At 46.7% G+C, this 70,541-nt stretch overlaps 2 protein-coding genes across 2 annotated transcripts; one reads left to right on the top strand and one right to left on the bottom strand.

The window, feature by feature from the left end:
* The first annotated feature begins 10,689 nt into the window (after positions 1-10,689).
* On the top strand, positions 10,690-41,094 carry ZDHHC9 (zinc finger DHHC-type palmitoyltransferase 9). The gene is made up of 9 exons (XM_061178749.1): positions 10,690-10,925; positions 20,914-21,074; positions 26,638-26,796; positions 31,447-31,584; positions 32,524-32,572; positions 33,345-33,447; positions 34,859-34,962; positions 35,367-35,463; positions 39,544-41,094. The coding sequence occupies exons 1-9, from the start codon at positions 10,759-10,761 to the stop codon at positions 39,658-39,660; spliced, it is 1,095 nt and encodes a 364-aa protein (XP_061034732.1). The 5' UTR covers positions 10,690-10,758; the 3' UTR covers positions 39,661-41,094.
* Positions 41,095-50,791: 9,697 nt separating this feature from the next.
* Positions 50,792-63,312, bottom strand: SASH3 (SAM and SH3 domain containing 3). Its single transcript, XM_061178891.1, has 8 exons — positions 63,144-63,312; positions 55,657-55,752; positions 55,105-55,251; positions 53,543-53,684; positions 52,149-52,297; positions 51,818-52,027; positions 51,532-51,682; positions 50,792-50,998 (listed from the first exon to the last, which is right to left on the bottom strand). Exons 1-8 carry the CDS (start codon positions 63,198-63,200, stop codon positions 50,808-50,810), a joined length of 1,143 nt encoding a protein of 380 aa, XP_061034874.1. The 5' UTR covers positions 63,201-63,312; the 3' UTR covers positions 50,792-50,807.
* Positions 63,313-70,541: the final 7,229 nt, after the last annotated feature.

Here is a 70,541-nt window from a genome sequence, read left to right as displayed (position 1 = left end):
ATAGTGCCAAAGGGCTTCCTTACAATAAAAAGCAACTATCTCCTGCCCCACTCCTCCCTACCTGTGGTCCCATTCCCTGAGGGTTACCACTTTTAACTATTTCTGGTTTGGGTTTTTCTAATGTTCCTGTAGTATCCATCAACCTGTTTATCCATTCACTCAAACCACATATTTATTGAGCGCTGTGTTAGTTTGCTAGGGCTGCCATAACAAAATACCACAGATTGGGAGGCTTAAACAGCAGAAATTTATTCTCTCACAGTTGTGGAGCCTGGAGGTCCAGGATCAAGGTTCTAGAAAGCTTAGTTTCCTCTGAGGGCCATTTGGGAAGGATCCGTTCCAGGCCTCTCTCCTTGGCTTAAAAATGGCCACCCTCTTGCTGCCTCTTCACGTGATTGTTCCTCTGTGCATGTGCACCCCTGGTGTCTCTTCCTCTTCTTATAAGGATACCAGTCATCCTGGATTATGACCCCTTCCCAACGGCCTCATTTTAATTTAATCACGTCTTTAAAGACCTTATTTCCAAATACTGTTACATTCTGAAGTACTGGAGGTTGAGACTTCAACATATAAATTTTGGGAGCATGCAATTCAGCCCATAACAAGCACCTACTGTGTGCTAGTCACTGTTCTCAGCACTGGGGAAAGAGCAGTGAACAAAACACAAAAACCCCTGCTCTTATTGAGTTTACATTCCAGTGGGGGAGAGCAACAATAAGCAAGATAAATAATTAAAATATATAGTATGTTAAAAGACAGTAAGTGCTACGGAGAAAAAGCAGAAAAAGGAGATAGGGAGTTCTTGGGGGCGGGGGCCTGCAATTTCAAATAGTGTAGCCAGGGAAAATCTCTCTGAGAAGGGGAGATTCTGAGTAAGGACCTGAAGGAGGTGATAGAGCAATCCATGCAAATATCTGGGGGAAAGAGCATTCTAGGCAGACAGAACAGCTGGTGCAAAATGGTCCTGTGATAGAACATGTCCAGTTTGCTCAAGGAACAGCAAGGAGGCCACTGGGGCTGACACAGAGTGAGCAAGGGGGAGTAGCAGTAGATGCAGGGCTTGGGAGATGCTGAGGCAGATGACTGGCTGAGGTCTAGTAAGCCATTGTAATGACTTTGGCTTTTGTTCTGAATGAGACGGTGAATTAGAAACACCTTGATTTCCTTCCTGTGTTTCTCCTTTACTCTCACACAACTGCCATACTCACAACACTTCTGACACCAGTTGTGTATGCGGGTTTCCCTAAAACAGGCAATACTCGGTGCCACCAGCTGGAAGTCCTACACTTTAACTCAATTCTGACACTTTCTACCTGGAGAGAGCATCAGATTGCACAGGTTAAGGGCTCAGTCCCACAAGACTACTGCCTCCCCCCCAACTTCAGATGCCAATGGTGAGTTCAGGTTGTCATCTCTACTTCCGACTGATGGGCTGTAAATCTGAGGTTCCTATGACCCCCTCCTCGGGTTCAATTAATTTGCTGGAGCAGCTCACAGAACTCAGGGAAACACTTACTTATGTTTGCCAGTTTATTATAAAAGGATATGATAAAGGATACAGATGAACAGCCAGATGAAGAGATACATAGGACGAGGTCTGGGAGGGTCCTGAGCGCAGGAGCTTCTGCCCCCTCGGAGTTGGGGTGCATCACCCTCCCAGTATATGGATGTGTTCACCAACCTGGAAGCTCTCTGAACCCAGACTTTTGGGAGCTTTATGGAGGCTTCATCACGTAGGCATGATTGATTATTAACGCCATTTCCAGCCCTTCTCCTTTCTCAAGAGAATGGGGGGTGGGACCAAAAACTCCAAGCTACTAATCATGGCTCTGTCTTTCTGGTGACCAGCCTTCATCCAGGAGCCAGCCAGGAGCCCACCCAGCGCTGCCTCATTAGAACAAAAGACACTCTTATCACCCAAGAAATGACAAGGGTTTTAGGATCGCTTTGCCAGGAACTGGGGGGGAGACCAATAAAATTTTTTTCTATTATTTCACAGATGGGAAGCCATTGGGTGGCAAGGTCTGAGTTAACTTTTAAAAGAATCTCTCTAGCTGCTGTGTTAATAATAGACCAAAAGGGGGCAAGGGTGGAAGCAGAGAGACCAGTAAGGGGAGTGTTGTAATAATCCATTTTGTCTAAATGATACGTCCTTCCTTGGTTGACCAGGTCTAGACATCGTCCATCTAGTGACTTCCTGCTCTAATAAATGGAGATTTAGCTCACTTATACTGCAGCAACCACTTCTCTCTTCCTCGTAATACATCACTCCTTTTAGTTCCTCTATTTAATTCCCTTCCCAACAGACAACCATTTTAATGCGTATCTTTTTGTTTGCATGTCTTTTTTGGTTATCTTTGTGCCTTTATATAAGACACATAAATCTCTATTTCTTGTTCCATCATCTATAGATAGAATCTCTTGAGTCTATACTTTCTAAAATTAGAATATTAGTGTCTCTACACATCCTTCCACCTCCCCTAACTTCATCTACCTTTCAATTTCTGTACCCTATGCTTCTTCATTGTTTGTTGACATTTACTTTATACTTTGTAATCATAATTAAGTTTCCGGTGATTGTCTCTAGGTTGGATTCCAAAGGTTAAAAACCAAAAAAGATAGTGTTTGTCTTATTACAGTTGTAGAGTTTTCAGTGTAAAGCCAAGAATTGGGCCTTGATTACATTTTCATGTTACAACTTCCATCAATTATTCTATATCACTCCATGTTCTAGTTGTCGTCATTATTGGAAAGTGGCATTTTTGAACAGTTTTGTATTTTCCTTGAATTTTTTTTTTGGCCTAGAACAAAACTTTATTTAAAATTTGACTTCCTATGTAGGTCCTTCCTTAACAATTATGATTCGTGATAAGTAGAATTTAATGAGTAAAATTATGGTTTTTAACATGTCAGACTTCAGATTTTTCAAATGCTGAATAGAACGTCCCAAATAAATAGGAGCTGTTTGTTTTCAGTCCCATCGAAAACTACCTTAATGATGAATTGTGTATGAATGTCTTTTTTGAGCTAAAAAGGGAAAATAAAGTACCTCCAAATCATTAGGTAAAACTATAGAAGAAAAATGTTGTTGATTTGGGGTAGGAAAGGCCTTCTTAAATAAAAATTGCAAATATAAAAAAAAACTTTAGCAAATTTGACTAAAATAAAATTTAAAACGTTTACACAAGATATCTTAAAGATAAGTGATAAAATAGGAGAAAAAAATGCAATATGTGTCAAAGAACTGATTCAAAATTTGCAACAAACTCCAATAAATCAGCAAAAATGACACCAAAAGGTAAAAAATTTTTAAAATGAGAAACAGATATATATAAGAAATTTTTAAAACAGGAAATAAAAATGGTCGAAAGACACATGAAAAGATGCTCTACCTCACCAATACCTGGAGCAATTAAAACGAGATACAATTTCTTAACCATCGACTGGCAAACACCAAGTGTTGTTGCAGGGAGGAAATGCCTCTTTTGTCCGTTGCTGGTAGGTGAATACGCAGGAGGCTTTGTATTTTCCTTGAATTTTTGATTGACTTTTTTTTTTTTTTTGCTGTGGGTCGATTAAACATATGCTGTCTTTACCATATCTCTGCTATTTTCCAGCTTTCTCATTTTGTCTAGTGCTCAGAATAAATTCTATTTGTCTAGAAGCCCACTTCCTGTGTTAATTCTATCCAATTCTTCACATTTTCACATTTGATCCATGGACTTCTTGTACAGATTTTGTTTTTCTTGGCGTTTCTTCATTGCCTCTTTTTAGATTATTTCTTGCGTTCTGTGCCTTTATTGTATCTTCAGTTTTCCTAGCTCTTAACCATACCATCTCTTTTGCCAACTTCCTTTTTTCCTGGATGCCTCTTTTTATGTTCTGTATGGTGTTTTTCTGGGCTGGTTGGTTCCAAAATCAGCCTTAGTTTTTGTGTGTTCAGTCAATACCGTTTCCTCCAATTTCTGTCTTCCAGACATTTGTGAAATATACTGTCATCTAATGCCCCTCTTCTCTTCTTTGTTATGAGCTTATGCCTTTTTAATCCCTTTACTATATTCTAATGGTGTCTTAGGAGAGAGTGGATATAAATGCATGTGATCATTCTGCCATATTGAATGAGAGGTATACAGCCTTATAATAATTTTTTAAATCTTTCTAAGTCCTAAAATTAATAATACTCCTTGCAACTAATTCAGACATGAACAAAGTGTATAAAGTAGAACTTAAAAGTTTGTTCACCACTCTCACTCCTCAGAGGTAACCACTGTTCAGTAAATATCCTTCCAGACTTTTAAAATAAAATATACATACATAAAATCATACACTTACACACACAAAATGTTCTTCTAAATTTTGTAAAGTTTGGATTTTATAAAAGTTTAGATACTTGGTTTTTAAACTTAGTATATATTGGGCATACTTGATGTCATTTTTTAATGCAAAATCTTTATTGAAATATATACACATACAGGAAGGTGATAGTCTACTCCTTCCTGTGTATACAGTTAAAGAACTTTTTGTTTGCTAACTTTTGCAATGACAAACAAGGTTATAGTGAACATCTTTGTACATATATCTTTGAACATATGTGCTAGTATTTCTCAATAGAAGTAGGATTGTTGGGTCAATGGTTATATAATGTAAAAATATTAAGAGATACTACTGAACAGCCTTACTGAAAGATTTTTCCAATTTCCTCTTCTATCAACAGTATTTGAGAGGGTACACCCTTCTGAGGCATGCTCTCCTTAAAAGGTTGGAGACTCTGCTGTGCGTGGTTGAGAATTGGACTCTGCCCTGTTTCATGTTTATCTTTAATGACTTCACATGAGCTGGTCTTTTCTTGCTTAGAATATTTGAAGTTCCTTAGAGCCTGGGATCATGTCACTTACTTCTTTGGTATTTCCCATAGTGCCTAGTACAGGCTGGGCAAACTGTGGGTGCTTGACACATACTTAACGATTGACTGACCGATAAACCAGTTTATAGTTTTGGGCTACACAATCCCTTGAGGTCAGCTCCTGGAATGAGAAGGCTGGGCAGAGTGGGAGGCTAGGGCTGTGCTGGGTCAGTGTCAGATGCTCTCACTTAGACATCAAGTTTAGGCCATAATCTAGGAACCTAAACTGTGAGCACCTAGCACAATCCCTGGCTCAGGGATTAATAAAGAGACCTTAATAAATGGTCTCTATTGATGTCATTATGACTCCTGTTTAGTGAGAGGGTAGTCTTAGGACTAGTGTTGAGGGCTCTGGCACAGCATCTAAAATCATTCCTGGTGGAGTCAGAAATCCACAATCTAGAGATGAAATAAAATTCAGAACCAGCGAGAGCAGACAGGCATCAGAGGCAGAAGCAGAGGCTGGGTTTGAGCAATTTAGTTGCATTGTGATAGCACCTTCCCTGTCACCCCAGGCAGTTTTTATTGGACTTTTTGTATGTTTGGCTTTCACACGGTGGCGTCTTTAAGGTGCTTCTCAGTCTCTGACAGGAGCCAACAATCCCAGCACAGTGATGTGAACACAGAAGGTGTGTAATGAAAGAGATGCCACTGATCTCTCACCTGTTGAAACAAATAATGTGGAGGCAATATTGAGGATTCACTTGAGGTGATGGTGCTACAGAACAGCCATTCTACTAGACCAAGGTTACAGCCCAAACTTTTCCCAAGCAGCAGTAGTGTTCCCCGGGGATTGAGAAACTAAGTGGCCAGTCAGATAAGGATTAATTTCAGTGACGGATTTAGAGGGTCTGTAAACATGCGGCACATGGATGACAAGGGTTCGACAGAGTGAAAAATGGGTCTTCTTCTTCTTACCTTTCTCCCCCAAGTCAGCAGTGCAGGTAAAGGAGGGAGGTGGGAAACGGCAGTTACCACAGACGTCATTAGAACATACAACATTGATTGTGTTTCTCCTATATGCCAGACATTTAGCACACACACATTACCTCCAATCCCCTTTATCACTCTATGAAGTGGGCATTAGCTCTATTTTACAGATGAGGAAATTGGCTCAGAAAGGAGAAATTACTTGCCGTAGTTTACACAAGCTACTAAGTAGCAGAGCCAGGATTTGAACCTGGGTCCTTCTGGCTGTAAAGCTTTGGAGCTTTCTACTATGCATACCATCCTGTCTCTTCTGCATCAGTGATAGCAGCCCAGGCCTCAGGGAAACAGCTGTTGCTTAAGAACACTAGTTGGTCATGTGTGGACAGGGTGTCCGTGGTTCTCTCCTTTGTTCATCAATTCATTCTACAAATGTATGTTTATTTATAGCCAGAAAGTAAGGAGAGGAGAGCAGGCCAGGTAGGTGAGGTGGGAAGGGACACTTGTGTGGGGAGGAGAGCAAGGGGCATGGAAGGGTTGAGGCTAAAGTAAACAGAGAGAAAAAAAAAGGGCCAACAAGAGTTGACCGCAGGATGCGGACTAAGTTTTGGGGTCTGTTCTTGGATACAGTACTGAAGGGGTCTCTGGGTGTTTACAGAAGAGATGTCTGAAGCAACACTAACAGGCAAGCTGCAACCCAGCGGCGGCACTCAGGATCTGAGGCCGTTCAGACAGCACTTTACACCTACACACCATGAACACACACTCACACAGGAACCATCAATATGGAGACAGGTGTTTTTAAACAAGCACAGCAGAATATATGTGACCACACAGTGGAAGCCTAGACCTTTATTCCGTACTGTTTCGAGTGCTCACCATGTGACTGTAACTCCCTTCAAAGGAGCCAACACCGATTTGGATGCATGAAGTCTAGGGATTTGTGGAAGAGCAAACAGAAAAAAGAAAGAGAAAAGAAAAAAACGATCTTAGTTTATAGTCACAGTGTAGTTGGGTGTGTGTATTAAGACTTTTGGGATTATAGAAAACGATGTAATGACATAGAAGGAATCGGTATGGAATGTTTGTCCATATACATTTTTCTTATTTTTCTTTTAAAGGTGAGCACAAATAATAATAGATTGTAATAAAGCAAGCCTGACCTACACAGCCACTTAATCCCGGAGGGAATGTGACCCAGAGGAGGGAGGGGCAGAGCTCAGGAATGTGTTGCCGTGACACATTGATTCCAGGACGCCCCGGGCTTCACGTGCACCTGAGATGTGGACAAAGTATGTTTGGATGCTGTGGAGGTTTCTTTTTGTCCGCTCCCCAGTCAGGAGGATGGCAGCTGGGGTGACTGTGCCACTCCTAAGGGCATCTGGTGTACACAGGCTTGGGAATCCAGGGGCCTGATGGGGCTGAGGGACGTTCCTCTCCCTTCCATACCAAGTGTGTGCAATACCAGCAGCCTCCAGGATTTAAAGGGGAGAACTGGAGGCAATGCTACTCATCATCAGGTTCATAAAGACTAAACCGATGATTATAATCAGCATGAGTGCTGGGGAACAACAGAACCTTTATAAAGACATACTTTCCCCTACAAATTAATTATAACACATCTCTCTCATAAGAGAATTACCTAGTGATTTTTTTAATCCTTTAAAATTTTTGATTGAAGGGTGCCATGAAAGTGTCAAATGTAACTATCATTAGGTAGCATTTTGCTTCATATCATGTGGGACCCAAATCCTGTAAAAGGAGAAATAGTTCTTGACCATGCACGTGGTCCTTCAACTAACACAAAAAACTGCTTTGGGAAGAGCTTTGGCAGTCTCTTTTGTATTCATTGCAAATACCTTCACCCTAGAGAAACTTTATTCAAGCTCAGGAAAATAGCTGACAATCTGGGCACTCTCCCTAACCGTGTGACAGGTAAGGAAAGGCCACCTTCAGCCCTCTCTCATATTTCCCTTTATATTTGGAAGCCAAGAGCCATCCTAGTGGAAACAGACCTAGTGTCTTTTAAAGTCTGTTGTATAATATTGATACCATGGTTCTCAACTGTTTTCCCCACTCCAATCTTACTCTAAAGGATGCCACTCACTCAGATCAGTAGCAGTGGCTCATCATGGTAATAACTGCCCTGCTGAGGAAGGTGACAGAAGGAAAGAATCAATGTGGTTTCTGGGTGGAGATTCTGCCTTGGATTCCCCGCTCCCCGCTCTCCCCGCCCCATCCCCCGCCTCATTTTCACAAGCTCTTCAAATCTAATACGAATTTACAAGCATTTTGGGGCAATCTTTACTTCATTATCTACCTGAAAGAATTTACGTCCTGTAAGTAGAGTTTCTCTAAACTCATCACTGTCAATTTTTTGTTTACGACACTGCAAAATTATTCTATTCTTGGGGACAGTTATCCCTTTCAAGTTCCTTTTTACGTTTGTTTGTTTTGTTCTGAAAGCCTTAGAGATGCAGGCCAGGGTGATTGGGACAGAGGTGGGGTCCCTACCTAGTGAATAGGACTTGGGAGGCACAGGACTTGTTTTTACGCCGGTAAAGAGTAAAATCCCGAGTCGCAGTTGATTTCATGCAAGTAGGGCTGGAGAGGCCCAGGGAGGACCTAGTTTGGGGTGAGCACCGGCATCTGTGAGCCAGTGTTGCTCCAGCGTCTCACGGTACGTGTGGGGGGGAGGCAGGTCCCCTGTCCCTCCTGGTCCCATTGGCACTACCCTTCATCCCAGTCTCTGCGGAACTATATTAATAGAAGGCGACACTTCACACATTGGCGCTCAGACCCCAAAGGGAGTCTGGCAATGGCTTGGCAGGTGGGCACGAAGCCGGGAGATAGGTGGGGGAGTGGGGCGGAGGCATCGTCGAGCGGCGTTTGGCTCAGCCAATGGTAGTTCGGGGCAGGGGTGGCAGAGGCGGAGGCACCGAGGCGGATCAGCCAATGGAGGGCGAGCAACTACTGGAACGACCTGGTGACGTGAGGAGCGTTCCATTCGCCCAGCGGTGGGCGGTTGCCACAGCTGGTTTAGGGCCCCGACCATTGGGGCCCCTTGTCAGGAGGAGGCAGCCTCCGGGCTGGGGAGAAGCCGCTGCCACCTCGGGCGGCCGACGCGGTCCCCTGGGACAGTGCACTTCCTGGCCTCGGTTCCCGGCCGAGTTCGGTCTCCGGGGTTCAGGTAACAAGGGGTGGGGGTGGGGGTCTCCGGGGTTCGGCCGCGTGGTAAGCTACCGCTCCCTCGGCTGCACCGGGACGCGCGGACCCTGGCTCTCCCCTTCTCGGCTAGGCAACTGCCCAGCCCCTGGCCGGGGGTGACTACACGTGGCGGGGCGTGTGTGAGTGTGTACGAGCGTGCGGAGGTGGCGCTCGTCCCAACCTGCCCGGGGCGGTGGTCGGCGGCGTGGCCGAGGCAGGGCGGGCCTCCCGAGGCCGCGCCCGCCGCCCGCCCGGGACTCCGGCCTCGGGCCCCGTGCCGCTGGGCCGGTCGCTGGTTCTTGACGGATTTTGATCTTTGTTCTCCCAGGCCCGGCTCCCCTTCCTGGTCTCTCTTCTCTCGCTGGGCCGGTTTATCAGGAGAAGATTGTTTTCCAGGTTAGTTTTACACAAAGGAAGTGTTCTCTGTACCTCTGGTGCCCCCTCCCCTTTCCCAAGCCTTCCACCTTCTCCTTTCCCTGCTCAGCTCCTCGTCTCTCTTGGGACCCTTACCCTCTCCAGCCCAGGAATGATTTCGAGTTGGTTGTTCCTCATCAGTCAGTTGGGCTGCAGGCTTCCGCCTCATTCTTGCCAGCGCGGGGCATGTGGTATCAGTAAATAGAGGCCACAGCACCGCACCTGAGAGGAGGAGAAGGGTGGCAGTGGCGGAGAAAGGCTGGGCCTGGGGATTCAGGATGCTAAGTGGAGATGGTACTTCTGAAATGTCCCAGAAAGCACCTTTATGACTTTTCTTGACTGCTGCCATGCCCCCCTCCCGCCCCTCCTCCCCCCAGCCATATCAGAACCTCTCCTGCTTAAGTCAGCCTTTCACCTACAGGTCTGTGATGTGGTTTCATTAAGATTCCCACAAATGTTAGGCTAGACCAGCAAGGTTGGTTCATTTCCCGGACTCAGGAAGTTAGGGGGGTTTGATTAGGGGAAATCTGTTTTGAGTAAATACAACCTGGGTTTGTGTACAGAGTGTCCACAACCTCCTAGCTCTGCCAGAGGATGACTTGTTCCCTGGTGTGATTCACATTTGAGTGGCTAATTGAAGAAAGAAGGCGAAGAAGTGGAGGAGGGGTGGGAATGGCTCCTTAAGGACAGAAACTCTCCTATTATTTTTAGAGTCCTCTTTGTGATGATTATAGAAAAATATGGTATAGTGGAAAGTTCCCTGGACTTAAAGTCAGCAGACCTGTTTTCTTGGCTTAGCTTCGTGGCTTTGTGACCCTGGAGAAGTTATCTCCCCTCTTCGGTCTTCACTTTACTCATTTCCAAAACAAAGTAATTGGGCCTATCAACTACAAAATCCCTTCTAGTTCCAAGGTTCTATGATAATCACATCATCAGTATTATATTGGAAGTAAAGAGGTATATTTAAGAAGATATGCTAGCCCCCTTCTCTTTTTGAGACCCTTTAACCTTTTCTTCTTTTAGGGGACAAAAACAGATTGGAAATAAACTCTCCCATTTCTTCACCCCCATCCCTTCAAGTGGTGCTCATCTTTCTGCCTCTGGGAAAGGAAGATTGAACTGCATTTTCTTGTTCCTGTCTCATTTTTTTTTTTTTTTGTGCTTTTTCTTAGGGCTAGAAATTGGACTTCTGATGATGTTTGACGCAGCGGCAGCAATAGCAGGCAACGTGATTTCAAAGCTGGGCTCAGCTTTTGTTTCTTCCCTCTTGTAATCACAAAACCCATTTTGGACCAGGAATTCCAATCATGTCTGTGATGGTGGTGAGAAAGAAGGTGACACGGAAATGGGAGAAACTCCCAGGCAGGAACACCTTCTGTTGTGATGGCCGCGTGATGATGGCCCGGCAAAAGGGCATCTTCTATTTGACCCTCTTCCTCATCCTGGGGACGTGTACACTCTTCTTCGCCTTCGAGTGAGTTTCCATTGAGTAGAGTTGCCTGATTATGGTTACCTTGGGTCCAGGGGAAGAACCTTCTCTCTGGAGAGTTTGTGGCTAGTCCTTGGATGGCTGTCATTGTCCTCTTGGGCAATGTCTATAGATCATGCCAACTGAATTCATTGCTTTGAGCTTATAGCAGAGTATGTGCCTCCTAAAAAGACCAAGACCTTTGATACCAATTTTATAGCACTGATTTGGGGCCACCCCAGGAACACTTGGGAAATAAAAGAGTTTGTCTTTATTACTCACCTCCCCTTTTCAGTGGTCTCCTTAGGTGCTTAGTGACAGACTGCCTCTTCCCTACCCCTCCCGAGCCTAGGGGCACTCCCCATGGTCATAACTCCACCCCGTAATACTCACTTATTCTGTTATTCTGGGTCCTATTTCCTTAGGGCTCAGCTCTCAGCTAGCTGTTAAATTGAAAAGCCAACTGAATTGGGAACCTGCAGATTGGTTCCAGCCTCAGCTGTGCCACAATCTAGCTGTGTGTGTGGCACATATGTGCTTATTAAATGTGAGTTGCTCTTTCTTTCACTCAAAATCGCTCAACATAAACAACTCTCTATTCTGTGTGTGCCTGATACCAGCCTTGGAGTTATTTTTTCTGTGATGTAATAGCTAGTACTAGAGCCACTGTTTGAAGTCTGTGTAGGTCACTGCTCGAGGGAAGTGGCCAGTTGGATTCTAGGGTACTGTGGCATGACTCCTGGGTATGCTGAGAATGCTGTACACTCTAGGGATGGGAGTAATGCTAATCGGTTTGGGATTACAGTATTATGAAGAAGGCCTTGAGGAGCCAAGAGGTGTGTTTGTGAACTGTGAACCACACCTAGTATGAGCCTGCTACAGTTCCTGTGCTCCGGTGACCTGGAAATGGAGCTCCCATGAGGGGGTGTGGCCATGGGACGGAGGACGGGGCTTCTTGGCCAGACATCCTGGGTAATTAAAATGAGCTCTGGTCTCTTGGGGCTCATTTTTGTCTTTCTTCTATAAGGGCTTCAGGCTTACCCAATGCATCAAGAGTGATTTTTTTTCGGGCTGCTTTACCGGACTTTTTGATGGTTGCAGCTGGCTTGAGTAACAGCAGAGGAAGGAGGGGGACGTAGTTTATAACAGGGCTAGGAAAGTAAGGTCAGAGGACCTCTTTGTCAAAGGCACTTCTGTTGCTGCTATTGCTGCTAACTTTGTAAAGTATTTGGCAAAGTCAGACACTTTGATGTTGGCTTCTTAGCTGCTTTCCAGTCTGAGTTTCATGGCTGAGTGTGTGTGTGTGTGTACCTGTGTGTGGTACAAGTGAGCGTGTGCAGGTGGGCAGGCATATGCATAACATTAAAAAAAATGTTTCCCCACTCCTCACCCTTCTCCAAGTTTTCTTTGCTTTATTCCTGCCTTGCTTCTTTTTGGAAGTGCAGAGATGAACTCTGCTTTCTATCATTCTCACTCCTTCCTCTGTTGAATCACTAGCTCTTTTTGCCACCCTCCCTGCCCCGCCCAGGGTTAAATTGTTGTGGTTGGAACCATTCAAAACAGAGATGAGATTTGTTTCTAGACCCTGAGTGAGCTGGTAATTCTGGGCCCAGGAAACCTCTGGTTTTGCTGGCCAAGGGAACTTGAAATTTGGAGCTACTGGCATTTGGCCCTTTTTGCATCTGGGAGCCAGACAGAGTCTGATATGGATCTGTTCCACTTCGGCCCTGAAGGCCTCTGAAGAAAACTGCCTGTGGGATGAAGCTTGTAATTAGCCAAGTTACTGTTTGACAGAGGCAGGTTGGGTTTTCTACCAAGATGACTTTTTCCCCCAAGTTATTTCTTGCGCTTTGCCCTCAGATATGAAGGGTGAGGTTGTTTGTAAACTGCCCTGGGTTCCAGCTGTCTGTGGGGTAGAGTAAATATTTTTGAGAGTAGGGCTGGGGGGGGAAGTAAGAAGGCCGGAGGGAAGAAGGAAGTAAACGTGTTAGCTGAGCAGTGGAATGGGGAAGTCTACATCTGACCAAAGGGGAGAGGATCCTGGCAATGAATCCTGTTTTTACTGAGAATGGTAGAATCTGTGTTTGTGAACGTGCATGCATCTGTCTGTCATATGCAGACACACAGGCACTCTAGGTGGCGGCTGCCTTGAGCCTAACCAATGACAGGCTGTACAGAGGACACCAGCATGCCTCTGAAGAATGAAGTTTCTTTCTGGTCGACCTTTTTCTTTGGGGTCTATAATTTACTACCGACCACGTGGTGATGGATAGGGTTTGGGGGCAGAATATGGGCTCCTTCGCTAGTATGAGAACTTAGGGGGACCTCAAGAAATCAGCTGATCTAGCCCCCTGCCTTCAGGCAGTTGAGGGTGTCTGAACCACCAGTGACAAAGGGCTGTCTCTTTTCATCTTTAAATTGTCTAGGAGCGTAGACTATACATCCCCTGGCTGCTGCATTTTGGCCTTGAGGAAGAAAGTTCAGATCTTGAGGCACATCTGGACCTGCATTTTAGTAACAGCGTCCTGCTTGCAGCAGGTGCATAGGAACGAGTGCGAGGTGATTTATAACCACCCATGGCACAGCCCTGGGTCAGCCAGATGGCTTGAGAAATCTGGTCAGGCGTGTGGGCGCCCCTTGATGAAAAACATGCAGTGTTAGTAGTGCCAGTGGACATCTTTTTATTTTTGGATTTTGCCTTTACACGTTTAGATTTCTCAAAGGAGGGACCTGTAATTTTCAGTGGACAGACAGTAGGTTGAATACGTAAAATGAAAAAAGATGGTCCATCCAGGAGCGAGTTAGCTCTGTATTGTTAGAGAAGTGTTTCCAAAGAAGCTGGGTAGCCATCTCTCAGGGCTGCTGTCACAGAGTGGATTCCTGCCCAGGATGGGAAATTGGGCTAGATTATCACTAGGCCTCTTGCAACTCTTAGAGTCTGAAATTCTATATAACTCTTGTGTCTGTCTGGAAAATTCAAATACACACACAGAAAAGGAGGGGATAGAAGATTACTAGTAGGTAGCTGTATTTTAAATGTAATTGTATCTATAGTAAATGTCTTTGAATTTTGAAGCAGAGTGTAAATTGTACAGTGCTTCAAAAAAAGAATTTCCTTGCAAGTAGAGATTATCATACTAAGTGAAGTAAGTCAGAAAGAGAAAGATGAATACCATATGATATCACTTATATATGGACTCTAAAATGTGACACAAATGAACCTATCTACGAAACAGAAACAGACTCAGGGACATAGAGAAGAGACTTGTGGTTGCCGGCGGGGGTGGGGTGGGGTGGGGAAGGGATGGAGTGGGAGATTTGGGTGAGCAGATGTAAGCTTGTATATATAGAATGGATAAACAACAAGGTCCTACTGTACAGCACAGAGAACTATATTCAGTATCTTATGATAAACCATAATGGAAATGAATATAAAAAAAAGAATGTATATATAACTGAACCAGTTTGCTGTACACCAGAAATTAACACAACATTGTAAATCAACTATACTTCAAAAAAATACTTTAGTAAAAAAAAAAAAAAAAAAAAAAAAAAAGAACTTCCTAATGTATTCTTAGGATGAGGTATTTAGGAAGTGTGAGCTTTGAGCACATGAACCGTTCTCAGTCCTTTCTGCCCAAACCCTGTCCAGCTTGTGTGATGAACACATAGCAAACAGCTTGGCCGGGAGTGTCAGGACACTATAGCAGAATGACACAACCTGTGAGCTGTCCAGCTACTGAAAGGCTATTGTGGTATTTAGTCAAATTCAACTTCCTCATAAAGCTTGGGGAAAGGACCAAGTGCACTGTGTTCTGGAAGTGGCTTCCTAGCTGTCTCTTTTAACGTTGTGACCAGATCACTAGTGGGGTCAAGGTCCTGAGACTTCTCTTGTGGCAAGAATGATTGTGTGACTCTTGACCCCTGAAGTAGAAGTAGTTTGCTGCTATGATCGGTGCTTATGCCTCACTGTGCTGTATCCAGAGGAAACCGTATCAAAGGCACTATCAAACCCTGTTGGACTGACCCTCCTGGGTGCTCCTGATGTACAGAGGAGTCATTGAATTGGATGAACTGAAAAAAGTTTTGTAGCACTGCTTAGTAATTGTCCCACTTCTAGCCTATTCATATTCTACCTCTTTTTCAAGTCCCTTCTTGAGTCTTCCTTCCTTCATGAAATTTTTCTAGTAATTTCTGCATTCTCAGGACTAATTGTACATACCAGTCATTTAATACGTAATTATATGACATTTTTTATATTTCTGAATTCTGTGGTGATTACACTTTGAGCTCTTTCAATGTCAGGGACCATCTTCTGTGTCTGTGTGGCCCCCACAGTGCCCCCTGCCAGGCCTTTCGTAGAGTAGGTGATGAATAAATGTTGCTGAATTGATACATTCTGGATGCACTTAAAATGTAACAGTCTTGACTCACAGAATCATAGAGTGATAGAGCCGGAGGGGGCCTTGGAGACTATCCCCATCCTTTTGCAGGTGACGAAACCAAGTCTACAGAAATGGGGTTATTTCATCAAGATCGATCGGCCAGCCAGTGCCTTTATATGACACTACTTTTCATCTCATTGTTACTTTTTGAATACGGAATCCTGAAGACGTGCAGATTACTGAAGATGTGCATAGTGCCGAATGCTGGACCGGCATATTCTGGGGTCTTGCTAGCTAGTGTTTGTGTTACCTTAGTGGACTCCAGGTTATTTTGGCCTCCCTAGCCCATGCTCCTAGAAAACGAAGGCATCTTTGTGGAAAACTGACAGCGTTCCAGCATGGCATTCTGGTAGCCTTGCAGGGACAAGGGAGCCCATGTGTAAGTGTGAACTTAGCAAGTAAGCTTTGTGTGTTACAAGAGATTATCACTGCCGTCGCTGCTCCTAGTCCCTGCTGCCAGGGTGAGGACAGCTCGGAGAAAACTTAAGCAGTGTGTGCTCCCTACCATGTTACTCTGTGGGTGATGGTGATGAGAGGGACACCATGTCCCCATGGACAGGAGCAAGAGAAGAGGCAGTCTGATAACAAACTTAGCAGGTTTGAGGAGACACAGGGCTAGGCAGACCAAAGCCAGACTCTGACATGGCAGAATATCTGTGCCTATAGTGACAAGGTCCAGCTCCTGAATTCCTTAGGTGAGATTAGGAAGAGGAAAAAGTGACTTTATCATGATCTCTAACCAAGAGAGTATTCTCTGGAGAGCTGCTCTATGGAGGTTCAGTCTTGTGCTTATCCCGCCCAAGATTCTGTCTGTGACTTGGCCAACCAAAGACAGTTTTAGAAAGGCATCAATCTGTTAACAGTACTTAGCTAAACTCAACTTCCTGATAAAGCATGTCCCCTGGAGAAGGATTGGGTCATGTCTCCTGAACAGTGTGCTTTCCGTTAACAATTCTTTACGGTTCTGTCATTCAGAATTCATCTGTATATTTTCAGCCTCTACTACCTTTTGTGGTAATGAGTTTCACACTGTCAGTCTCCACTGAATGCGTCTCCCATCTTTTGAGAATGAGTCTTAATTGAGTATAGTGATCGTCTATTTTAGGAAAAGTGAGCACGAAGAACAGGGATGTCCCTAGCATGCCTATATCAGTTGAGATGTTTATTGAGGGAGAGGAGTCCTAAATCTTCCTCCTCAGAGATGCCAGAAGTGGTATTGTGTTTAAGAACAAAAAAAGGCATCTTATGCCTCTTGCAATAACAAGAGGCTAGTGAATTCAGGGTAATGAGGGAGATGTGTCTGGAATGGAGCAAGGAGGAGGCAAGAACCTTATGATAATGATTAGATAAGGCCAGTTAAAGGAGGGCCTCGGAATACTGGCCTGAGGAGTTGGGGGCTTAATATAATAGGCAGCAGGGAATTGTTCTAAGTTCTTGATCAGGAGGATATTATAATTGAAATTTGTTATATTTGTTATAATTGAAATGTGAAATTTATTATAACTGAAATTTGGCAACTACTTAGCAGGTTCGCCTGGATAGAGATTTTGGCCTTCCTCAGTGAGAGGATGGCTCATTGCCTCACAATTGAAAAGGTCCCTGTTTGGTTAATTTTCCCCATTGCTCCTGGAGCAAAACAGGGTTGTGCATTTTCCTTTGACCTTCACATAGCAGTAAATCTGGAGGCTGATATTAAATTATGTTTTTAGTGTCCAAGGAAACTTTTTCCCTCGTAGCAGACTCTGAGTGTCATCAGAAGAATGTTGAACCGGTCTTATGGGTGGTTGTACATGTTTACTGTGCTCTAGAGGTAGGTCATATGTAAAAGGACAGACAGCCGTCCGTATCAGGGAGGACTTATAGCTAAGGCTTATTTCTGTTATCTGGGATCAAGGGCCATTATGGGGCTCTAACCCTTGGGCCATTCCTGCTGTTCCAAGCACAGCTCTTCCTTAAAGCCAACCTTAATGGCTGCTCTGGGAGCAGTTTCAAGCAGCCATCAGCTTCCCAAGAGAGCTCTTCTCTGACCACTTACAGTCCTTAGAGTCTGACTCACCATGTGAACACTTGATTATTGGTCTTATCTTATTTAGCTGTTTCATATGTTAGTTATGTTTTCCTCAACAAAATTAACTCCCGTTTCTCTTGTTCTTCATTTGTTAGACCCATAAATACTTGTTGGCTGATTGATTGCATTGATAAAAGGACAACAACAAAAAACACAGCCAGAAAGCTATTAGGGAGACTTAGAAGCAGAGTACAGAACACTAGTCCACCCTGCCAGTCTGTGAGGCAGCCCTGCCATGGAATCTGTCTGGTTTCTTACCAGCTCCCCTCATGAATCTCTTTTGAGTTTTTTCGTGTGAATTGAAGTCTGTGTCATTAGCATTGTCCCTCCAGTGAACGCTAGTGTGCTAGGGATGGGGGATGGGACATGACACACCAGCTCAGCCTGGCACTGCTGGTTACTGCTGGTCAGTACCACCATGTGGCCCATGAGACATGTGGGAGTCCTGTCGTCTAGTCCAGCTACGGAAGCCTGAGGCCAATCAAGAGGTTGGTAGAGGATGGCTTAAAATGATGATGTCTCTTCAGGTGGCAGAAATGAAGACTTAGTGGGCACATGGTTGCATTTATAAGATTCACAAGGGAGAAAAGCAACTTCTAACCCCCTGGTACTCTGAAGACAAAGGAGAGTTCTGTGTCAAGAAGTGTATGGATATCATTATTCGTATCGATATAGATGGAAAGTACTACGGGGTTTCAAGAACAGCTTATATTTGTGGATGACAGATCCAGTGTTTCACTAGGACAAATTAGTGATGCTTGAGGATACTCCTGACTTTTGAGGTCGATACTGGGAATTACCCCCAAATCTTCACATAGCTTATTCCTATACAAGACAGATCTCTAGCTTACTGCAATTATGGGACTGACCTAAGTGGGTATTAAAGACAGACAGATGGGTTGTAGTTCACAGTGGTCTTAGCCGCTGGCTCTCTTATTTCCTCTTATTCGGGGTAGAAAGGCCTGCTGGTCCCACATCTGCCTTGCCAGCCACACCCACTCACTAGTGACAACTGGCTGCCAGTATCCTTGTCTCTGGAGAACAATACAATGGGCCTGTTGTGTACTTGTTGACATACAGAGTGGATTGTTTTAGCAGGTGCAGATGATAGTCTGTGTGGAGATTACAGAGATCTTTATCCTTAATGGCGTAGTGTAATTGAAATCCAAGTTGTCCTTTGTCCGGTCAACAAGCAGGTGTTGAAATGGGACTTAGTTAAGCTTGGTCCTTCTGTGCATGGGGGCGACATTAGTATGTGTGTGTGGGGGGTGTGTGTGTGTGTGTGTGTGTGTGTTCTACCTTCTCTGTATCTTTTCCCTCTAATAAAACAGTTTAAACTCCCTTAGGTGGCAAATCAGATGGCTCTGATTTTTCTAAGGGTTTTCGTTGGAGACTATACACCCAGGGCAGTTTGAATCCTGGAGACGTCACTTCTTTGTTTTCAAGAGTGATTTGAGAGATGGGCAGTGACGAGGAAGATGGCTGTTTTCTGTCAGCTTGGTAATTTCATTTGGCTTGTTTGTGAAACGGAGCCTCGTGATTCTCCTGTGTCCCTTTGGGTCCCTGATAAGTGGAGGTGACTTTTCTGAATTCACTTCTTAATTATCTGTACCAGTGAAGGGGAACAGTGGAAAAAGAGGGTAATCCACAAGCTAGTGATATGCAAGGACCTTCATTACCCTGAACTCAGCCAGATCCTACCCTTGGCTTTTAGGAGAAGGAAGAAAATCTTACAAAAGCAAGCTAAGACCAAGGATTTTATTAAAAAACAAACGAGCAGGCAAGCAAACAAAAAGCCACAGAAATCATTTTGCAAGTTCACTCCGTATGTTCACCTTCATGGCAAACTGCTCAGTAAGTTGGTTTGCACTCCCCATGCAGTCGTGTGTGTGGCACGGAGGCAGGGGGAGGATCTCATGGGGATTGTTCCAAACCTGCAGCGAAGGTACAACCCAGGGTTAAACGTTTACTCTGAGTGAACAGCAGCTTGCTTAGTCCCTGTGCAGATGAGATAAGCCTTTTTCCTTAGCTTACTTTCCTCACTCTGCCTCTAGTCCTTGCTCATCCACTTATAGTCTGCCTCCAGAGAAGATGTCTATGTTGAAGGAGGAAATATGCCTCAGGAGGAGGAGAGTAAAAATAGGTCAGTGGTAACTCTCATCACGTATTCCCATTTATTTGGTTTGATACTCAGTTCAACTCGACAAGTATTTGTTGATAGCCTCTTTGTTCTCATACTTGTATTAGGCTCTGGGAGATAGACAACCGTGATGATAATGGTAATAGCTGACATTTACTTAGCGTTTACTATGTGTCAAGGGCAGTTCGAAGCACTTTATTTCTATTCATGCATTTGAACCACACAACCACCCTATGAAATACTGTCATTATCATCCTCATTTCACAGATAAGGAGACTGAAGTTAACTCAATTACCCAACTAGGAGCTGGTAGAGCCAGAATTCAAACCCAGGCATTCCCACTTCTAAAAGACAAGGTTCTTGCTCTTATGAAGTTCAGTTGGGGGAGTTGAGGTCAACATAGTGAAAAACAGTGCAGTTTAGGATAGGCCTTTGGAAGAGCCAAGACCTCGCTAAATCCCAGATTCTTCAGCTATTATAGATGTAGTGTGAGAAGTGGATGCTGTAATGCGCCTAAAGAGCTTAGTGCATATGGTGTGTGCTCAATAAATTGTGGCTGCGATGATGACAGTGACGGCATTGATGGCTTTGGATCTGAAAGACGAGTAGAGCTGGGATATCCAGAGAGAAAGAGGAATGGCCTTCCAGGTGAATTATGGAAAGAGGGGAACAAACATGATGTTGAGAAGGGGTGCTAAGGAGATACAGTTTTCTTATTCCCTTGCTTATGGTCACTAGTCACCTACTGGCTCAGCTCTTTGAGGAAGGAAGAGGAGTGAGTGGATGTTGCAGAGTCAGTCAGCAGCCCTGAAGCTCTTCACTGGCCTTCAAGCACGCTGGACATACCGTCTATCTGACCCTGGGACTCTGCTTCATGACTGGTCCTCATCTTTTCTTCCCCCTCCTTGAGCTCAGGCCTAATGCCAGATGAGTGGGTATGAAAAGCTCTAGACATTCCCAGAGTGAGAGCAACCTATGGTGCTTACAATCCAGGTTCAGTTGGGTCCCTGACCTGAACAGGTATGAGCCTTTGCTGAGGTACAGAGGAAATGTGACCCCCAGCAGGCTGATGGGAGGGACTGGGCTTGAGGGTAGCGGAGGTTCCTTAGGCTATCTTCTGTATGTTATAGGTGGCATCAATCAATGAAGTATTTGTTGAGCGCCTAGTATGTGCAGAACCAAATGTTAGGACTTTTCAGTAATTCGAGAGAAGTAAAAAATATGGTCCCTGCCCTTGAGGTACTATAATTTTGTTGTGGAGATCAGATTGACATACTGGTAACAATTCCAGGTCAATATAGGGTAGGAATAACTAGATGTTCAATTGCTTGCTTTCTTCAGATGCCGCTACCTGGCTGTCCAGCTGTCTCCTGCCATCCCTGTGTTTGCTGCCATGCTCTTCCTTTTCTCCATGGCTACGCTGTTGAGGACCAGCTTCAGTGATCCTGGAGTGATCCCTCGGGCCCTACCAGATGAAGCAGCTTTCATAGAAATGGAGATAGGTGAGTTTTCTAACCAGCTGGCAAGATATTGTACAGTGGGTGGCTTTGATTAGTAAGGGAATGGAATCATAATTGTAGTTGCAGACTAATAATCACTTCTAGCCTTTTCCCTCTGAGATCCTGAATCTGAGATCATTACCACCACCCTGTGAAGAACGTGAACTTCATTCTTCCCTGTTCTGGGTTGCATTTTAAGAGGGATTTCTTACCAAGGTCCTGCTGCACTGTTCCCAAGAGGATTTTTTAAAAAACTTTTTGGGGGTCGTCAACTCATTTGATTTTTTTTTGGTATTTATTTAATTAATTTATTTCTTTTGGCTGCGTTGGGTCTTCGTTGCTGCACTCAGGCTTTCTCTAGTTGTGGTGAGCGGGGGCTACACTTCGTTGTGGTGCACGGGCTTCTCATTGCCGTGGCTTCTCTTGTTGCGGAGCACAGGCTCTAGGCGCATGGGCTTCAGTAGTTGTGGCACGTGGGCTCAGTAGTTGTGGCTCACGGGCTCTAGAGTGCAGGCTCAGTAGTTGTGGCGCACAGACTTAGTTGCTCCGCGGCATGTGGGATCTTCCTGGACCAGGGCTCGAACCCATGTCCCCTGCATTGGCAGACGGATTCTTAACCACTGTGCCACCAGGGAAGCCCAACTCATTTGATTTTTTTCAAAATTATTTATTTATTTATTTATTTATATTTTTGGCTGCATCGGGTCTTAGGTGCAGCACGCGGGATCTTTCGTTGCAGTGCGTGGGCTTCTTTCTAGTTGTGGCTCGCAGGTTTCTCTCTAGTTGTGGCGTGTGGGCTGCAGAGTGCACAGGCTCAGTAGTTGCGGCACAAGGGCTCTCTAGTTGTGGCGTGCAGGCTCCAAAGCGTGTGGGCTCTGTAGTGTGGCACACGGGCTCCAGAGCGCGTGGGCTCAGTAGTTGCAGCACGCGGGCTTAGTTGCTCCACAGATGTGGGATCTTAGTTCCCCAACCAGGGATCAAACTCGTGTCCCCTTCATTGGAAGGTGGGTCCTTGACCACTGGACCACCAGGGAAGTCCCTCATTTGATTTTCTTGATGAAAACTATAAACCTCTTCATAAAAATATTCCTATATGCATCACATACATACAATTTTGGATATAATTTCAGGGATTCATAGATCTTTTGAAGCACATGAGTGGGTTTCTAACCAAGAATTCCTGCTGTAGGGGAACACACAAGATGAGAGGGGACAGGAACCATTGGGAATTCTAGGAATCGTAAAGGAAGTGGTTACAGGCTAATCACAGTACAGTCTGCAGCTCAGGGTAGGGCTCTTTGGGACAGAAATGAAGAGCTACACTAACCAGGAGCCAGGGTGCCTTCATGAATTGAAGCAGAACATCCCAGGACTCGAGGAGGGGCGCTCCTGGGAGACTCCTGGGAGCTCACACTCCTGGGAGACTCCTGGAGCTCACACTGGGAAAGAAGGCTCTGATGCCAGTTCTAGGAGGGACTGGGAGCCCACCAGATCCAACGGTGGTGCCTACCTAAATTGTTCTCAAATCTGGTACCCAAGTAGCTAGAGTCAGCATCCAAGCCACATACAGTAGAAGAAAGGGACCCAGGACTTGTAAGACGAAAAGCTGTACCAGTGGAGCACCAATCTGTGGTTAGCCTTTAGTTCTTTCAGGTGCTTTGTTGTTGTTGTTGTTTGTTTGTTTGTTGGGATTTTAATATTTTATTGAATTAAAAAGACACAAACACATTGGGGTTCTAATAGGTATTATATTTATATATTATTTTTGAGAGAATTTACATTTGTATAATTATTATGTATAATTATCCCCAAGAAGATAGTACATCTTTCTGTATTTTCTCCCAGTTCTAGTTGGTTTCTTTTTTTTCCCCACAGTTTTATTGAGATATAATTGGCATATGACATTGTGTAAGTTTAAGGTGTACAACGTTTTGATTTGATACTTTTTTAGGTTGCTTTGAAGGCTTCCAGCTTTTGTATTTCTTTTGTTTATTTAGCTGTGTTTATTTAGCTTCTTAGTGGATTTCTTTTTGAAAAATTTCAGCCTGTTTTAGTTGCGGTAAGGGGACATAGATTTGTGCACATCTGAGCTCAGACTACTTAGGGGTGGGGAGAGGGTGGGAATTGTGGGAAGGAAACAGAGGCGAGGTGTGTTGGCGCAGCTGGAGTTGGGGGAGACCTGGACTAGTTAGGAGCAAGATAGGAAGGGACAGTTGTGAGTGTAGTCTTTTCTCTCTCTGGGTTAGTCTTTTGTCGTCCTCTTTCCATCACGTATAGAGAAACTGAAGGTCAATGCAGTGCCTTGACTTGATCTTGCCTCTCACAGCAGGCTGTTAGCAAGGTTAGCTCTGTTTTGCCAGATTGCTGGGCCCAGGGCCCAGGCTTGAGCTGTCAGGTTGTTACCTCTGCATTTAGCATGTTTCTCTCAATAGTAGAGTGCGTTCTTGAGTTCATACGTATGTTTATGTTAGCAAGTTTTTGTCAACTTACATTCAGCCCTGTACTGGGTATGCTGTGGGTAGGGGCTGGGTGGGGGATAGAAGAAGACATGTGGTTGGTTCCCTTGCATCATAGCGTGCCTCATGGGGAGGGAGAGCCTTGAACTCTCTCCCAGGTGCCCTCATGTAAAGCACATGCAGAGGAATGTTAGGGTGGCATGCTGGTACTTATATCATCCTCTAATGAATAGCTATCCCCATTCTTTTAAGACTTGTGTCACACTGTTATTGTTTGATTTCACAGCATCCACCCCACTCTGCAAAAAAAGGAAAAAAGTTCCATATGGCAGATATTTTTAAAATCAAAGTGAATTGAAAAAATATTCTGTTTTTAGAATTATCCTGCACAGCAAGAGTGCAATGAGACAGGCACTCTCATATGCTGCAGATGGGCGGGTGTGCAAATTGATACAATCTGTCTGGGAAGCAGTTTCGCAATAAGTGATATGGGCTTTAAGGGTTCATACCCTTTGAGCCAGTAATTTCACTTCTCTCAGGATTAGCTAAAGGAAATAATCAGAGGTTTACACAAATACTTGTAGAAGGATTTTTAATGCATCATTTTTTCTTTTTCCTAGCTATTTTAATGCCAGCAACTTCATATATTACTGCTCAGACTTCAACATGCTTTTCTTTTTTTCTTTATGTTTTAGAAATTAATTTTAACACATGAACATATTCTTGAGGAAGGGAGGAGGGGATTGGGATTAGGGTGGAGATCAAAGGGGACTTAAGCTTTGTCTGTAATGTTTTAAGTGTTTGCATGCAGCATCATTTAAATAGCAAAATACTAGAGGCAACTTAAATGCCCAATAACATGAATTGGTTAAATAAATTACAGTACATGCATATGATAGAACATTGTATTGCCAATAATGATGTTTTCCGGAAAAAAATTAACAACCATGGAAAAATGCTTACTGTATAACGTTAAGTGAAAAATACAGGGTATAAAATTGTATCTAAAATATAATCTCAAATTTAAAAAATCATGAATGTTTATTTATTTGTTAAGAGTAGAAGGAAAGGGACTTCCCTGATGGCACAGGGGTTAAGAATCCGCGTGCCAATGCAGGGGACACGGGTTCGAGCCCTGGTCCGGGAAGATCCTACATGCCGTGGAGCAACAAAGCCCGTACGCCACAACTACTGAGCCTGCGCTCTAGAGCCCGCGAGCCACAACTACTGAAGCCCACGCGACTAGAGCCCGTGCTCTGCAACAAGAGAGGCCACTGCAATGAGCAGCCCACGCACCGCAACGAAGAGTAGCCCCCGCTCACCGCAACTAGAGAAAGCCCGCGTGCAGCAACGAAGACCCAATGCAGCCAAAAATAAATAAATAAATAAGTAAAAATTTATTTAAAAAAAAAAGAGTAGAAGGAAATATACCAAAATGCATAAATATCCCTGAGTTGAGAGACCATCAGTGATTTTTTTGTCTTCTATTCATATTTTCTGTTGTTTCCAAATTTTTTACAATAAGCATGTATTACTCTTATTTTTAAATAATTGTTTTTCTGATTCTAAATATTACCAGTCTTTTTTCATGCATATATTTTACTTTTGCAAGGTAAAATCCTTTATACATGCTTCTTTTTAGCGTACATTTTCATTTTTCAGTATGTTGTGAATATTTTCCTGTCATCATTTAAAATGTGTACATCATTTGAAATGGCTGCATAATATTCCATCCCATGCATGTATCATAATGTACTTAACCAACCTCCTATTATGATATTGAGGTTATTTTCAGTCTTTCACTATTAAAAGTGACTTCTGTGACAAATATCCTGTGTTACCATCTTTTGTACATCTCTTTGTAATTTTGACAAGTTCCTAGAAGTAGAATGGATGGGTCAAAAGTATACACATTTAGGGGCTTCCCTGGTGGCGCAGTGGTTGAGGATCTGCCTGCCAGTGCAGGGGACACGGGTTCGAGCCCTGGTCTGGGAAGATCCCACATGCCGCGGAGCACCTAAGCCCGTGTGCCACAACTACTGAGCCTGCGCTCTAGAGCCCGTGAGCCACAACTACTGAGCCCATGTGCCACAACCACCGAAACCTGCGCACCTAGAGCCCATGCGCCGCAACAAGAGAGGCCACTGCAATGAGAAGCCCACACACTGCAACGAAGAGTGGGCTCCGCTTGCCGCCACTAGAGAAAGCCCGTGCGCAGCAACGAAGACCCAATTCAGCCAAAAATAAATAAATTAATTAATTTTTTAAAAAAGTATACACATTTAAAATTTTGGTAGTCACTGCCATATTGCTTACTGGTAATGTATAAAAATACCTTCTCCCCATCCTTGCCAACACTGGGTATTTTTATTCTTTTTTTTTTTTAACATCTTTATTGGAGTATAATTGCTTTACAATGATGTGTTAGTTTCTGCTTTATAACAAAGTGAATCAGCTACACATATACATCTATCCCCATATCTCCTTCCTCTTGCGTCTCCCTCCCATCCTCCCTATCCCACCCCTCTAGGTGGTCACAAAGCACCGAGCTGATCTCCCCGTGCTATGCGGCTGCTTCCCACTAGCTATCTATTTTACATTTGGTAGTGTATATATGTCCATGCCACTCTCTCACTTCGTCCCAGCTTACCCTTCCCCCTCCCCATGTCCTCAAGTCCATTCTCTACGTCTGCGTCTTTATTCCTGTCCTGCCCCTAGGTTCTTCTTTTTAATACTTGTTAATATAGAAGGTGGAAATGGTATCTTTATGTTAATTTTTATTTCTTTGATTATCAGTAAAGTTGTATGTTTTCATTTCATATGTTTTTTAGCCATTTTTATTTCTTCTTTTATGAATGTTTTTCTTTGTAATCAGCCAAAAAGCTTGAAGAAACACTTTTTTACATGTGCACAAAATAATTGCATGGCACTCAGTGGAATTTGGGGAGGATACTCTGTGATGTTGAGAGTCTAGTCTGGAAATGCCAGCCTGGGGGTGACAGTGGGCCTAGGGAACGTTTGATTACTCCCATTGCTCTTGGAGAGGTGGTAAGACTTTTGGTCTCAAATAATGGCTAGCAGTGGTGTTAACTGTCTTTACTGATCTACAGAAGCTACCAATGGTGCAGTACCCCAAGGCCAGCGACCACCCCCTCGTATCAAGAATTTCCAGATAAACAACCAGATTGTGAAGCTGAAATACTGTTATACATGCAAGATCTTCCGGCCTCCCCGGGCCTCTCATTGCAGCATCTGTGACAACTGTGTGGGTGAGTAAAACCAAAGAGACGTTGCCTGGGGGAAAGGCTGAGTTGAAGAAGAGGGTCAGGGTGATTTTTCTCAGGAAAAATCAGTGGGGGTGGGAAGATAGATTTAGATAGGAAACAAGCTAGATTTTTAGTTAAGAAACTTTAGATGGGAAACAAGCTTCCGAACAATTGTAAATCTACTGTACTTCTGTAGATCAAATCATAATTTAAATATCCTCTAGTTTAAGAAAAAAAAAACAACCTCTTTGGTAAATAAAGAAATAAACTTTACCTGTTTTTCAAATCTAGATTTTCTTCTACTGGATCTGTTTCAAGTGGAACCCACCTTACGTAGGGGGAGGAGAATCCTAGTCCACTGGAGGGCAGCATCGGGGAAGGAAGGGCTAAATGAGAAGTGGTATTCCCAGGAAGAAAAAAATTGCTAGCATTTATTGAATTCCTAATATATACTAGGCACTTGCTAAGTGCTTTCCCTTTCTCTCATTTAAGACTCATAAGAACCCCATAAGATAGGTATTATCCCCATTTTACAGATGAAGAAATAGATGAAGCACCTTTGTTAGGTTCATATAATTAAATTAGTATGAGATGAAGCTGGAACAGCTCTGATTCCAAAACCCTCATTTGTTCTTTCTCTGCTTCTGCTGCAAGGGTGGGGGGTGTATGTGTGCATAATACAGAGGTCTGTGCTTCTATCTGCATATATGTGACTTAGTTGTAATCACTGCCTAGTGTATGCTGAGCCCTGGGAAAGATCAAAAACAGGCAGTAATTATGTCTGTTGATAGGCAGATATGTGCAATTCCTTATATTATCAATAGGCATACTTCCAGCATTCTTTATATATGCCATGGAGCATGCCTGAGTACATTGCTTTCCTCTCATTAGCCAATTCTTTTTAGGTTAAGGTTGGGAAGATATATCTTACTTTATATGGTAAAAGCTATATGTAGATAGGATTTTTATAAATTGAAACTCATTTTAAATGAGCCAGGAAACTTGATATTTCAAGAAAGTGTGATGTGAAGGTTTTCAAAAAGTATTCCCTCTCCTTATTAATATTCTTAAACATAAAGAACTCATGCAAATTGATTTTTTAAAAAAGAAGCAATAACATTTCAGTAGAAATATGGACAGCAGATAAAACAGGAAATGCAATTACTTAGTTAACATGAAAAAAAGGTTCATCTCTACTAAAAAGCAAAGAAATAAAAATTAAAACAAGATCTTTTTAAACCTAGAAATTTAGCAAGGAAAACCTGATAACACTTAGTCCTACACTGGTAGGAGTGTAAATTGGAACAAACTTTTTGGAAGGCAACCTAATAAAATTCATGAAAACCTTAAAACATGTATAACCCTTTGATGCCAGTGACTTGCCTTCTAGGCATCTATCCCAAGAAAATAATTAGGGATGTGGTAAAGATTTAGGTATGGACATATTTACCTCCAGATTATTATAGTAATGAAAAATTGGAAAGAAACTAACTGTCCACCAGTAGATAAATGGTCAAATAAATTGTGGGACATAACATACAGTGGACTTCTATGGGTAAAGCTCATACCAGAAAGCTAAATTAAATAAAAAAGCTAAAATAAATTAAAAAATAGAAGATAGGCTACATTTATAGTGTGATCTCAGTTACACATTTAAAAAAATATAAGTATGTATAAAGAATTATGCAAGGAAGTACTCTAGAATGCTTATTGTCTATTATCTATAGGTTGTGGGGTAATAAGGGATTTTGTTTCCTTCATTAGAAAAAAATTATTTTCAAGTTTTCTACAATGAGCATGTATTACTTGTATCAATATTATCAGAAAAAAGTGTGATTTATAATATATTGATGGTAAAAATATTGAATATATCTGTATAAATCTGCATTTTTCAGTGTTTTTTATATGGCAGGTTTGCTTAAAGTAAGGCTATCTTCCTTCCCTTTTATGAAAAGATACAGCCCTTTAACTAGGAGATGCACCTGTTTTTACAGCCTTGTTTTTTGACTGGTACACAGCTCACTGTGCCTTAAAAATGATGTATTTTATTCTTTGTGCTTTTTTCATTCATTAAAATAATACATGTTCATTGTAGAAAATATGGGAAGTACAGGTATTAATAAAACTTAATCCCAAACTCACTCTCCATTTTGCTGTATTTCCTTCTAGTCTTTCTCTTGTTTGTGAAATTGGATCATACTAGAGTTTTTAGTCCTGCCTTTGTCACTTACCATTATATCCTGAGCATTTTTCTACATCTTTAATAAATGTTTTTTGAATATATTATTTTAATGACTGCATAATCCATCATATGGCTATATTCTAGTTTATTTAGGTGGTCTCCTATCAGTAGATATTATTCATGATCCTGTTTTATTCATTATTATAAAACTGCAATCAAAATTATTAAATTAAAAAAAATTATTAAATTTAAGGATGTGGCGAAATTGGAACCTTCATACATTGCTGGTGGGAATGTAAAATGGTGCAGCTGCTGTGGAGAGCATTTTGGCAGTTCTTCAGAAAGTTAACATAGAATTATATGACCCAGCAATTCCACTCTTGGGTAATACCTGTATTACCCAGTGTGCTTGGGCTGCCAACAAAATACCACAGACTGAGTAGCTTAAATAACAGAAATTTAATTTCTCATAGTGCTGGAGGTTAGAAGTCCAAAATCACAGTGCCGACTGGGTTGATTTCTGGTGAGGCTTGCAGGTGGCCACCTTCTTGCCGTGTCCTCATATGGCCTTTTCTCTGTGCTCGCGCACTTCTGGTATCTCTTCCTTTTCTTCTTATAAGGATACCAGTTGTATTGGATTAGGGCCCCACCCATATGACCTCATTTAACTTTAGTTACCTCCTTAGAGGTCCTGTCTGCAAATACAGTCACACTGGGGTTAGGGCTTCAACATATGAATTTTAGGGGGGACACAATTCTGTCCATAACAATACCAAAAAAGAATTGAAAACAGGAACTCAAACATACTTGTACATCAGTGTTCACATCAGCACTGTTCACGATAGCCAAAAGATGGAGACAATCCAAGCAGTGGTTTGGGGGTGATGAAAATTTTTGGAAATAGGTAGTTGTGATGGTTGTACAACATTGTGAATGTAATTAATGCCAGTGAATTTTACACTTAAAATTGGTTAAAATGGCAAATTGTATGTTTTATATATTTTACCACATTAAAAAATTTAATAAAAAAGTATTGAACTTAAATTTCTGTGCACATCTCTATTTCCTTATGAGAAATTATTAAAAATGGATTTATTCTGCCGAAGGGGTGTGAGCATTATTAAGGCTCTTGATACATACGGGCAAATTGCTTTCCAGAAAGGTTCTCTCAATTTGTACTTCCACAAACAGTATATTAGAGTGTACATTTTACCGTGTTCTCACTAGCACTGAATATTATTTTTTATATTCTTATTTTGACAGGCAGAAAACTGTCTTATTGTTGTATTAGTATTGCGATGAGTTAGTGAATCTGAAAACGTTTAAATATATGTTTATATGGTATTTATTAACTGTTTTGCTTTTTGACTATTTTTGAAGGAGTATTTGTATTTTGTTATTGATTTGTAATGACTTTTTATAGACTAAGTTACAAAATTCACATACTTTCTCGGTGTTTTTTTCCTCTTTAATTTTCTTTATAGTATTTTTAACATATATGAAATATTTTTTAAAGTGTATGGAATCAAATCTATTTTTCTTTGTCATCTGTGGTTTTCTTCCATTACTTTTATGCTTAGAAAGTCCTTCTCCATACAGGAGACAAATGTTCACCTATTCTTTATGCTTATTTTAAGGTTTCACTTTGTTTTTACATTTAACTCTTTAATTCATCTGGAATTAATTTTGGTAAATAGTGTGAGGGAAAAAGATCTAACCTTATTTTCAGTCAAGTAACCAATTGTCTCTGAGTTGTTGATGGAATGATACTTCCTTTCTCTACTGGTTTTGAAGCACTACCATTCTCAGACAGTAAATTTTTATATATTCTGTTTCTGGGTGATTTCCATTCCATTGAGCTATGCCACACCATTTCAGGTATGTAGGTTTATAATTTTTTACTAACTGGAGTTTAAGAAAAACCACACTACTCATTTTCCAAAATTTCCTTGACTATTTACACCTATTTATTCTTCCTGCGCTTAGTAGACACACTTACTAAGACTTTTCTTTGGAAAAGCAAGGTCTCTGCTGTTAACTGACAGTGAGACAGATCACTTAACCCCTCAGTGTCTCAGTTTTCTCATCTGTAAAATGGAGAAAAGAATATCTTCTTTTGCCCAACTTCCAGGATGATTGTGGGGATCAAATGAGATGGCTGTGAAAACATTGTGAAAAAGTGAAAAATAAAAACCAGTGTTGTTTGTGTTTTTTTAAATTTATTTTGGAAGGAAATAGTTTTTTTTTTGGTTTTATTTATTTATTTATTTGAATTTTATTTTATTTCTTTTTTTATACAGCAGGTTCTTATTAGTCATCCATTTTATACACATCAGTGTATACAAAACCAGTGTTTTTTACAGTTGAAATAGGCAGCGATCCTAGGGGTCTTGGACTTAGGTATTAAGTGGATGGCAGGGTTGTGCTTAGTTTTGGAGGTTTTGGCACTGGACTCTCTCTTTCTCCCACAGAGCGCTTCGACCATCACTGCCCCTGGGTGGGGAATTGTGTTGGAAAGAGGAACTACCGCTACTTCTACCTCTTCATCCTTTCTCTGTCCCTCCTCACGATCTATGTCTTTGCCTTCAACATCGTCTACGTGGCCCTCAGTGAGTATACAGGGCAGTGTATGTTGCTGGAGGGGTGGGTGGTGGGAGAAGGCTTGAGGACAGCTTAGGGGAGTGGTTCCGTATCCTGGTGGGACTTTACCATTGCGAAGGCACCTTAGGACCAGTTAGAAGTGAGCACTACTATCTGCTCCTGAACAGAGCTCCAAACCTCAGCTCACATCAGTTAGGATTTACCGAGTGTGCTGGCCTTCTCAGTGGCCCTCTGCTGGAGACCAGCACCATAATTACTGGTCTGTACCTAGAGTACTGGGCATTTCTGAGGTGATCCCAAAGGTTGGGGATGTATTTTTGGCTGTATGTGTCACCTCTTTTGCCTCATAAGACCTGCCCTTGTGTCAGGTGGTAGAAGGGGTTATACCAGAGAAATGTCTTTTAGTGGCTCATGGTCTACTTTGGAAGATAGAAAATATACACCTGTGTGTGTGTGTGTGTCCACGTGCACACATACACACACATAAAACAGCCCAAGGGCAGATGGGATGCGGAGTTAAAGGAGTGGTCTTAATCAAGGCAGCTTCCTGGGGAGAGATGAGTCCTGAGCTGGATTTTGAACAGTGAAGAGATATGGATTGATGAAGAGAGAGGATTTTTCTTGGATATTTCTGATTTCTTTCATCTATGAATGAATATCCCCCTCCATGGCCATAGCTGGAGGCTAGGGAAAAGGGAGGGGAGCCAGATGCTTGGTTTGTGGCCGACTCTCTAGTCCAGTGTTGGGTCCTGTATTGAGAAGGTGAACCCTTTAGTCAAGAGAGTACCAGCTTGGAGGTGTGAGTCCCTTGCCTGAAAGAGGGCTTATCTCTTGCCAGCTTGTAACAAGGGGTAGGGAGGGAAGAAAGTGAGTAGGCACTAGGGTATGTGTGTATTTTTTACTAAAGTTGCTAATCTTTCTCTCTACTCCTCCTCCCAATTTCACAGAATCCTTGAAAATTGGCTTCCTGGAGACATTGAAAGAAACTCCTGGAACATATCCTCCCCTGGCAGGATGTCCCTGTGAAGCCCTCTTAAACTACTTTTCAGCATGCTTTCTGTCTGCAGTTCTCCACCATCTCATTTTTCAGACATCAGACAGTGCCAACGTCTAAAATTTTTAAATGTAGCCTTAGTGGTAGTGACTAGAATGGAGGATGGCCAGGGCTTAAAGGGAGTTCTTTCCTTCACCTTTGTCTCCACTGCCTCCCTCCCAAGTCCTTCTGATCCCAGGCTCAGCCCTGCCTTCTCTAGTGGGCTATACTTTGCTCTCAATAGACCTCTTGCGTCACTTACTAGAAGTCCCACCTTCCTGTTACAGCTAAGGCTTATTTTGTACAGCAGTTACATTTCTGAAAAGGAGATTCAGATGGGATTTCTAGAAATCACATTCTGGTTTCTTTCCCACCAATTTTTTCGTCTATAAAGTTTATTTTTGGATGTGTTTTCCATTGGCAGTGATGGCCAACATTGTTTAGCTTTGGACCCCTCCTAAATGTCCCCTTCGAAGAGCCAATGATGAATAAACAGACAAACACCTAAATAGACTAGATCTGTTAGAGAGCTACTTGTAGTGAATAAACAGGCGTCCTTTACCTTTCATGAGGGATATAGCCAGCAAGTTTAGAATTCACCCGTTGTTATGTATGGATATATATTTGTGATATATGTTCCAAGGGGTAAAGATGGTGTGACTGGTGTCATGAGTATGGGCTGCGGCATCAAATCCCCTGGTGTGGCTTCTTCAACATTCCTTAACAACAGCTCACTGTTCTAGAAGTACTCATTTGCTTCTTCACACTCTGGTCCGTCGTGGGACTGACTGGATTCCACACTTTCCTTGTGGCTCTCAACCAGACAACCAATGAAGATGTGAGTCAACTTTTCCTCTCCTCATTACATGTGCTTCTACCAAAAGCCTATTCTCTAATTACCTGCTGGAGAACTGAGTCTCCAGGGCCTGGGAGGTTGAGGCAGGCAGAAGCCAGGTGTGGGAGATTGTTAAACCAGGTGTGTAGAAGAAAAAGCAGACTGCTTTGTTTGGAGCTGAATGCCTGTAGGGAATTAGGAAGAAGAGATTGAATGGTTGGATGAGCACAAGGTCTTTAGCTGTTCATAGGTCCTTAAAAGCTAACTGGTACCTCTGGGTTTGGAATGGAGAGGGACAGTTGCATTGAATAAGTCCTTGCTTTTAAAAAGTTACCAATTGGGACTTCCCTGGTGGCGCAGTGGTTAAGAATCCGCCTGCCAATGCAGGGGACACCGGTTCGAGCCCTGGTCTGGGAAGATCCCACATGCCGCGGAGCAACGAAGCCCGTGCGCCACAACAACTGAGCCTGCGTGCCGCACCTACTGAAGCCCGCGCGCCTAGAGCCCATACTCCGCAACAAGAGAAGCCACTGCAATGGGAAGCCCGCGCACTGCGACAGACTGGCCCCCGCTCGCCGCAGCTAGAGAAAGCCCACGCGCAGCAACGAAGACCCAACATAGCCTAAAATAAATAAATTAATGAATTAAAAACAAAAAGTTACTGATTAATCCATATTCATTGTAGAAAATCAGGAAATACAGATGAGCAAAAAATAGCAAATAAGTCCCTGTAATTTTACCTCCTAGGCATCACCATTGTTAATGGTATGATCTGTAGTCTTCTAGACTTGTCTAGACTTGTTCCCATGTTTGTTTATGTGAATATATTATGTATTTTTAAATGGAAATAATAACGCTCAGGTATCTGCTTTTTTACTCTATTGTGAATATTTTTCCGTGGCTATGCATGTATTTCTTTTTTTTTTTTTTCTGTTGTGGTAAAAGACACATAAAATGCACCATCTTTTTTTTTTTTTTTTGGCTGCGCTGGGTCTTTGTTGCTGCGCACGGGCTTTCTCTAGTTGCGGTGAGCGGGGGCTGCTCTTCGTTGCAGTGCGTGGGCTTCTCATTGTGGTGGCTTCTCTTGTTGCGGAGCATGGGCTCTAGGCGCGGGCTCAGTAGCTGTGGCGCAGGGGCTTAGTTGCTCCGCGGCATGTGGGATCTTCCCGGACCAGGGATCGAACCCGTGTCCCCTGCAGTGGCAGGTGGATTCTTAAGCACTGGACCACCAGGGAAGTCCTTAAAATGTACCATCTTAAACCATTTTTTAAGTTTACAATTCAGTGGCATTAGTACATTCACATTGTTGTGCAACCATCACCACCATCCATCTCCAGAACTTTTTTCATCTTCCTGTGCTGCATGTATTTCTTCAACATAATGTTTAATGTAAGCCTTGGCTTTTATCTTGCAGATCAAAGGCTCATGGACAGGGAAGAATCGTGTCCAGAACCCCTATAGCCATGGCAATATTGTGAAGAACTGCTGTGAAGTGCTGTGTGGCCCTTTGCCCCCCAGGTACTCAGAGGACTAGAAGATCCTGGAACTCTTGGGACAAGCAGTTTGACCTGATCCTGGCACCTGGTCTGATGCATTCTTCTGAACATGGCCTCTTCGTGTCAAAAGAGGTCTTCCCAGGGATTGTCCCTTGGTGCCGTATCTGCATGGACCATAGGCCATGGGCTGGTTGTTTTGAAGGGATAACCTTTCATTCTTATTTTATCTATTTGTTCCCTTGTTAATGTGGTATTCCCTGGTTTTTGGAAGAAAAAGTGAATGGAAGGTAGGAGATGTGTGCTAGGATCAGACTAGACTGCCAAAGGGCAGGTTTATATTTTCCAGCACACACAGGAAGATTCAGTGGGGTGGGTGGATGGAGAGGGGGATGCAAAGTGCTTTGTTAACTCTCCTGTCTCCTTCAGTGTGCTGGATCGAAGGGGTATTTTGCCACTGGAGGAAAGTGGAAGTCGACCTCCCAGTACTCAAGAGGCCAGTACCAGCCTCTTGCCTCAGAGCCCAGTAAGTGTTCCTGACTTTTTAAGGCTTTTAGACTTTAAGACTGAGTCGGGGATAGAGGATGTAGACTAAATTTACACCTTAGAGATATAATTAGGCAATTTTGTGTCCAATCACTCCAGCTTCCCTGTCTCTGCTTCTGCCCTGACATTGCCTTAAGATCTTTGTGCCCTTGACATAGATTAAGATCTAGTCATTTCTTCAACATTCTGTGCCAGCCAATGTGCTAGGTGCTAGGGATACACCAGTGAACAAGTCACACGATGCGTCTGCTCTTATGGAGCTCATTGTCTAGTGGGGACGAGAGAAAACAGGTTATTAGTCCGTGTAGTGAAAAGTGCCTTGATGAGGGAAGCATAAAATGCTATAGGAGCAATGACAGGGGTCAGGGGGGTGGGTTGGAGTTAGTGGTGTGGTTACCTTGGTAGAAGGGGGCTTCCTCACTGGAATATGCAGATGTGGAAACTCTCCCAGCTATACTGATCACATATGCTTTAACAAAGTATGTTCCTAAAAAGTTATTAGTTGAACTTTCTTTTTTTTGTAATAGCTCTGTTGAGATATAATTCAGATACCATAAAATACCTGTTTAAAATGTAGGATTCACTGGTTTGTAATATGTTCACAGAATTGTGCTATCATCACAACAATCCATTTTAAAACATTTTCATTGCCCCCTCAAAAAAACCCCTGTACCCATTAGCAGTCACTCTCCCTTTCCCCCCAGTTCCCTCAGCCCCATCCCTAGGGAACTATTAATCTACTTTCTTTTGCTGTAGGCTTCTTCCGTACATTTCATATAGATAGAATCATATTATATGTGGTCTTTTGTGACTGGCTTCTTTCATTTAGCCTTGTATTTTCAAGGTTCATCTATGTTGTAGCATGTAGCAGTACTTCTTTCCTTTATATGGCTGAATAATATTCTGTTATATAGATAGACTACATTTTATTTATCCATTTATCAATTGATAGACATTTAGGTTGTTTCCACCTTTTGGTTATTATGAATAATGCTGTAATGAACATGTGTATGCAAGTTTTTACATAGACATATGTTTTCATTTCTCTTGGCTATTATGTACATGGAATTGAAATTGCTGGGTCATATAGTAACTTTATGTTTAACCTTTTGAGGAACTGCTGTACTGTTTTCCAAAGTGGCTGTACCATTTTTCATCCCCACCAGTCACATATGAGGGTTCCAATTTCTCCATATCCTGGGCAACACTTGTTATTATCATCCACCAGTTTGATTCTAGCCATCCATCCTAGTGTGTGTGAAGTCGTATCTCACTGTAATCTTGATTTGCATCTCCCTGATGAATAATGATGTCGAGCATCTTTTCATGATTTTATTGGCCATTTCTGTATCTTCTTTGGAGAAGTGTCTATTCAGATCCTTTGTCAATTTTTAAATTGGGTTGTTTGGGCTTTTTTATTGTTGAGTTGTAAGAGTTCTTAATTCTGTATGTAAGTCCCTTATCAGAGAAATGATTTGCAAATATTCTCCCATTCTGTATATTGTGTTTTCACTTTCTTGATGGTATCCTTTCGAGCACAAAAGATTTCAATTTTGGGACTTCCCTGGTGGTCCAGTGGTTAAGACTCTGAGCTTCCACTGCAGGGGGCACGGGTTCGGTCCCTGGTTGGGGAGCTAAGTTCCCACATGCTGCGTGGCGCGGCCAAAATAAAAAAAAAGATTTCAATTTTGATGTAGTCTAATTTGCCTATTTTGTTGTTGTTGCTTGTGCTTTTGTTGTCAGATCTAAGAAATCATTGCCTAATCCAAGGGCATGAAGATTTATCCTATTTTCTTCTAAGAGTTTTAGAGTTTTACCTCTTACATTTAGGTCTTTGATCCATTTTGAGTTAAGTTTTATATATTGTGTGAGGTAGAGGGTTCAAATTCTTTCTTTTTTTTAATTAATTTTTTTTTAAATTTATTTTTGGCTGCATTGGGTCTTCATTGCTGTGCATGGGCTTTCTCTAGTTGTGGTGAGCAGGGGCTACTCTCCGTTGCGATGCGTGGGCTTCTCACTGTGGTGGCTTCTCTTGTTGCAGAGCATGGGCTCTAGGCGCACGGGCTTCAGCAGTTGTGGCACACGAGCTCAGTAGTTGTGGTGCACGGGCTTCGTTGCTCCGCAGCATGTGGGATCTTCCCGGACCAAGGCTCGAACCCGTGTCCCCTGCATTGGCAGGCGGATTCTTAACCACTGCGCCACCAGGGAAGTCCCAAATTCTTTCTTTTGCATGTGGGTAGCCAGTTGTCTCAGCACAGTTTGTTGCAGATTATTCTTACTCCGTTGAATTGTCTTGGCACCCTTGTCAAAAATCCATTGAGCGTAAACATGAGAGTTTGTTTCTGGACTCTCAGTCCTATTCCACTGATCAGTAAATTTATTCTTTTTTCTTTTTTTTAAAATGTATTTATTTATTTATTTTTGGCTGAGTTGGGTCTTTGTTGCTGCTCGTGGGCTTTCTCTAGTTGCCGTGAGCGGGGGCTAGTCTTCCTTGCGGTGCAAGGATGTCTCATTGTGGTGGCCTCTCTTGCTGCGGAGCATGGGCTCTAGGCGTGCAGGCTTCAGTAGTTGTGGCGCACGGGCTTAGTTGCTCCGCGGCATGTGGGATCTTCCCGGACCAGGGCACAAACTTGTGACCCCTGCATTGGCAGGCGGATTCTTAACCACTGCGCCACCAGGGAAGCCCCAGTAAGTTTATTCTTAATTCCAGTATCACACTGTCTGGGTTGCTGTAGCATTGTAGTAAGTTTTGAAATTAGGAAGTGTGAGTCCTCCAAATTTATTCTTTATTCAGTTGTTTTGGCTGTGGTCCCTTGTATTTCCATATGAATCCTAGAATCAGCTTGTCAATTTCTGCAAAGATGCCAGGTGGAATTTTGATGGGGATTGCATTGAATCTATAGATCAATTTGGGGAGTATTATCATCCTAACAAGATTAAGTCTCCTGAGCCATTAACACATGGGCTGTCTTTTCATTTATTTAGGTCTTTTTAAATTTCTTTCAACAATGTTTTGTAGTTTTCAGAGTATAAGTTTTACACTTCTTTTGTCACACTTATTCATAAACATTTTATTCTTTTTGATGTTATTATGAATGAAATTATTTCGGATTGTTCATTGGGAGTATATAGAAATACAATTGGGTTTTTTGTATATTGATTCTGTATCCTGAAAGCTTGCTAAACTTTTTTTATTAGTTCTAATAGATTTTTAGTAGACTTGAACTTTCTTTTAAAATCAAATTCTCCTGGAATTCCCTGGCGGTCCAGTGGTGAGGACTTAACACTTTCACTGCCATGGGCCGGGGTTCAATCCCTGGTTGGGGAACTAAGATCCCACAAGCCACGCAGCGTGGCCAAAAAAAAGAAATCGAATCCTACTCTTAGGTGAATGCTATTTGTAAGTTAGATAATTGTTCTCTACTTTGCCTTTCTTAAATTTTTAATTTTCTTTTTTGAAGTACAGCAAACTCATGTTTATATATCATTATCATCATTTTGAATATTGTTTTTCTGATGAGTCTGATCTTAAATCATTACAATATAGGCTAGTGATTCTCAGTTGAATGTGGGGAAGGGTGGTATTTTAGAATCACTCAGGAGGCATTTTCAAACCAGATATACCATCTGAAGATTTTACCACCCCACCCTCTTTGGTTTAGAATCACTGTTCTAGGGAGGTATGTGTTAGGGCCGAAAGAAGATTGAGAACCACCGTGTCAGGCCTTGTTAGACAAGTATTTTATAACATTCTGTTGTGAAGGAGGGAGGGAAGGTGGTCTGTGTAATTATTTGTGGTCCCTTTTATTATTATCATGCATAATAATAGAAACATCTGTCCACAACAGACAGTTAAGAATAGAACTCAAATAAACTTCAATTGCCTTCTGCTGAGAAGACGACAGTCTAGTCTTGGTTCTGAGTTTGGTGTTGGTGGCGGCGTATCTGTAGCATCAGTGTGGTTGATGGGTTCAGAGGAAGAGTTCAGTGTCTATGGATTACGTCCATTTGGATTTTGAGGGAGAGCTTTGTATTGAATTTGATATCTTTTTCTTCTCAGGCTCCAACAGACCATCTAAGCTCCGATGAGATGCCGGAGGACACCAGCACTCCTGAAGAGATGCCACCCCCAGAGCCCCCAGAGCCCTCACAGGAGGCCACTGAAGCTGAGAAGTAGCCTATCTATGGAAGAGACTTTTGTTGTGTATGATTAGGGCTGTGAGAGATTTAATGGGAGAAGATAACCTGAGACAGAGAGCAAGTAAGCTGTTCCTATTACTGTTTTTCTTTGGTCTTTATTCACCCAGTTGTAAACTGGCATTTTCTTGCTGCAAGCTTTTTTTAATTTCTGGACTCCAAGCAGTTGCAGAAGATGTCAGTCACCTCTGGTAACTGGACAAATGGGTCCCTTGGGCCCTGGCACTGGTTTTCCATGGCCTCAGCCACAGAGGCTCCTTGGACTCCCCTCTCTTCCCAGATCCCAGCTCTCCTGCTTGGGGTCACTGGCCCAATTCTGGGGTAAAGGTTCTTGAGACTGGCTCAAATCCTCTCAAGCTGCTGCACGTCATGAGTCCAGGGGCAGTCACAGAGAGCTCTGGCCAGGGAATTCTAACTGGATTCTTGAGGCCTTCAGAATGGAGGGGGATGGAGAGTGGAGTTGAAAGATTCTCCTGGCTACGAAGTGCCAACATTGCCAGCAAATCCTTTCAGGAATGGAGCAGGCAGTTTCCACATGTTGTATTTATTCGTGCAGCTTCTCCTTTGTCCCCTGTCCACTCTCTAACACCCAAGCCCCACTCTTTTCCAGTGAGATATATGTAAGTAATTGCAGTGTAGATAACAATTCACATTTCTCGTAGACTACCCAGAAACTTTTTAATACCTGTGCCGTTCTCAGTAAGAACTTATGAGATGCCAACGGCACGGCCCCTCGCACTCTCTGTCTCATCTCTCCTCCTCTCTCATTAGCCCCTTTTAATTTGTTTTCCTTTTGACTCTTGTTCCCGTTGGGAGCAGGAACGGCAGTAATAAAAGTCTGCACTTTGGTGTTCCTTTTCCTCAGAGGAAGCCCGAGTGCTCACTTAAACACTACCCCCTCAGACTCCCTGTGTGAGGCCTGCAGAGGCCCTGTATGCACAAATGGGGAAACTAAGGCACAGAGAGGCTCTCCTCTCCTCTCCCCCTATGTCCCCTCAAAAAAGAAAAAAAAAGAAAAAAAAGGATAACCAGTACTTCCATTAGGCCTCGGCTGAGTGAGGAGGGAAAGCCCCGCACTGCTGCCCTCCTGGGGGACCCACTCCAAGGTCTTGGCCCACCTCGGGCTTGGTAACCACACCGGGGGCTTCCTCCAGGCCCCGCTCTTCCAGCACTTCCACCGGCAGAGTCCCAGAGCCGCTTCACCCTGGGGGTGGGCTGTGGCCCCCAGTCAGCTCTACTCAGGACCTGCTCTATTTCAGGGAAGAAGATTTATGTATTATATGTGGCTATATTTCCTAGAGCACCTGTGTTTTTCTAAGCCAGGGTCCTGTCTGGATGACTTCCGGGGAGGGGGGGGAGTGTAAACCAGAACTTTTAATCTATTTGAAGGCGATTAAACTGTGTCTAATGCAAACTGCCTGCCTCCTCCTTCCCCCTTCCATTTCAAGAACCACTGTGGGGGTGTGAATATCTTTGGGGGGTGGGGTGGGGGTGGGGGTTGAAGGGGGTGCCTGTTACTACGCATACTTCCATTTTCCAGGGGGCCCTTGGGTTGGAGAGGTAGCTCCCAAACTCTCCATTGACCTATACTACATTCTGGGTTGAAGTTTACCTTATTCTGGACTATGAAAAGAGGCCTTTCAAGGCCATGAACAGTGTTAGAAAGATTGGGAGGGTCAGGGGTTATATTAAATTAAGAGAACAAGTTCTTTAATAGGGTATTGTTTTTATGCAGATGGATGCTGTTAATTGCAAATGAGTCTTGGTTATTAAAGCAGGCTCCTCAGGGCCTCCCCTTGGAAATATTTTGTTAGTGATCTTTTACAAGTGATGGTATATATTTCTTTTTAAATGGTCTGTAATCAAGATTCCTTACCAATTCTTGTCTCGCTCTTCCCAGTTAATCAGAAGTAATGAAATTTGGCCGCTCCTAGCTTTTTCTCTACTTCTTCCTATTTTCTTGTAGCAGGATTTGAGTTTAGCAATCCTTAGAGAGACAGAGAGACAGACTGGGACTCTGACTGACTCAGATTCCTGTCCTATCTGCCTCTACTTTCTCATTCTTTTTCTGGCTCTCTCAGTTTTGTCCTTGTAGTTAGATTTTAGTTAGTTCAAAATAAGGCCAAGCCTGGAGAGTTGGGAAGATATTAGGTTTTTCCAGTTAACCTGCCACTCAGATGAACCCATTTTTAGTCAGTTCTCAACCCATCCTGTCTTAGCCCACCTCCTCTCTCCTCCCTCAACTTACCTCAGCCACTCTTCTGTTGACCCTTGGGTCAGTTAGAGAAGCTTTCTTTTTCTGAGGTGAAGGGTCAGAATGGAAACCCCTTATCATTAGTGTGAAATGATTTTTTTTTAAAAGCTTCTGCTTTTCCCTACTCCCTGCCCTTGTTCTTTTCCTATATAAATCTTCTGCATTTAAGACCTGGGCCTGAAGATCTGTCCCGTTCATACCATGCACCAGCTGGGACTGTTCCTAGTCTGAGTTCTGATCAGAGGGGAGATTGAAGAATTGGTCCCTCCCAGGGGAATAGGCTTTAAATTGTTTGCTCTTTTCAATGGCTGACATTCTTTCCACCTCTCCCCTTCCTCCCCATTCCTTAAGTTTCCTATGCACCCCACTTCCCCAGACCAGGATGGTTGGCACGGATCCAAAACCTCTGGGGGGTTGGTGGAATTTGGCTCTTTGAGGCCTCTTTTTTTCTTTCATGTCCCTTTGGCCCTGGGGCCCTGCTTGCCACAGTGGAGAACACCATCTCCCCCTTTGCTTTTTTCACCAGTGGCAGCAGTGGGTTCTAATTCTATAGCAGCTAAACTCCATTCTTCCTGCCCTGACCTTCCTGCGTTTACCTTTAAGGCCCCTTTTCCTGCTGACCAAATCTCTTTACCTTGTTGGGGGAAAAAGAAGTATTTTGTTTTTAAATCTATTTTCTAACTTAAATGCAATTTAATATGTAAATCTCTGCACTTTTGTGTGAGCCTACAAATGTGTATGTGTGCTGGGTTTTTCACTCTCTGGTGTTTCGTAATAAAGAAATCCTTCTTTTCGGGGGGAAGCCAATTAATGAAGGAGACTTGAATGGTTTTAGAAATACAGGGATGTCTGTTTCTTTGTGCTTCTGCCTCATTTCTTTACTTGTGCCTAGCGTGCGTGACCGGACCCCTCCCCCACCTTTTGACCCCCTTCTTTTGAGAGGGCCCTCAGCCTAGTGGGGCAGAGAGAGGGACCTGAACTGTGGGTCTGGTACCCCTCTGGGACCACTTGGATTGGCTCAAGTGGTAACCTAGCAACCTAGCCCCCCTCCCTCTCCCCATAGCCTGGCCCTGTTAGTCCTTTTCTTCTAGCTCAGTTCATTTTGTACCCCTTGAGGCTTGGGGCCAGGCTAGGGAAAATCACCAAGGGATCACAGTAAATTTTTTTTTTAATGATAATTTGCTCTTGTGCCTTGGTGATACTAAAGAAGACCAGTACTTCCAATAATTCAAAAAGCATTTGTGTCAGTTTTGAGAATACATTCTAGGAATTGCTTGCTGTTCTTCAGCAATGGGTTTTAGAAACAGTATCAAAGGCTAGAACTGCAAATATCGTTAGTTTTAAAGGATGCAAGCCCAACTCACAAAAGAGGGAGTCATTGTGGATTTCATGTTTTGGATAAATATGAAAGGGGAATGGGAACTAACGTATTTTTACAGTTTTAATATCATACACTGAATTTCCAGTAATGCAACAATTGTGTAAATTGAGTGAAGATGGTACTTTATTTTATTCAGAAGTTTACCAAGAGTTGTGACTTTTGAAAATCATGTCGCCAGTAGCAATGCCATTCATGGATTTTTAAGTTGCCAATACTTAGTCTTCCTTTGTAGCAGCTGCATTCGCAGTGAATCTACATATATAAGTGGAAGCATCTGACTGTTAGATCTTTTAGTATAGTCTTGTGCAGGCATTTGCGTACTGAAATATCTATTATCTGATTATAAATGACTTTCCTTTTATTTCTCCTTTATACTATAGTTGGTGTATTATATTGCTATTCTGGAAATTATGTGTATAAGCAGTTTATATTAGCTATGAAATTCATTTCAGGGTGGCAAAGGGTACATTGCAAAATATTGTATATACCAATGGAGGGTTGGGGCTGATAGGGTTGAGAGCTGTTGGACTAGATTATCTCAAAGGTCCCTTTCTACCTCTAAATATTTGGAAAATTTAGAAAATCAACAAACACCCCCCCCCATCCCCTTATACCTTTAATGTGCTTTTTAAATTTTAAAAGTAACACGTGTTCATCAAATTTAAAAGTAGCACATGTTGAAAATTTTGAAAGTACAGGAAAGTAAGAAGATTGAAAAATCACTCATAAACCCATCACCAAATATAATAATCACTGTTAATGTTTTGGTGTATTTCTTTCTGGTCTTTTTTCTGTGCATATATATTTTTGAACATAACTGGAATTCAAGTATAAATATAGTTTTGTAATCTTGCTTTTTTTACTTAGCGTTTTGCATATCATTAGAAATTATTTGAAAATACTTCTTAATGACTCCATAATATGTGCATAACCTTTTCCCTATTGTCAGACATTTCGGTGTCTCCAATTTTTCATTATTATGAATATTGCTGTGATGAACTTCCGTATATATGGGCATATCTTATTTCCTTAGGATAGATTCCTAGAGGTGGAATTACTGAGTCAAAGGGAGCGCTCTCTTAAAGGCTCTTGATAAATATGGCCAAATTGCTTTACAGAAAGGCTGTCCCAGTTTGTCCTACCAGCTTTGTATCAGAGAGCCTCCTTCAACACACCTCATTTAAACATTTGGTAATTTAGTAGCTAGCTGTAAACTGGTATCTTGACGCCTTCATTCCTTAATTTCTATTTCTTCCGTTAATAATGAGGTTAAACATTTTCCACACCTCCCCTCTGCCTTATGTTTCTTGCTATTTGTATTCTGCGAATTGGCCGTCCAAGTCCTTTATCTTTCTTCTGGTATTAGGGGTTTTTCTACTCAATTAATAAATGAAAGCTTGGAGCTCACCCTCCACCATGGGCCAGGAAGTGCAGGGGCCTTGATTTAGAAGTGGTTTTACAACTCTGGAGCACGGCATAGAATTACCTCCCTAACGTTCCATGTCCCTTCGCTTTCTTCAAGCCCCCCTCCCACTGCCTTTTCTGCCAGCCACTGCCCATCTTCAGCTATCTGACTGTTCCAACTTGGCCAAGTGGGTGATAGTTTTGTGCCCCAAATTAGAGACGTGGTTGTCATGAAACCTGGCCTCTGTCCATGACACCCCTGAAAGGAAAACACTGATCGTGTGGTCCACGTCGCTTGTCTCACTCTGGCTCTCTCTCTCTCATCAGAAAATTAAGTACTGTGACTTATCTAAGGTCACATGGACAGTTACTGGTAAAGCAGAGACCAGAATCCAGATGTCCTCATTCCCAGTCCAGAGAGTTTTCTGGCATAACCCCCTGCCCCTCAGTCGAGCAGGTGTAGACAGAGAAAGGAGTTTGAATAATTCCAGGTGTCACTTGAATGAAATGAGCCTTTCCTTCATTTAACATTCAATAAATACTTATTGAAAACTTGTTGACCATGTGCTAGGGTTAACTTTAGGAGAAATTGCATTGCTGACCCCATTCTCTTGTGAGTTGAGAAACAGCAGTAATTTTAGGATTTTTTTGCCATTTTGGATGAATTTTACCAATGATCTCTCCCTTTTAGGCATGCAGAGGGCTGACTATATATAGTCAGACTGATATGGGGGTAGTTGTTGGGTTTTTGTTTTAGACTTAAATCTCTTAAATCTCTCTACAGACCCCTGCACTTAGGTTGAACTGATGGTGGGGTTTCTTTAGCACAGAAAGTCAGGAAGTTGCCTTGCCGAGTTCCCACAGTCAAATCGCCTGCCCCTTTGTGAGGGCCATTGCCCTGGGCTCTCTCTGACGCTATCCCTGGCAGGTCCCAGAGGCAATGGTATACAAATGCTGTATTGGTAACTGTGAAGTTCTAGGAAAAGGTGAAGCCTACATATCAAGTGCTATAGAATTCCGTTTATTTAGGACCTTCCTGGAGGAGGAATGTTGGCTGGGTCTAGAGGGGAGGCAGTTCCTTCCCACTTGATTGTGTTGTTGGCTGAATAATATAGAATGTGGCCGACGTTGTATGAGAAGCCAAGGTAGCCTCTATTGTGAAGGAGAGGTGGGAGAGCCACTTCTTTTCCCCAGCTGGGAAACCTCATACCTCATCCTGAATTTCCTGACTTGGGAGGGGGGAAGGTGTTGAACCTCACTGAGACTACCGTGATCAGTGCCCATTTTCCCCTTTACAAACCTCTTTTAGCTTTTGTTTTAATGCCCTTGGTCTCTAATGGCCCCACTGAGGCCTCCACTTCTGTGAAAAGCCTGGGCGGGGTTTCTATGAGTGAGAGGCAGACCATGATGCTCTAGAGTTTGGGCAGGAGCAGGAGAGGGAATTTGTGGAGGCGGTAGCTGTTTTTGTGGGGGGGAGGGGGGGGAAGCTGATCAGGACCTACCTGGGGAAATAAAGGCAAGGAGTGACAGGCAGGGGCAATGGTTTAGCTAGAATGTGCTGATACCCCCAACTGCTTCCCCTGATGGGCTGGGGAGGCATCTCTAATCCTGAACTGGAGAGGAGCTGGCTGGACTCTACACTTTTTCTTTTTGAATCTGGCCTTTATCCTCTTCCTTCTAGCAGCCCATGGATGTCCAGCGGAATTGCCTAAAATAAGTCTGATACCCAGGGCTGATCATCGTACTGTAGGCTGGGCAGAGCTAGGGCTGTCCCAGGCTCTCAGGTGGGCTTTCTCTCCATCACCAGCCTCTCCGGACACCAGAGCTGGCACCCTCTACCCTGAATCCTAGCACCCTCTGGGAGCTTTGATATAGCATGTCTCTGAGCTACAGCAGTTAGTCTGCAGACAAGCACATGTCAGCATGGCCTTTGTGCCCATTCTTGAGCTCTACCTTGGAGGTTACAAAAAAGTTCAAAAAACCCCAGCATTTATTGTCACTATGTGCCAGAAACTTTATACACTATCTCATTTATTTCTCTGATAACCCCAAGAGGTAGGTATTATTAGCTCATTATTCTTTTTTGTTTAATTTAATTTTTATTTATTTTAAATTATTTTTAAATTGAGATATAATTAACATATAACATTGTGTAAGTTTAAGGTGTGCAATGTGTTCACTTGATATATTTATATATCGCAATATAGATCATTATTCTTATTTTACAGAAAAGAAATATATGTGTATGTAATTACCTCAAATTCTGTAACTAACTAGTAAGCGGTGGAGCCAGGATTTGAAGACACTTTAGAATGCCAAAGCCTTTGCTCTGGGTCACTACACTAGCTAGGGGTCCAAGGTGAGACTAGCCTTGAAGGGAATGAAATGGAGGTTGCAGGGTGGTGACTTGTTATCATTCACTGAGCATGAATTTTGTGCTTGACACTGTGCTAAGTATTCTACATACACTAGTTCATTCAATCTGTGTAACAACCCCATGAGGCTAGTACTATTATCTCCACTGTACTGATGTGGAAAGTGAGGCTCAGGGAGGTTAAGCGGCTTGTCCAAAGTGACCCAGCTAGTGAGTGACAGAGCCAAGACTTGAACTCAGGTTGGCCAGAGCTCCTAACTGCTAGTCTTCACCTTCCTGCCCTAGAGGAGCCTCCACTTACTGGAAAGGCCCAAGGGCACAGGAAGAGCCCCATTGCCCTCTTGGACCAGCCCTCCCCCACCTTCCAAGGGGAGCTAGAGGCTACGGCTCCCTGGGCCTCTGACATCCGAGGCTCGGGTGGGGGTATAGGGTCTCCAGCTGTGAAGACTCAGCCTCATGGACACCAGCCCTTGGTTTGCTGGGCTCAGGGTGCCACTTGGCATCTTCTAGATGTCCGTGGGGCTGGACAGGAGCTTCCAGCAGCCCTGCCTGGACAAGGGGCTGCAGGCTTTGCGCTGCAGACCTACAGAGGCACTGCCTTCCTCGCCCTCAGGCCCTGGCCTGTAGTCTACATTTCCTCATTGCCCCTCTTCACTGGCCCCTCCCTATGTCTGGTGATCATTGGAGCCCTTGCACAACTACCTACTTTCAGCCGTATTCAGCCTACAGACCAAACTGAAGCCCCGTAGCTCTGAGACACACACCCCCCACCCAGGGCAGGGGAGGACTTTAAAACATCACTTTCTCAGTCATTCCTCTTTTTCTGAAGTTTTCCTCTCCCCAGCTTGGAGCTAATAGATAGGTATTACCCAGGGGGTTTCAAAGGTTTAGGAATCTCCTCTGATAGGCTCCCCTTGGTGTATGTGGATTTTAAGCACTTTGGGTCTTATTCACCCCCACTCCCCATCTTTCCAAAAGCCTGCATCAAAAGGCAGCAGGATCATGACTTTGCCGCTACTGTAAATTGGAGGCTTAGGCCTATTTATTTATTTAGTTTCATTGTTTTCAAAAATTAAAATATTGTTCCTTTTTACAGATATAAAAATAATACTTTTGAAATTCAAATAAGACAAGAATGTATTAAGTGAACACTTCTCTTCCTCGCTCCCCTAATCCCACCCACCCCCTCACAAGATCACTGGTAACCATTTGGTGCAGATTTTTCTGGTCTTTATTCTTGTGTATGTTTCCTTTTCTTAAATAAAAATGGAATCACCCTATAAATAAAGTTTATTACTCACTTTTCCCCCATGATATTGCACAGACTTCTTTTTCAAGAACGTTTGTACGTTATTTGTATAATTTTAAAATTTCAATTTAAACAATAAAAAATCACAAAGATTTTCCCCGTGTCATTAAATATTTTTCTACAACGTCATGTTTAATGATACTGTATGAATGAACCATAAGGTATCTAACTAATTCCCCATTTGCGTTGTTCCCAATTTCTTACACAAAGCTGTCGTGAATATCTTTGTCCATATATTTGTGGGCACTCGTGTGGCTCTTTGTAGGGATGGAATCCTGGGAAGGGAATGGCTGGGTCAAAGGGTGTCAGAGGCACATCACAGAGTGATAGATTGCCCTCCGGAAGGCTGGCGGGGCTCTGAAAGCTTGTTGGGCTTCCCACTCAACATCTTCAACCTGTCTGAGCCTCAGTTTCCTCCTCTGTAGATTGGGAAGATGATGGTACTACCTCAGGGGGAGGGGATAGCATGAGGATCACAGGAGAGATACATGCAAAGCACGTGGAGCCCAGCACACGTGTCGCTGCTTACGAAATGACAGCAACTATTCAGTACCACTAGGGCGGTGAGGCCATTTGGGCTGCCCGAAGCCACTAAGGGTAGTGGGACGAGTGCAGCTGAGAACAAAGCTCACACTCCAGTTTGCTCTCCCTAGTGCAGTTAATGCCGGAGAACCAAAGGAAGCCAGGAGTCTCCAGCTCACCTCCCAGGAGATGGTGTAGCTTCAGTGGGCACACGGTGGGACCCAGGAAGAGGTGACCTCAGAGGGAAGGTCCTGCTCACTGCAGATCTCCCTCTTGGACAACCCTCGGAGCAGGCCCTCTGTCGCGGGGTGCGGGGGGCTGGGTGGGCAATGAATAGTTCTAGGAAGAGGGGAATAGCTACCCCCCCCCTCAGACCCCAGCAAGGCTGGTGGCCACGGGAGCCTGAGCTCTGAGGAGGGCTGGTTAGTGGTCAGCAGGGTCAAGGGCACTGAGCATCTTTGGGGAAGGGACAGACGGCCCTGACAGTGGAGAACATTTTGCCGAGTCCAGCTTTGAAGGAGACTGGTCTGTTCCACCCACCCCCCCAACGCTCCATAGGAAAGAGAACCGGAGACGGTAATTTAGTTCTACCTGTTTATTGCTACCAACCCATCTCCCTCCACCCCCCTCATATTTACACCCAAACCGCTCCCCCAAGATGGCTTCTACCAGAGTTCCTGGTACTAGGTCCAAAAGTGTCCACTAAACAGGCAGTCCAAGACATGGCGGGCACTGTTTGCCCTCAGGCCAGTTGAGCCCCGGGAAAGGGTTACTCTGGGAATTCTGGGCATGGACTTGGTACTGGGGTCAAGTACCAGGATACTTGACTCTCCCTCCCCTTCTGGAGCTCAAGGTACATCAAAACCTTTAGCAGAGTAAAGGTGGGGTAGTGGACTCCCCAGTATCAAGCTTTGTGCTTTCTTTGCTTGTAAGGACCCACATGAGAGGCCAAGTCTTGCTTCTGAGGGGCCGGTCTGCCCTTGGAAGCCAGGTCGGGCCATCTGCCATTGGCCTTGGGTGAAGTGTCATTTAAGGGGCTGGGAGTGGAAGGGGAGGGCGCTTGTTGTCTGAGGTGTGGGCATTGTTCTAAGCTGGGGGAGTTGCAGCTTGGCTTGAGTTACGTGGGGAAGTATGGAATGGAGGAGCAGGAGGAGATGTTTCATTTGGGAGCCCAAGGCCCCCTCCAGCCCCCTTAGTAAACCCCACTGGTGTCCTGGGCCACAGGTAACGGGACAGCAGACGTTTAATATCACAGAATGTCAGAGTTGGCCCTCAGCAACTATCCATTCTTATCCTGACCCGTCCTAGACCCAGATTGAGGAAGGCACTCGGTTCAAGTGGCACAGTGATTTAGTGGCTAAACCTGTAAGAAAATTAAGGTGAAGAAAGTAGGAAAGATACATGTACACGTGGCTTTCTTCAAACCTTATTTAGAGAATCTGGATTCACCTGTGATCAGTTAGAGATCTTTTCAATGACCAGGTTCCCTAGGGTATTGAGATTGACCTGAACCACCGACTCGGCCCCCTTTCCAGGAGCAGCGCGACAGGGGAGGGTGGTGTGGAGGCAAGGAGGGTTTGGAGGCCTTGGTGGTGAGGGACGTGGGCCCGGTGGCCCCTCAGTGCCCCCCTTGCTCCGGCCGCAGCTGGAAGGGCTGTGCTGTCAAGTAGCTGGTGGAGGGAGGCGGCCCGGCTTCGGCGGCTTGGCTTGGCGTGCACTCCGGCAGCGCCTGTAGGGCTCGGCCGGCCTCTGCTGCCCTAGGCACCCCTGGGGGAGCGGGGCCGGGCTCGGTGCCAGTCCTCCGGCCCGGGGCCACCGCGGGAGGCTGGGTCCAGCCCCGCGGCCTGGGCTGCTCGGGCCCAGCCTCGGCCCACACTGCCGCCTCAAGGTGCCCCGGCCAGGGAGAGGCCGTGTAGCTGCTCCTCGGCTCCCGCCAGCTCTGCCTCGTCGCGCCCGCTCTCTGAGCCCTCGAAGCAGCCCGAGTCACGCGGGATGTCCACCTTGGGCTCCGCCACCGTGTGCGCCACTGGCTCCTGGCCGCTCTCGGCGCCCTCTTCCGCCTCCTCGCTGCCGGCTGCCAGGGGCCAGGGAGGGAGAGGAATGTGGGGGGCTTGGCCCTTAGCTAGGAGGGGCTTCAGAAACCCTGGGGGCCCATGTGGGTGGAGGGACCCTGGGAAGCCCGCCGGAGGCCATCTCTTCTGGTCGCCCACCACCAACCACCCCTGCCCTTTCTCGGCCCTTCTGGTGGGAGTGGTTTCCAGGCCAGCTCTCCCGCCCAGGAGCTCAGACTTCCTCAGCACTGAGCTAGTAGCCAGGACACCTGCTCTTGAATCGTGGCTCTGTCGTTACCCAATGTGGAGGCCTCGAGTCCACGCCTTATCTTCTCCGGCCCTAAGTCTCCCGTTTGATCCCAAAGGGAGTTGAGCCCGATCGTTCCTAAAACCCCTTCTCATCACAAGCTCTGCCCGAGACTGGCATTCAAGTGTGGAAGGTGCCTGCCCGCTGCAGAGGGGCGCCTGGGCAGGACCAGGCAGGCCTCCCCGCCCAACACGCCCAACACGCCCAGCACCAGCGCTCACGCCCCTCCCCCGCTCCTAAGCCACTCACTGTCGTAGTCCAGCAGCAGCTCGGCAGCCGTGAGCAGCTTGGCCCGATGCTGTGGGTCCATGATATTCAGCTCGTTGAGGTGTGTTTCCCGCAGCTCTTTGAAGTCCTCCAGCGTCTGGTAGCCGTTGAGCAGCAGGGTGGACGTGTGCTCCTGTGGGCAGAAGCAGGCCACCAGCGCAGCCGCTTACAAGCCGCCCCCACCTAGGACCCGTCTCTCCCCGCAGAGCTGACCTGCCCTGGCCCCCATCCCTTGCTCCTAGACACTAGACTAGGCCCCAGCTCAAACCTCAAGGCCGATGCGCTCCAGCAGCTCATGCAGGGTCTTGGGCTTGGGCCTCTTGCCCTTGCTCTGTCGGCGGCTGGGGCGGGCAGGTCCCACAGCCTCCTCGGGCAGCACGTCCACGTAGATGAACTTGAAAGAGCCCAGCCTGCCATTGAGCAGGCCCAGCCACGTGCCCACAGGCGGCTTTTCGATGATCTGGATCACATCTCCTTTCTGTGGGAGGAGAGCAGAGCAGAACAGAGCGGGGGTGAGGTGGCCCCTTGGCCTCCTGTACCCTCTACCTGTGTGGGGTACAGCCTGCCAGGCTCAGCAGGGGCCTGGATGCCAACCTTACCTGCAGTTTCAGTGAGTCGTGGTCATAGGGGCTGGGAGTGAAGTCGGTGTGGACTCGTGCCCGGCCACAGAAGGGCCCTGTGTACTGGGGGGCAGGTGGTTCCTCCCCGAAGCTGCCAGAGCCTGGGCTGGGGCTGCAGAGCTCACTGCCTGCAGGAAATGGGGCAGGGAGGAAGGTCACCTTTGTCCCCGGACAGCTGGGGCAGTGCCCAGCAGGTACCTTTCCAGGGGGTCTGGCTAGAAATCCCAAGGATACATGCTGGGGAAGAAAACTAAGCTCTAGTAAGTCTCACACTGCAGAAGGGATTCTGACCCAATCCCTCTGCCACCCTGAAGGAGCATAGCTTCCCTCCTGGCGCCCCAGGCATGAAAATAGTTGATCATAGAAGGAGGAATGGCTCACAGATCAAAGACTGGGCAAATTGGGAGGGTCTCTAGAGACCAACTGGGCCAACACCCCAATGAACAGATGAGGAAAACTGAGGCCAGACAGGCCAAGTGACCTGCCCAAGGCCTCTCACCTTATAATTGGCAGCACTGGGTCTGTTAGACTCCAGGCTTCCTGACTCCCACTCCAGTGCTCCTGGAAGCCACCTTCCACCCAGGAAGCCACATCGTGCATCAATATTTTACTTTCTCTACTTAATAAGACTCTGTGTCGAGTTACAACATCACACGGAAACTCTAGACTTTCTCTCTGGGAAGGGCAGGATGAGGGCCTAAGAGGCTTTCAGTGGGGGTAGGGAGGTGTCTTTGGAGCCAGAGAAAGATCAGAGAACTCGGAACTAATCCGAAGGGAGAGAACGGCAGTGCCTCTGTAGGTCTGCAGCGCAAAGCCTGCAGCCCCTTGTCCAGGCAGGGCTGCTGGAAGCTCCTGTCCAGCCCCACGGACATCTAGAAGATGCCAAGTGGCACCCTGAGCCCAGCAAACCAAGGGCTGGTGTCCATGAGGCTGAGTCTTCACAGCTGGAGACCCTATACCCCCACCCGAGCCTCAGATGTCAGAGGCCCAGGGAGCCGTAGCCTCTAGCTCCCCTTGGAAGGTGGGGGAGGGCTGGTCCAAGAGGGCAATGGGGCTCTTCCTGTGCCCTTGGGCCCCTCCAGCAAGTGGAGGCTCCTCTAGGGCAGAACTAAGTTCAAGCCTGGGTCACCTTGGGCAAGTCACTTAACCTCCCTGAGCCTCAGTTTTCACATCAATAAAGTGCGGATAATAATACTACCGGCCCCATGAGATTGTTGTGAAGATTTAACGTGAAGAGGGCTGGGAAAGGTCCCAGCAGGCTAACAGTAAAGGTTCATTTCTCTTTACCACCCCCTCCCAGACAGCCACGTGTATGGCCTTAACCCCGTCCTTTCCTCCAGACTCAGCAGGTGTGCCCCTCCTCCCCTACTCACCTGTGGACGCCTGGCGGCTGAGTGCTGGCAGCTCCCGCTCCTCCTGCTCAGAAAAGGCCAGCGCCATCTTCTCAGGGCCGGGGCTGTCCAGGCTGCAGTCTGGAGACGTCGGGGAGGCTGAGCCCTCCTCCAGAGTATCTCCCTGGAGGGGAGGAGAGGCAGCAAGCCCTGAGCAGCCTCGGCTGAGGTGCACATGGGGCAGCCCCGGGTGCAGAGGAAATGGGCCTGGGCTCCAGGGAGAACTGGGGCCTGGCTGGAGCCCCAGCTCTGCCTCTCGCGGGCTGCATGGCGCCCTCTGGGCCGTAGTTTCCTCTTCCGTGAAGTGGGACTGACAGTCCTTGCCCTGCCCACGTCATGGAATGAGGCTCCACGGGGGTGCCGTGTGAATGCACTTTGTCAGCTCAAAGTGCCAACTTACACACAGAAAAGGCCTCAGTGCCAGAATTGAAACTCAGAGCTGTTACTAGGGCGTAGCCAGGCAGACCACAGCACTGGAGAGTCACTACTTTTGACTGTGCTCCTATGTGCCAGACAGAGGATTTCATTTAATCCTCACTTGAGGATATGTGCTCGATCGTCCCAAGTTTACAGATGAGAAGTAATGGAGGAACGTTCCCGAGGCCACGCAGGAGCCCACAGACAAGTCTGTCTGACTCTAGAGCTCCTGGGCCTCCCCACACCTCTGTGCGGTGGTAACTTCCACAAATGACTCAATGGCAATAAAAGCCCTGATTTGTAGAAGTTGCCAGCTCCTGTATTGTAAATATTCCCCACCGTGGCCAACAGAGAACTACCACTCTGGTGTCACTGAATGAGTAGCATCATCGGCTATTTCCACCCCCCAAAGACTGTAGATGCCAGTAACCTCAAGGGCACAGAGAACAGTGAAAGGTAGTACAAGAATTAGGAAATGAGTTTTGAAGACTGACTTTAGTCTTTTTATTTTTAAAATAATAGATTTAATTCTAAGTTGGTAGAAGCTAATTTTCAGTAATGGTTGTATCTCACACCTGGCTCACAAAATCCCTGAAAATTTGACCAACTGCTATCCAGAGCTGGCATGAGCCAGTTAGCACACTGCTGCCAGGGCACCTCCTCCAAGAACCAGGCGCAAATCAGACTCGCTGTGTGACTTTAGCTCCTTGGATGTGCCTGCCCCACAGCTGTGTGTTCTGCCCTCCCTCCCTGGGCCAAAGCCAGCCTTGTCGATTTTCTTTCATAGGGCCTCTTGGAATCAAGCCTTCCCAATCACAGGGGCTAGTTCCAAGCAAGTTTGCGGTGGAGGAATTTGCCCTGTGTGACCTCATCTCCTCAGACCCGCCTGCCAGGAAGCTTCTGCTACCCGCAACTTCACCCCTCCTCAGACCCCACTCCTGCTCCCTCAGGACCACGCCTTCCCGCCATGTCCATGGCTGAGGCAGCTCCCTTCCCAAGGTGCCCTTCCTGCTTGTACGGGGCCAGGCATCGTTACCTGAGCGTGGCTGTTGCAGTGGCCATGCTCAAACCCTACCAGAGCGGTGCCTGTCCTCCATGTCCCCCCTCCCATGGGTCCCAGGCCTCACCATCTCCTCCGACAGGGCCTTCACCATCATCTTGCCCATCTTCCTGTTCATGGTTCGGGAAATCACGGCCCTCCACTTCTTCCCCAGCTTTTTGCTGCTCTTTCCAGCATCCTCTGGGGTCGGAACACCTGAGTCATCTTCTGGAATCTGTGACAATAAATGGGGAGGTCCAGGAACCCTGGTGACCATGTCTGGGTCCAGGACTTGGGAGCAGAAGGCGGCTTTTGGGTCCTGGCAGATGCTGGAAGGGTGGGAAGGAGAGTTCCCCATCCCTCCCCTTTAGCCCCAGACCTGTCCTAGGCCCTATTCATTTGTATTTAAATTGGCCCTATTCATTTGTATTTAAATCGACAATTAATTTGCAATCGAAAAGAATGCAGGTGAGGTTTTAGGGCCCAGAATTTTAGTGGGTGAGAGACTTGGGCCCATTGTATTTAAAAAGGCTTTGCCTCAACAATCCTAAAAGGGTCTTTCCCCCACCCCCACCCCCACCCCGCCATTCCCCCACCCAGGGCCGGCAGCCAGATCCCCCGAGGAGGCTCTGAAACTCACATTATCATCCAGATTAAATTCCTTCTCGCTCACCACTGGGGAGCTGGGTTTGGATTTGGCAAAATCTTTGAAGCTGCTGGATCGCTGAAGCGAGAGCTGGAAGAAGCAGAAGTGTTGCCATCAGTGGCACTAAAAATGGTGGCCGAGTAAGGAGCAAAAAGCTGTCCCCGCTCCCAACACACCGCATGCACCCCAGGGCTGGACAGGGCCACGGGGCTAAGGAGGTGAAGCTACAAGACGTCCTTCTGGCTACCGGGCTTCGTCCTGTTCTTTAGCTGTGAGCGGCCCCTAAAGCAGGCCGCAGAGTAAGCTCCTTGCCTCAGGAGCCTCCGACCGGGTCAGGCCTCAGACTAAGCCCAGCTTTCCACCACTACCTGAAGTCTGGTCCCCAGAACCCTGTAGTGAAAGACTAAATGAGTCTGAGTAAACGCATATCTCCTACTGGAGACATATCTCAGCACGAACCGCAGCATCACCTTTATTTATATAACAGGGCAAACCCTCCCAAACCCCGCAGCCCGGCCTCCAGGCTCTGTCTTCCCCAAGCACGGTTTCCTGTGACGGTGATCGCGGCAAACACATTGGGGCCTCCAGGCTGATGCATCTGTGTCCCAAGAAGAGGAGGGCAATCCCCCCAGGGGCCAGTAAGACCTGGCATTATGCGTTCTGGAAAGCCACAGTAGAGACTGATTCAGAGAAGGTGCCCGCAGATTTGAGACACAAATGATTGGGTTGAATATGGTAAAAGAAAGCTGCCATTTTGTCTGTCTTCATCTCTGCTTTTAACTTAACTTAGCCGCTAATGCGACGAGCTGGCTACACTAGACGTGTGCCAGTGTTCAGACTTGCAGGCCCGACCTATTGTTTGTGCTGTGAATGAAAAATGTTGCCGGCCATATCAGCAAACAAAGGATGCTGCGGCCAGCAAGCCATCGGCCACTACCACTGCCCCGATGGTGAGCCCCGAGGGAACTCAGGATGGAGACAAACGGGCTGCCCACTGCCAAGCCCTCTGCCGGTGCAGCCACCCCCAGCGGTGCCCCCTGAGGGGACACAGGATGGGAAAGAACAGGATACTAGCCCTTATCTTTGCATAGCAAAGGAATGATTTCAATAAGCCCCAACTCTTGCATCTTCCCACACACAGAAAAGCGCTAAATTCAACTACTTGGGATATCTGGTTTCCTTTAACTAACAGTGATCTTTTGATGTTCCCACTACCTGGCCTTTGCTGCAAAAACCCCTGTATATCCTGGCTTCTCCCTTACCTCTTGGGAGCAGTCCCTCAGAGTTCTCTGAGAGGCTGCCGAATAAACCATAATTCTCAACTTTTAGGTTATGCATTTTTTTTCAGTCGACAGTGCTGATAAGCCTGTTTTCAGGAAATGAGCTTTCTTAACTGTACATGCAACACACATGGCAAGATAGCAGGAGAAACCCGGGCCAGGTAAGGAGGGCCGAATTTAGACCCAAGAGGTGTAGGCTGAGCCCGAATCAAGATCAACAGTCAAGACCAGAGATACACACAGGAACCAGAGTTCACAGATGGCCAGACAGATAGAGCGGGGTCGGCGGCAGACACCAGAGATAAGGGCTTGAGGAACCGAAGCCCCAAACCCGCTCAAAGCTGAAAGTTTCACATCCTCTTTCCTACAAAAGGGGGGTCCAGTGACAATCCCCCAGGGCAGGGGCAGTATCACCTGCCCCCTCAGCATACACACAACTGGCCCCAGCTCCTGGGGACTGCAGTGGAACACTTCAATTCTCTTGGTGGGTCTTGACCAAAAGCAAGTCAGCAGTCAGGGACAGCGGCCACACCTTCCTAGAGGTCACGGCAAGCTAGCTGACCAGAAACTAGGTCAGTGGTCAGGCCAAGCAGACACCACCGCCATGAAGGCCTCCTGGGTGAGGCACCTGCAGCCCCAGGGAGAAAGCCTCTTCCGCAGGATGCTGGGGAGCTGGGAAAGGGGGCTGAGGGGTTACAGGGAGGGGAAAGCATGGCTGTGGGGTGACCGCTCCTGTTCCCATGCATCTCCTCCATCCTCCTTCCCTGGTTTTCCCTGCCCGCTATTCTTTCCGCTTTTTCTTCCTTGCTTTCCCCTTCTCTCCTCCACCTTCCATTCATTTCCTCCTCTTGTATGGCTAAGATGCAGCTGCCTGGATAACTTCCTCCTTTTATTGCCTGGAAAAGAGGGAACAGAGAGAGGATGGGCACCAGGCTGGCCTGGGCCCAAGAAGGGCAGGCTGGGGTGCTATTTTTAGGCCGATGGGGCCTATTGTGGCCTCCCCTCCATCAATCCCAATCCCAAGAGTCGCCCCTGAAGCCCCAGGGACCAGTGATCCTGGAAAGCCAGCAGGAGGGCAGGCGTGGGGCTGGAAGTGGGCTTTGCTGAGGAAGAGTAAACTCACCGCCAGGCTGCCCTTTAATTGCAGTTCTTTCCTTTTTCTGTCATTAAGCTGCAGTCGGGGTTGGGGGGTGGCTGGGAAGGTGGCTTTTGGCTCCTGAGACCTTGTGTCAGGGCCCCTCTGTCCCAGCTTTAGCTCAAAATGGGAGAAAACAATCTAAAAGGGCCATGTGGGTGGCGCTGGGACGTGGGCCTGGCCGGCCACTCCTCAGCCCAGGGACGTGGAAAGAACTAGGCAAGTTCTTTGGGTGACTAAGGGTGAGGGCCGTTTGCCCTGGGGGGCCTCTTGCCCCGCCCACCTCTAAACTCAGGAGCGGCTCCAAATATCCTGAATGCCTTTCGGTGAGCCTGAAGTGACCCCCCCCTCACCCAGGTGTGAGTGGACATCCTTGGGCCCTTTTGGATTTTCTGCCTGGCCTCCCTTTAGGGTGAGACCTTCCTGGGGGTCCTGGATGGGAGGTAGTACCGTACACTGTCGGCCACTTTTTCATGTCTAAGGGGAGTGTATGGGCCTCTTGGAAAGAACTACTTTTTTGGCGTCACACATTGCTGAGTTCAACTCTGGGATGTGTGACCTTCGGTGAGTTATTTAACCTCTCCAAACCTCAGTCTCTTTACTTGGTGTCGGCTAGCGAGAGTTCACATCTTGGTTCTGCCATTGACCAGCTGTGTAAAGCTGGGTCAATTCCTCAACTTCTCTGGGCTTCCGTTTCCTCATGGGTGAAATGAAGACCGGAGCACACACCTCGCTGGGTTGTTGTGCGGATGAGAGGGGTGACCGTGTGACACAGCAGCCCCTCGAGGCATGTTCGGGGAGGCTTACTTAGCCTTTCCAACAACCCACCTCCAGGCTCTTACCCCTTGCGTTCCCCACCTGGAACACTCTGCCCTTCTCTCTGTCAACCATAGTTTCTCCCGTCCTTCAGAATCCAGTTTAACTGGAAGCAACTCAAATGCTCATCAGCTGTAGAGGGATTCGTGAATTGTGGCCGAGTCACATGAGGCAAGAGCACATGGCAATGAGCTTCGTGCAACTCTCCCCAACAATACGGTGACTCTCACGGCTACACCGTTGGGCAGAAGGGACCCACCACCAGAGTATATTATATGGTTCCCCGTACAGAAAGTTCAAAACCCGGCAAAACTAATCCATGGCAGTCAGAAGAGTGGTGATCTTTGGGGAAAGGGGTCATGTAGTGACTGGCAGGGGCATGAGGGAAGCTTCTGGAGCATTGGAAGTGTTCTGTTTGATTTGGGTACTGCCTACATGGGGATGTTCACTTAATGGAACTCCACTGAGTGCTACATTTATGATTTATGCATTTTTCTACGGATATTATACTTCAATAAAAAGGTTTTTCAAATCCAGTTTTAAAGGCACTGCCCCCTGCAGGAAGCCTTCCCTGATCACCCCCTCAGAGCCTCACCCTGCCCCCACTGGCATCTTCTTCCCCTGCTTCCTAAGACCGAGCGCCCTCTGGGCTCTGGGCACAGGCCTGTGCATGTGTGGAAATCCAGTAACGAGGGGTCAAACACCGCCCCTGTGTCCGGTGCCCTGCCAAGCACTTTGTGTGTGTCCGCTCACTTCAGCTTCACTGCAGCCCTGTCTTTACATCGCACTTCCCATCTGGGGACACTGAGAATCGGAGAAATGAAGCATCCTAGGTGGAGTGGCACAGCTGACAGTGGGAGGAGCAGGGCTTTGAACCCATGTCTGTGACTCTGGAAGCCTGTGCTTGTTCCTGTGCTCAGAGCTCAAGAAGTTGCCCCCTAGTATAGAAGTGGATTAAGGGCAATGGCGACTGCAGGCACTGTTTGGAGGAAGGTACCAGGAGAGCAGGTGGGAGCATGGAGGAAGAAGGGCTCCGGAGGGCTTCGTGGAGGAGGAGGCGCATTTGAGCTGGGCTGTAGCAGGGGAGCCAGGATTTCTCCAGGTGGAGTTGGGAAGGGTTTGTCAGGAGCGAGAGTTAGGGATGTTCCAAGCGTGGCGAAGGCCACAGAAGGCCCTTGCCAGCCATGGCATTAGCCTGTGGGCAATGAGGAGCCACTGGAAATATGAATTGCATGCTGGTGTGGGGGGGGATGCCAGATGTGTGCTGTAGGAAGGGAGCCTGGGGGAAGTAGTGTGCTGGGATTGGGGAAGAGAGGAGCAGGGAGAGACTGGAAGGAGGAGGCGGCTGCACACTCGAATGGGAGCCTTGATTCCTCTCCATTTCTCCTGGCGAGAGGTCTGGGATGTAGCGAAAAGTAGGGGTGTGATGGGGTAGGACCATCCTTAGGGGAGGTAGGTCCCAGGACAAACCCCGGTCGACTACCTACACTCCAACAGACCAAAGAGAGTGCAGAGAGACACTTGATGGAGGCAAAAGTCTCCAAAAGGCAGCCAAGGGGTATTGCTCCCCACAGCCTGGGCGTCTCCCCAATCCTTCATGATGCATAGCAGGTGACACATCCTGACCCCACCATCCTGGAGGGCCTGTTCCCGACTCTGCTCTGCTGCTTTGAAGGTCACTCATTCCATGGCCACCTGGGCCTGCCCTGCAGAGCTCTCCTGCTGATAGGCTGAATCTTTTATGCTCATCAGACTCTTCCAGTGCTTTTGAGATCAGTAGGGAGACAAGAGAGTAGAGGGAGAAGGGGTCAAGACCCTGGACACTGACAAATCTTGGCTTAGATCCCTGCTCTGCAGTTTACTAGCTGTGTGACCTCGGGTAAGTCACTTCGCCTCCCTGAGCCTCGGGCATAAAATGAAGACAATGCCTGCCCCTACTTCACAAGGTTATCGTGAAGAGCCAACGGGCTAAGGGATGGGTGGAGTGCACAGCACAGCACCTGGCACCTGCTGAGCTGCTAGGTGTTGTTTTCTCCACTTCAGGGCTGGGACCGAAGCTCGGTCCTTGCAGTGGGTTCCCTGCCCCCACCCACGCCTGTGGCGTGCACCCTCTCGTGGACACATGTACACATGTGACACAGTGCACTCACACGTATTGTTCCAGGCGATCCACACACCCTCCTGAGGTGGGCAGATCAGGAACTATCCCCCTTTTCCGAGGTGAGGAAACTTAGGCCCAAGGAAGGTGAGTGAACTGTCCAGGGTCCTACAGCTGGAACCCGGTAGGATTCCAACTCTGCTTTCTTGTCCCCTGCCCAGCACATTCTCCACTTGGTAGGCCCGAAAGGAGGAGAGGGACAGGAAAGGGAGGTCTCTCTTGCCTTTGCGCTTTCCCCTCCACCACGTCACCTTGGCCTCTGAGGGAAAGGGACTTGCCCAAGTCACAGTGCTGGAGCCGCGCCGCTGCCTCCGGGCCTGGGGAAGCTGCTGTCTCCACCTTCTGGAAAGTTGGCTTTTCTAAGGGCACTTCCATGGGAAGGGGCTTGGAGAGTGGCTCTGGAGGCTGGCCCAGGCTCTGCAGGGGTGAGGTAGGCTTTGCCTGGACGGTGCTGCCCTAGAGGACATGGTCCTCGGAGTGCCACAATGGCCTTGACTCTCCTGGGAGAGGCCTGTGGGAAATCCCAGAGGCCCAGTCACCAAACACAGAATCTGGATAATGGAAGCGGGGAAAGAAGACGGGTGCCAGCGCTAAAGTGTTAGCTCTTTCTCAGACTCTTTCCTCCAGCTCCGCTCCCCTGTGGTTTGGGGCCCAGCGGTGTGTAGGGCGGTCTCTGCTTCCCACCCCCATCAGCCGGACAGCAAGGGGAAGTGGACCCACTCGCTGAGGAGGGACAGCCAGTGGTAAGTCTGCCGGGGGCTGGCGCCGTGCGGGGCTTGGACAGGGCTGACAGAGCCTGTGTGAAGAATCATGAATCTCTTTCCCACCCGCCCACCTCCACTGCAACCTTAGAGAAACAGTTGGAGTGGGGAGAGTACAGCCGGAAGTGGCAGCCACCCCAGGACCTGAGATGGGGCAGGATGTACACCCCAGTGCCCTGAGGCTCGGCTTCTCAGCTGGTTCAGTCTCCGTCTGGAAGCTACTCCCCTGACAAAGGGGCTCCCCCACGGAGCACCTGAGCTGGGCTCCAGGGGAAACCAGCGGGGCGCCATGAGGGCCTGGAGGCCCTGGACCTTGGCCTGTGGCTACGCCTGGCCTCTTGGACCTGGTTCAGGCCTGCTTTGGGATGGTCCTAGGCTCCTGCTGGATGTGCGGGATGTATTTGCTGATTGCCTAGGAGGATCCGACGAGCGAGTCAAAAAATTAAGTCTAGAAATCCTGAGATCCAAATAGAGAAACCTAAATGTGGCAGAGCCTTCAAGGAATCTTCTAGTCTGGCCTCAAGACTCCAGGAAGATGAGCACCTCAGTTGCCCATGGCAGCTGCTTTTCTTCCTGGCCTTTAAGATCCCCCCCCACAGAATTTTTTCCTCCTCAGCCCTCACTCCTACTCATCATCTCAGCACCTTCATTTCTCATTCTTCACAAATAATTCCTCTCCACCTGGGAAGAACCTGTATGCCCCCAGCATCCCACTGCAGGTTTGGAGGCCCTTTCTTTAAATCTGGAAATCACGCTGGGCCCCATCTTCAAGTGGGCCCCCTCTCCTGTGGGCCCCGGGATCTACAACAGAGCTGAACCAGTGGGCAGAGCCTGGGCTCTGGCCAAAGGGTGGGGGCCCTGGGAGCATCATGGCTCCTGGCTGGGTGGCCCAGCGGAGCCCTTTGAGTGAGATGGCTCCTGAGAGGCAGGCTCAGGAAGAAGCGGTGGCGGGACCGGTGTAGGGAAGAGAGAATTAAGTACGGTCTTAGGGTTCAACTTGAGAACTGTATTTTATAATTCTCGAATTCTAGTCTAGGATTCTAGTCCCCAATTTTAAGTCTTTATCTTATCATCGTAGGGTTGAATCCTACAACTTTTAGACTTCTAAGAATGTATTCTGTAACTCCGTTTCTCTAGAATTTGGAAAGTCTCTTCTGTACTTCTGTTACTCTAGTTACCTTTGGGCCCATGTCCCGTGCCCTTGGGAGAATGGCCCTCACCTACAGACTTAACAGAAGGCCTTTGGCTCTTCCCACTTCCGTGAGTCCCGGAGAAGATGGGTTGAGAGAGCAGAGGGAAGGAAGCAGTGAGTTCCCAAAGATGCTCCTCACCTTTTTCTTCTGAGTGGGCTCCTTCTCGCTGGCGTTGGAGGGCTTACGGCGCAACATGGTCCTCTACCCTGGTGATACTCCGTCCCTGCTCTCCTAGGTATCGAGATGCGGAGGCCTCTCGCTCAGCCTCGCCAGCACCGTCCAGGGGGCACGGCATGGACTGAGCCTCTGGCTGCCACTCTGACTGCTGCACTGGCAGCTTGGGGGTGCGGGCCATGGACACCCGGCGGCAGCGGCATACAGGAAGCCCCGTCACGTGACCTGCTCTTACAGCAATCGCAGCCCCTGCCGGCCCCTAGGGAGGAAGGAAGTCCCAGCTTCAGTCTCCAGAGATTCTGATGCAGACGGCTCTTGGGTTGAACAAGCAGAGAAAAGTCCCTACCTTGCCATCTCATGGCAACCATTGCCAGTCCTTCGGCCAATCAAGCTGACATTATACGGCCTACTCAAGCCCTTTATCTCACTGACCAGAGTCCCGAAACCGGAAGTGGGACCATCTCTCTGCCTGTGGGGCCAATGCTCCCAGTCACCTTGCCTCGCCAAGGTCACCACTGCTATCAGTACCTCTCCCATCACCCCGTAGCCATCACTCCTATCTACAGCCATCAGCACTGAAGTCATCTCCACTGCTACTGGCACACCTACAGCCACCACTGCTAGAACAACCATCCCTACAGCCATCACCCCTACAGTTATCATCACTGCTGCTATCACTGTCACAACCATCATCCTCTCAGCTGTTATCCTTACGGACATTACAGCCAGTCACTCCCATGACACTCTTACCCCACGACCATCATCCCTACAGTCATCACCCCTGCAACCATCACCACACTCTTGCAGCCAACACCTTTCAGCTATCATCCCTGCAGTCTTTCCCACTGCCATTAGCACCATTACAGCCATCACTGCTAAAACAACCACCCCTACAGTCAACACCCCTCGGCCATCTGTCTCTATCTGCCTCACCACTGCCACTATCACCGGTACAGTGATCATCCTCATAGCTATCACCCTTACAGACACTATCACTATAGCCAGTCATGCCCACTGATGCCCTCACCCCTACAACCATAACTCCTAGAGCCATCTCCCCTCCGCCATCACCCTGCAGCTGTCATCCCCACTGTCACCGGCACACCTACAGCCATTCTCACCAGAGCAGTCACACCTAGAGTCAACATCCCTTGGCCATCACCACTTATATTTATCACCACCACAGCCATCAACATGAAAAAAAAAGCAATTGCAAGCAACTCCACACCACCAGCAAATGTCCCTTTCAGCAGGCATTTCTCGAATGTCTATGTGCTAAGTTTAGAATGTTCGCTTTGTGGATTATCTGTGGCAGATATTTTAATAACCTTAATTACTTATTGCAAAAGCAATTCATATGCATCATATACAATTTAGAAAACAAGGATAAACAAAAAGAAAATTCAAAAATTCTCCGAAATTATCTTCCATACTATTTGCATGAATATCCTTTTCTGTTTTTGAGCATTTAACCTCTCTCTCTCTCCGTGTCTCTCTCTCTCTCTCTGTCTCTCTCTCTGCAGCATGATTTGCACAGAAAGCAGATCAGTGGTTTGGGGGGATGGGGAGGGGAGGGAGAGATCAGGAGGGGCACAAGGACCCTTTTGGGGGTGATGGATAGTTCACAATCTTGGTTGTGGTGATGGTTTCATCAGTGTATACATATGTAAAAACTCAACAAATCGTATACTTTTAAAATGTGCAGCTTATTGTAGTTAAATTATACCTAAATAAAGCTGTTTTTAAATTTTGAAAAATTAAAGTCCCACTTCACACACTGCATCTGCTTGTCAAACTGAGCACAGGATCAAGATTTTCTCCTGCCATGAAATGTTCTTCTACCACGTGATTTGTAATGGCCGCCGAGCAGCCCATTGTACGAATGCACCACGATTATTTCACCAGGCCCCTACAGATGAACTTACGTTGCCTTGATATTTTTACTCTTAATTGTACATCCTTAAAGTAAATATTCGTGTACAGCCACGAATTTTTTCTTAGGATAGATTTCCAGAAGGGGAATCCTTGGGTTAAAAGAAAGGTGTGCATCTTTTTAAGGCTTTCCATTCTGGGACACTTGTGAAATCCGAGGCTGTTCCCAAGATGTTCTGGTGACTTCCTCGCCCCTACTCTCCAGCCTGCCCTACGCCCTCCCAGCACCCATCCGTGGGGATGAGCTCAGGAAAGACGAGGTCCTTCTCCCCCAAGCTGAAACCATACTTCTTTGGCTCCGTCCTACTCAGCCTGCCGGGTAGACTCGCGAAAAGACCAGCGCCCCCAGCTCGCCTCCCCGTCCCCTCCCCCCACGCCGGGCCTGCGCTTTCCAGACTGAAAGTCCCTCCCCTGCCGCCCCAGGCGCGGGCGCGGGAACGGCCGAGGCTGCGCGGCGCGGTGTCGGGGACCCGGCGGGCCTTTGGTGGCAGGCGCGATCGGGGGCGCCGGGTGGGCGACGCGGCTGCAGGGCTCGGGGCTCCTGGGGGTCCGGCGGCCGGAGCGGCCGGGGAGGGAGCCGCCGGGCAGAACCTTCCCGGCCTGCGCCGCGACGGCGCGTCCCGGCCCCGCGCAGGATGTGCCGGCTTCCTGTTTGCTCAGTCCCGGCAGCGAGCCGAGCTCACACACTAACCGCAGAGCCTTCAAAGGCAGCCACCTAACCCCAGCGCTGGGCGGCCCCGACCGCCTCGCCGAGGCCTGGGAAAAGGCGGCGGGGTGGGGGTGGGGTGAGGGGCACCTCGAGAGAAGTACAGAGAGGCGACCAGCCCCCGGGACAGAAGGGAGCGGGTGTTTTCAGCCTTTCCCTTCTGGCTTCTTTTCGGATCTGTCGCTTCTGGTCAGAAGTCTCCACTCCGGGGGTCCTGGGCTCCCTCATCCGGACTTGCCTTCCCGGAATTTTCTCTCCCAGCAGATTGCCCTGGCCCCAGTCCCGTTAGGTCAGGCCCCAGCTGGCTAATGGGCCCTAAACACTTTTTTAATAGGTTTCCCTTCCAGGCAACACATTTGCATTTTATAGGTTCTGATCCGGGTACATAAAGCCCTCAACTAAAGAAGCGATCCGGGTCAGTAGTTCAGTGAACAAGGCCACCTCAAACTTGATAATGGGCTGGCAAACAGGACCTAGGAGCTAGCTCTGGGTCCTTGTGCCGGGCACTCGGAGGAGATGCAAGATAAATAGCTGTCAAGGTCCCTTGCACCTGGGAGCTTACATCCTAGGTGGGGCGGCAAGCTTACATTGCCCAGCACTTGCTCTTTGACAAGCACTGCATCAGGCACTTCAAAAACGTTATTTAATGCCGGCATAGGCTCCCCACCCGACCCGGGTAAGTAGTTTAAATTGGGATTATTATGGCAAAGATGTGTCCAGTATAAACGTGGGGCAGGAGAGCCTTGAGTTAACGGCAATATTGCCGGGGTGTGTGTGTGTGTGTGTGTGTGTGGTGGGGTAGGGAGGTGTTCCACCGATAGTGAGACCCGTCTGAACCTTCAGAGGGTGGATACCGGGCTTCCAGAGATACAAAGGTCATTGTAGGCATTCACATAGAGCAGCCCCCCACCTGCACCTCCCTGCAAGAGATTCTAATTTGGTAGACGATCATGAGTGGAATATTTGGGCAGATGGGACCCAGACATGTATGAAAGCATCCCTCACTCTGCGAATGGGTACAATCCTGCGTTGAGAGAGTAAGAGTTCGGATAAGCGATATCTACATTTGGAAAACTTCCTGAATAATTCTTATTCTCACCTCCCCCTGCCACCCACACATATCCAGTCGAAAGTAAGAACACTACGTGGCAGGCGGTGGGCTTTACAACAACCCTGTGAAGCAGGCACTGCCGTCATCCTCATTTTCCAGGGAGGAAGCCGAGAATCAGAGGGGTTCAGCAAGCTGTGTGGTCTTAACACAGCTAGGAAGTGACGGGAGCTGAGTTTTGAGCACAGGCTTGGTCTGGGTTCAGGGCCCGTGCTATTAACCACTAGGCTCAAGTGCCTCTGATGCAGAGTTCCTAAACGAGGACGTGAGAGAATCGACACCCTACGCTGATTGGGGTGCCACAGGGCCACCTTGAAGCAGAGGGGAGTGAAGAGGATGGGGAGGGCATCTGGAAGCGGCATCATATACACAACAGCTGGAGAGTTACGGTTGATCAAGTGGGGGCGATCTGTAGGGGAGCCCTTGTCAACCTGGGAAGTACTCAACATCTGTAATATCTGGCTTAGAGGGTTGGCGTTGGGAAGCAAGTTGATGTCAAACAGCTGTCGTGTAGAGGAGGGGGATGTATTCTGGGTGGCCAGGAATGACGGGGAAGAGGTAAATGGAAGGTTTGGATTCATTTCAAGGAAGACATTTTTGATATTCAGATGGTACTAGCTCAGCCCTAGTAAGTAGTGATCTCCCCGTCTCTAGAAATGTTCAAACAGAGACCACATAGTCCCTTGGAAATACCTGGGCATTTCCAAGGTGAAGTCCATCATGGTAGCCTGAGCCCTTATCAGACTTCATGGTGGTCATTTTAGGCAGGGAGGGCAAGGAGAGCAGAAGTGCAGGTGGGAGGAGGGCAGAGGAGAGCAAGGGGCCTGGGCAGGAGGCAGCCATTCCCACGCACACAGACAGTACACACGAGCTTGCAGCTCTGGGAACGCTGGGGAGCCCCTGGCAGCAGGGGCTGATGGGAGGGAAAGACAGTCATCTCTGAATCTCTGAATTCATGATAAGGTCTTGGTTTAAAAACAAATGAAAACAAACATCTGCAGGCAGCTGTGGCAATTACCATCAGAAGAGGAGGCTGGGCTTTGGTGCTTGATTAAAAACACACTCGGGACTCACTGGAGGGCCTTTCTATGGGAGACTGGGAGGGACTGGGGACAGCTGCCTAGGGCTCTAGGAGAGGAGGAGCAGGATAACATCTCCAAGAAATGGAGTCAGGCAGAACTGGATTCAAATTCATCGCCACACATCACCTACTGACTGCATGACCTTGGGCAAGTGACTTCGGGCAATGAGCTCTAGATAATGAGGATGATAATGTGGGCCTTGCTTCGGGGGGAGGGGGGAGGAGTGCGGTGTGGTGTGCGTGTGCGGTGTGGTGTGCGTGTGCGTGAGTGTGTGTGTAAGTGTAACCAGCATTACCCAGATGGCATGTATGGAGAGAGTGCTCTTGGCCCGGTGCCCAGTGCATGGAAAGTTTGGTCCCTGGTGGGGGACTCCACTGATTTTCACTCCAGCCTCCACTCCTGCCTTGGCACCTGCTTCTACATCTCATCTGGGCCCCAGCTGAATCTCTGCTCCGTGACCTGGTGGCCCATATCCTGTGTGTCTCCACCTCGTCAAGGGCAGGGTCCCTCAGCCCAAGCTATTCTAGAACACAGGAGGTGTGACAAGCAAGAGGGCCTAGGACTACTCAGGACCACTGGGAGGGAAATTAGCTTTTCAGCTTCAGGGCCTTGCCATGGACCACTGGGGCTTTCTCAACCTCCCAGCCTACCTCACTTGAGCTGCTTGCTCAGTTCCTGTTTCACAAAGAAACTAGGAAGTGAGGAGATGGGCCAGCCTCAGGGCAAGGGTTGGCTGGGCAGGGCTGGCGCTGGGGAGCGCCTCCCACTCCCAGCTGAGAGAACCCTGGAGGACAGAGATGGACAGAGAGGAAACAGTTGCTCTTGACTCTTTCATATTTCTATTTTTTGGCACCAAGAGTGCCCAACCACTGAGGAAGTGCCCAGCGAGTTGGTAAAATTCACTGCTGACGTGGTTTAGCTGGTGAAGAGTAGCGAGCCCCGCCCCTTCTGTGGTCCTAGCCCATGAACAGCTGGAGCAGCTGGCGGGCAAATGAGAGAGAACTGACAGTTATCATTTTGAAAATGAACAATTTAGACTCTTTGTGTACGTATGCAGGTATGTATGTATGTGTCATCTTACCCACGCTCTTTCCTATTCCAAAAAGGATTTAAAGGGTCAAAAGTGTAGCTCAATCCCATCATCACCACTGCTGTCACAGCTGTGTGACATCAAACAGGTCTCCATGGGCCTCAGTTTGCTCATCAGCGCCAGTAAGGGTGTGACAGAGGCACACACTGAGAGGCACAGGGGAGCCAGCACAGAGCTGAGTCAGGAATGCTGGGGACTTCATCCCAGCTCCTGCCCTAAAGGGCAGTGTCACCTTGGGCAAGTCCCTTCCTTTCTCTGGGCTGCTGTTGCAGTTTCCCCGTCTGGACACTGAAGGGACCAAACCTGGTTTTTGTTTGTTTATTTGGTCCTGTAGCTCCTAGTCAGGACGGCCTATGGCATTTGTGGGGCCTGATGCAAAATGAAAGTGCGGGACCCCTTGTTAAAAAATCCTTGGGACTTCCCTGGTGGCGCAGTGGTTGGGAGTCCGCCTGCCAATGCAGGGGACACGGGTTCAGGCCCTGGTCTGGGAGGATCCCGCATGCCGCGGAGCAGCTAGGCCTGTGGGCCGCGGCTGCTGAGCCTGCGCTCCGGAGCCCGAGAGCCACAACTACTGAGCCCGCGCGCAGCAACAAAGACCCAATGCAGCCAAAAATAAATAAATAAATGTATAAAAAAAACAAAAATTCTTAAAGATTTCAAGATGGTGACAGCAGAACATCACATCAAGAGTGGGGCCCTTCTAAGCACAAGGCCTTGCGCAACTGCACAGGTCAATCACCCAGGAGGTGGCCCTGCAATTGCTTCCAGTACAACTTTATGGGAAGCCCATCTAGCTGCTTATTTTTTTTTTAATTGAAGTATAGTTGATTGACAACATTGCATCATTTTCAGGTGTACTGGGACTCTGCTTTGCCTTGTGGCATTTCTGAGGAGCCTTTGGCTCTGGGAAGCATAGCTGGGAAAACAGATTAGATACTTGCTCAAAAGCCTGTCTGGTTTTGACAATTTGTATGTAAAATTTTGGTCCCAAATGTTTTCCTTACCTCCGTCCAAAGGTGGGCAGATAATAGCATTTTCATCTCTTGTCTGTGCAGCTTCCTGGCTTACAGAGCGCTGTCACATCTGGAACTTACAGGCCTCTCACCTCATGAGGAAGGCGGTCCAGGTAGTTTACAGAAGGGATAACTGAAGACCAGAGAGGTGCAGTGACTTGAGCAAGGCCACACAGCTGGTACAAGGACCCCAGAATCCTAAGGCCTAGGAAAAGGGAGTTTTCCACATGGCCTGCTCCACAGCGGCAATCAGCAGGCGAGGAGGGGTTTGGTAAGCTCTATCCTCCAGCATAAAAACCAAGGACCGGAGCCCAAAGGGACATTTATTTATCTTCGGTTCCGAATGATGTCTCAAGTGCCCTGCACGTGTTAGGAGCCCTGCTGTGTGTGCCCTGAACGTTTCCCTGCCTGATCCAGAGGGAAGCCCTTGA

Source organism: Eubalaena glacialis, chromosome X (genome assembly GCF_028564815.1).
Source record: "Eubalaena glacialis isolate mEubGla1 chromosome X, mEubGla1.1.hap2.+ XY, whole genome shotgun sequence".
NCBI classification, from domain to species: domain Eukaryota; kingdom Metazoa; phylum Chordata; class Mammalia; order Artiodactyla; family Balaenidae; genus Eubalaena; species Eubalaena glacialis.
Note: the sequence above shows the minus strand (reverse complement) of the source record. Positions and strands in the feature narration are given on the sequence as shown.

What these genes read in the sequence shown, in the direction of transcription:
- ZDHHC9 (XM_061178749.1), top strand. Translation starts at nt 10,759, where the DNA reads ATGTCTGTGATGGTGGTGAGAAAGAAGGTGACACGGAAATGGGAGAAA. An exon ending in CATCGTCTACGTGGCCCTCA is followed by an intron (nt 31,585 to 32,523) that starts GTGAGTATACAG and finishes CCAATTTCACAG; the next exon opens with AATCCTTGAAAATTGGCTTC. An exon ending in TGTGGCCCTTTGCCCCCCAG is followed by an intron (nt 34,963 to 35,366) that starts GTACTCAGAGGA and finishes TGTCTCCTTCAG; the next exon opens with TGTGCTGGATCGAAGGGGTA.
- SASH3 (XM_061178891.1), bottom strand. Translation starts at nt 63,200, where the DNA reads ATGTTGCGCCGTAAGCCCTCCAACGCCAGCGAGAAGGAGCCCACTCAG. An exon ending in AGCCCACTCAGAAGAAAAAG is followed by an intron (nt 55,753 to 63,143) that starts GTGAGGAGCATC and finishes TGCTTCTTCCAG; the next exon opens with CTCTCGCTTCAGCGATCCAG. An exon ending in TGGAGCGCATCGGCCTTGAG is followed by an intron (nt 51,683 to 51,817) that starts GTTTGAGCTGGG and finishes TTCTGCCCACAG; the next exon opens with GAGCACACGTCCACCCTGCT.